The sequence below is a fragment of the Cibotium barometz genome, chromosome 31 (assembly GCF_041138505.1).
Source record: "Cibotium barometz isolate CiBa-2024 chromosome 31, ASM4113850v1, whole genome shotgun sequence".
Taxonomy (NCBI): domain Eukaryota; kingdom Viridiplantae; phylum Streptophyta; class Polypodiopsida; order Cyatheales; family Cibotiaceae; genus Cibotium; species Cibotium barometz.
In genome coordinates, this window is record NC_141076.1 from 8,479,374 (window position 1) to 8,551,462 (window position 72,089).

Below are 72,089 nucleotides of genomic sequence, written 5' to 3' on the forward strand. Positions count from 1 at the left end.
CCATGTCACCAAGTAGCTTTTGAAACCAAGATACCTCACAAGTTGCCATAGTAGCAGCACCCCTACACTCTACCTTTGTACTCGACAAGGCAACTGTTAGCTGCTTCTTACTGCTCCAACTCACAACAGTGCTCCCAAATGAGAACATAAAACCACTTGTAGATCTCCTATTTGCAATACTACTAGCCCAATCAGCATCTGTGTACCCATGCAATACTACTAGCCCAATCAGCATTATCTATACCCATGCAATTGTATCTCTGTACCCATACTACTAGCCCAATCAGCCTCATAGAAAAGTCCATAATCAACTGTGGACTTTATGTACCTGAGGATCCGTCTAGCCGTATCCAAGTGTGGCTTCCTAGGAGCATGCATATAAACTGACTCACAAGTCCAACAGCATATAAATCACAAGTCCAACAACATAGCTCAAGTCTGCTGGCCTTGTACTGGTCATGTAGATCAAACTACCCACTATGCGCCTGTATGTAGTGGGGTCCTTCAAAATCTCACCTATATCTGCGTAAAGCTTTGTATTCTGCTCCAATGGCACTGAAATAGGCTTACAGCCTGTTATACCATACTTGGATAACATGTCCAAGCCATACTGCCTCTGCAATAGCAAAATTCCATGAGGTGATCTCACCACCACCTCTATGCCTAAGAAATATCGCAGCTCACCCAAATCCTTCATCTCAAACTTCTTCTTCAAAAGAATCCTAACATCATGTATGTCTACACAACTATCACCAGTGATAAGCAAATCATCCACATAGATGACTAATAGCATGATCCCTATATCTGTCTTTTTCACATATAGTGAAAACTCTGCATTGGATATTTGAAATCTAATGGTAACAAGATACTCCACTATCTTGTTTGACCATACTCTGGGTGCCCTATCTTCATGCTCTGGGTGCCTGCTTCAAGCCATACAAGGCTTTGCGTAACCTTTACACATAATCTGAATGAGCATCACTCTCATAACCTGGTGGCTGCATCATGTAAAATTCTTCTTGCAAATCATCATGCAAGAAAGAATTCTTTACATCCATTTGATGTAAAGACCAAACCTTCGCTGCAGCCATAGCAATGACAGCTCTCACGGTTTCCATTCTTGCAACAACTGGGCTGAATGTCTCCTCATAGTCTATGCCATAAGTTTGCACATAGCCCTTGGCAACCAATCTTGCCTTGTACCTGCTCACACCACTTAACCATCAGCATTGTACTTGACTTTATACACCCACTTACATCCAATTGCCTTCTTTTCCTTAGGCAAAGGCACTAACTCTCATGTTGCATTTGCATACAATGTTGCCATCTCCTCATCCATGGCATCTTCCCATTTCTTTTTTCCAGTTGCCTTCTCAAAGCAAGTGGGTTCAACCTCCTGTATTGCTTTTACCATGTAAGCATAATGATGGGCTATATATCCTTCATATATCAACCTGTCAACAGGGTATCTAACCCTCATAGACCTGCGCACACCTAGATCACTACCAGGTGTCCTAAAAACAACCCTGGTTCTCCTTACACTAGGAGTAACCATAGAAGGAATGCCAAGCTCCTCATCAAGGCTCTGCTTAGAGCCACTAGAGTCACCATCCACATATGAGTGACCTGCAGATCAGGCACAAAAGGTTGATCTACTTTTTCCTTCCCTTTTCATGATACATGTGTACCTACATCATTCCTCAACTTGCCTGACCATGGGGTAACATTGGATCCATTGCTCTCGAGGACTCCCCAAGTCCACTCAGCACTTGTGATTGCTACTCTACATGTGGTGCAACATCAGAACTTCTTACATCTGCATCTTCTATTGCCTTCACTACTGGTGCATACCAGCTACTCATCTCATCGATGACAACATCTATGCTTACTCGCATCTCACGAGTGGTAGGGTTATAGCATCTATAACCTTTTTGCTCCATAACATAACCAATGAAGATGCATTTCTCTACCTTTGGATCCAACTTCATCAGGAACATGTACATATGCAATACGTTCAAGAGTCATACCATAAATAGTTGTAGTGAGTGTCATGTTCATAATGTACACAGTAGTTGCTACTGCTTCTGTCCAAAATTAATGTGGCATATTCTTTTCAGCCATCAAGGCACGTGCCACTTTTGCAATGTGCCTGCTTTTCCGCAAGACCATTCTATTGCGGAGTGTACCTGCATGTAAACTGCCTCTTGATTCCCTGCTTTCTCATGAAATCGTTGAACTCATTGGAGAAATATCCTCCCCCACCATTTGATCTTAGGCATTTTATTTACATGCCTTTTTCCTTCTCAACCAAGGCTTTAAATCTCTAAAAGTGAGCAAACACCTCACTTTTCTCCTTCATGAAATAAACCCACGCTTTTCTAGTGTGGTCATCAATGAATGTAACATAGTACCTGTAACCTGCAATTATTGTAGTCTTGATCGGTCCCCATACATCTAAATGTATGACATCCAATGGCCTTGCACTCACATGCTATTCATGTGGGAAAGCATGTTTGGCATGCTTACTATTGAGATATCAAGCTCATCTACTGAGGCGGTGGACACTGATGACCCACCTGGGGAATAGGCCCACACTTACACCACTGGCATGGTTGGTGAGATCATGGGTGATATGCGGCCAGTGGGATGACATGCTCTGTGAAAGCCATTTTAGAGACTGGCATAGTTATAGCGCCAGCTCATTTAGTTGGGTTCACACTATAGAGAACCCTAGTATGTATTTGGTTGAGTACCTTTTCATAGTGTGTACTCTTATCTTTATATATAGTGTGTTGAGTGTTGTGTGGAAGAAGATTTTCAGCCTCTCACCTTGTGTGTTCTCTTTTAGGGTTTTGTGAGTGTGTGTGTGCTTGCAAGAGCTCAAGCTCTCTTCTTTCCTATATCTTTTCATGGTATCAGAGCATGGTTCATGCTAAGGGCTGAGCTGAACAAGCAAGAGTGCACAAGCAAGAGAAGCACATGAAGCAGTACGAGGGTAAGAGCTTCATTTACTCTTCCCTATTTGTGTTGGGGCGACTACACCCTTGTCGGGAGCTCTATGGGAGGCACTGGCAAACGATCTCTGATTGAGGAGCTCTACGGGAGGCACCGGCAAAACGATCTCTGATTGAGGAGCTTTCTTCGTCGCGGGAGTAAAGCTATAGGGAAACTATATTGTCCTATCGGACGTAATTTTTTGGGCCAAAAACGTGTTTCGGGTGCATTAGGACCTCCATTTTTTGGAAAGCAGGCGATTTCGAGCATTACGTGGGTAAGTCATCGATTCTCTGCAGAACTCTGTTTTAAGAACTGCAGGAAGACAGATTGGTTGTGCAGACATTGTGTGTGCTGCAAGGAGGTCAACAGTTGCCATTGGGTGTATGTATGCACATTGAGGTTACTGGTTGTGACATTTGAGTGTAATACAGTACCATTGCAGAAAATACAACAGTTTGTGCAGGACAAACCAGAGTGCTCTTTCTGGTAAATTTGTGTGTCTAGTAAGATGTCAAATGATGGCATAAACCAGATTGTTGCTGAGAAGCTTGATAAGAACAACTTCCATGCTTGGAGGTTCAGGTTGACAAATTTCCTGATGGGAAAGGGTAATGGTCGGGGACTACATAGAAGGTGAGCATGAAGAGGCACCGGAGATACTGGAGATCAATCTAACTGCTGCTGCAGATGTGAAAGACTTCAAGGATTGGAACCAAGGAGCCAGAAAGTTATGTATTGGCTCTCTATAGTATACAGGACACCATGATTGCGCACATACACGATGCCAAGTCCCCCAAGGAGGCATGGGACACCTTGGTAAAACTCTATGAAACAAATAACAAGGCACGAAAGATACAGTTGAAGAATGAACTTCATACTGTGGAGAAAAAGAGTATGTCTGTGAATGACTATACATTGAAGATCAAGGGTATTGTGGAATTCCTTGCATCTATTGGCATTTTAGTAGATGATGATGATAAGGTGGAAGTCTGTCTATGCGGTCTCGGGCCATAATACAAGGCGTTCAAGATGTCTATTCAGACTCGGGAAAACATTCCCAATTTCACAGATTTGGTATCTATGTTGATTATAGAAGAGAAGAGCTTGGGTGAAGACCAACAATCTTCACAAAACAAAAACAGTTCAGAGCAATAGGCCTTCTACACAAGTTCAGGAAGAGGACGAGGTAGAGGAGACCATGGATGCGGCCAAGGAGGTGGCCAAACAGGTAGTAAGAATTATGGCCAGTAGCAGCAACAACAACAGTCCCAGAATTATGGCCAGTAGCAGTAACAACAACAGTCCCAGAATTCATACAACAACATGCAGGTGGAAGAGGCCAATTCAGAGGCAAGGGGAGCCAAAGAGGTCGTGGAAATCGGCAAAGGCAGTATCATGATACATGTGGATGCTTTTATTGTGGTAAGCAGTCCATAGCCATTAGTATGGCCATTCACAAGCTCACACCATTGAGCTCCTCACAAGCATGCATCCATTGTTGCATGCCCCAAAGGGTGCTTCTCCTTAAGGCTTTCCACAAGAAACCATAGGTGCACTCCACATGAAAGCTTTGTAGCTTTCACTCAACTTTGTCCATCTTATACGACGAACAAACCAAGTGAGCTCCGCCAGTCCGCGACATGCTCCAACATGAGCTGCAATCTCAGCCCATTACCTCTTACACCAATGCTAACACCGACAAGCATGCACCTTCCATACTTTTGCTCAATTACAAAAGCTATGAGATCTGCAAATCTCATCTAGTAACCCTTCATACATAAGCATTCTTCCATGCTCAAACACTAAAATCTTGAGCTAAAACCATAAAATACCTTACTTGATAACCTTTTTGTTGGTAGCTCCTTTGATGATGATGGCTCCTCTTTCAACCTTCTAGTGGCTTATCTCCATGAAAACACATTGGCAACTCCATTTGCATAGACCATTGATGTATGGCCTTCACTCCTTGATGGCAGCGGCTTCAAATCTCCCTAGAATGCAATCACAATAATAATGAGCGTGCTTAAATTTTATCATGATAAAAGATGTAAAATCATACAATATGCTTAATCAAATGAACTCTCACAAAGGCTACTATACATAGATATCCACCATAATCAAGAGCCCATCCTAGCCCTGATACCATGTTAATAATCCTAATATGAATTTATTATGGTGATTACCATAGATTAAGCATAAACACTAATGTGGCCGGGTTATACCTCATCACCACCACGAAAGCCATTACTAGAGAAAGAGAGTAGCACACTCACTAATACTCTATTGCATATGATGTTATGAGCCATACAAATGTGGCTTCTAATACAGATAGCCATTGACCCAATCTCATCATGCCATGTGGCAATCTCTATCCAACATCTTCTTGTGTGACTCTCATAAATCACATCCCACATAATATCTCATCTCACCCATAAGGTGTGTCCTCACAAAAACATAAACTCACACATCAAAACCCTACAATTTTACATTGCACATTTCAACATTAAATAGCAAGCTAGTTTTATAATTCCCCAGGCTAGTTTGAATAAGCAAAATGGACGTTTGTTATTTATAAAAAGAAAAAATGACAACAGGTTATCATCCTCTTACATGTCCTTGCCACCTCTCTCTCTCTCACTCTCTCACTCTCTCACTCTAAGATACCACTAAGGTTATCACACTAATAATGGATGCTAAATCACATATTTTCTAACACCCTCCCTTGATCAAGCATCCACACCATGTGGGGTGTGCTTGGATCATATCTACCATGAAGGTAAAGATCACCAAAACATCACTAAGATAAAAAAATGCCGCACGGGCTATAAATGTCAGATCACAACTACTAGAAAAATATGTCAGACAACATTAGGAAACCTTTAGACATATTTTGGGCCTTTTGCTAATGACCTTCATTAGCTATGGACCAATAGGAAGAGAGGACTATGCACATTTGGTCTCCTCCAAAAGTAGGGGGCAACTAGGCTTATCTTCCTCATTACTACATTTGTGGGGTTCAAAAAGTAGGGTGTGGCCTTCATAAATTAGGGAGGTAGAGTGTAAAGAGTAGGGAGGGTGCCATAAAGCAAGAGGGTAGCTTCTAACAAGAGGTCTCCACCAATTTCAGCCCCATCAATCTCGTGGGTCAAAAAACCCTAAAAAATAGGATTTTTTTTTTAAAAGGGCATTTTGCCCTCTTAAAACCCAACCCAAACCATATTATATCAAAAAAATTCTTTTTTCACCTCAAATTTCTCTCCCTACACATTATTGTTCTCTCCAACATCATCCTCTTCCCCCCAAACCTCAAACGTCCTTAGCTCATTCTCTCTCTACTATGCAACCCTCTCTCTCTCTCTCTCTCTCTCTCTCTCTCTCTCTCTCTCTCTCTCTCTCTCTCTCTCTCTCTCTCTCTCTCTCTCTCTCTCTCTCTATATATATATATATATATATATATATATATATATATATATATATATATATATATATATACTGTGAGTAGATCTTCAACCTCTCTCTTTACTGTGCAACCTTCTCTCTCTCTCTCTCTCTCTCTCTCTCTCTCTCTCTCTCTCTCTCTCTCTCTCTCTCTACTGTGCTCAGATTTGCAACCTTCTCTCTCTCTCTACTGTGCTCAGATTTGCAGTCTTCTCCATCTCTATCACACGCACGTGCACACATTCGAATCTCCTCACACCCACATCTACCTCCCTCTCCCCAACAACCTCAAATCTGTACTGTGCAACCTTCTCTCTCTCTCTCTCTCTCTCTCCCCCCCCCCTAAAACCTTTCTAGCAGAACACACCATGGAGGGTATTGCATCTTTGTTAAGGAGAATGCCAAGGGAAAAGGTTGGGGCTCTGCTCATGCACAATACGAGGGATGAACATGGTGATTCGGTTGAAAAAAAAATCAAAAGGGAAATTGGGTGTATTTGTGGTCCAGTGCCACTGGACCGCATCGAGTTCGATGTCGAGATGCGGTTGAGCACCATTGGAAGGGGCATCTACTAGGATTCAAGGAAACAAGGCATGATGTATTAGTGGCCCTAATGCAACATGTGTACTCGGCATCGAAAATTTCTTTGAGCCCACATCGTCATAGTCCTTGTTTCCCTTGCAGCAGGCTGTAACGGTTTCACTTTAGTACATTAGTGTACATGGTATGTGAACTGTTCTTTTCAACTTTATTTGACAATTTCCTCATTTCCAGATATTTTTCCTTCTAACATCATTAAGGAGCAGCCCATAAGGAACCTAATAGGAAGATTCTATGCCATACATGTGCACATTGGGGATGGTGTATTCTCTGACAACGCTCCTTCTAACCTTGCTAGTGGGAAGAGTTTCTTCTACACCCACAAAAATGTAGTCCCGACACATGTCAATGGGTTTGGTAAGCTTAAAGAAGTCCCCTCTCCTTCCCTCTCTAGTGTTGAATGGCCAATGCCTGATGTTTGGATTATTAATGCTCTTAAAGAAGTCCCCTCTCCTTCCCTCTCTAGCGTTGAATGGCCAATGCCTGATGTTTGGATTATTAATGCTCTTAAAGCAAAGACGGCCAATGATATACATTCTTCTTTGAAGTACACAAAGGCCTTGAGATTTTAGCTGGGCATGCCCTTTGCATGTGCTTGCCCATATGTTTCAGGCCATTACTTGCACACGAACGCCAACAATGTACATGTGCAAGGTGGTAGATGTTGAAGAGATTGTCAATTTGCTTGGCCAAGGGTGGGACATTATGGAGAGGGAGCACAAGGGAGATAATTTCAAGTGCAATGTAGTGCATTCCAGTGTCTCCTTTTGATTCTTGCGAGCTCGTACCACTTTGTATACTCATTTTTGTTACGAGCAGTGGATGAGGAAGAAGGGTGCATGGATACCCTTACAAGCTCAAGAGGAGGTTGTAGAGCCTATATATCTCTCTATAGGCCTACCTAATGTGAGCTTCCCATAGCTAAGAAGCGACGAACCTCTCTTGTAAAAAGTATTCCCAAACCCCACATGTAAATTTTCATATCAATACAAAGTTGAAAGTTGCTTTTAAGCATATGTGTTTGATTTGTAATGTAATAAAGAGGAGGGCCAGAAGGGTGTGAGAAAGGGCTATCCTCGGGCTGTTCGGAGGGCCCCACATAGGGCATTTTATTGGTCCAGAAGGGTGCAATAATAGCCTATCTAGCCAAATTGCACAGTGAATTTTTGCATCCTTCTGGACACTTATCACAAAGCATCAAAACACACTAATATGTGGACTACAAAGCATGTCATATTTCAAAAATCAACATCTTTTGACTTCTTCGAGTACTACAAAGCATCGTAAATCTTTGGGATACAATTCCAGTCATCAAAAAAACTATATTTGAACGTATTACAAAGCTTCCTCACTACCAATCAAACCTAGTAAGGGAAGTATATCAATCTAACAAAATTAGTAATGACACATGACTTCATGGTCCTCGAAACCAAGGGGGACTCCAAAAACCGCAACAGAATTACACCATAGATTGTCAGTGCTCTGCAATGTTCCTAGCAAACCGCAATGCCCTCATGCGGTCCGTTTGTGGTATGGAGGGGTCATTACATGGCCTCTCGCTCATCAGCATGGAGAACTAAGCCCTACTCATACTACATGCAAAAACAAAATTGTTGATCCAGGCGGCAAGGTTGTGCAAATCTGTGACTTCTAGCTCCTAGGCTAAGAGGGCATCCTCATCAAGCTGGATGGGGACCTCGATAGAGAATAAGTATCGTGTTCGGAAGTAGTGATTGTGCCCATGAGGAGTTGAGTGCTTGTGTGCTCTCAAAAATCTCAAAGTGCTTGTACAAAATGGACAAAAAGAGAGAGGGTGCTCATTTATAGTGGCCAATGTAATCATTACATGAAACCCTAGTTTTTAGAGAAATGTCACGCACCAGAAAAACGGGTTTTTAAACACAAAAGATAACATGGTTCCATATGAGGCAAAAAGGAACCATTTACATTCTCAATTATAACACCTGATTACATTCAATAGATAATATCCCCATAGATCAACTACACATCAACCCTAGGCCTCATTTAAGTCTACAGGGACCCATACTTTACCAATTCTCCTACGTATAACCCTCCATGCCGCATGGCATGCAGGTCCTTTCCCTGCCCTCCACCTTGCTGTTTTTTGACCCTTACTTTTCATTTTGGCAATTTGGGCCAATTTGGACATTTGCGCCCTCTCCCTTTGAAAGGTTTCTTCCAAAGGTATAACGGAAGAACCAACCAAATATTTCTTTGAGATAGTTTGATCGAGTCCTACCACCTCCATGTCTTGTGTTCTTGAAATAAACTCCCCTTGCATGATAATGACTTTTCTCCATTCCTTGGGTGCTCCACAAGTCAAGCGAGCCGTAGGTGTTCATGAAATATGCACCATGAGTGTACAAGATGTGCTGCAGATACCAAACAAAACCACCATTTAGGAAAAGCACATTAGAAGAAGCAATATGTTTTACAAAACCTTCAAAAGCATTATATTACCTTGTAATACACAGTATTCAATTCACCCCATGTGTGGACCATGGCTTCAATGAAGCTTTACAACTCTACTTGAAATTGTTTGTGGTTTTCATCTGTTGTGCTTCTTTGACTCATCAACCGCACTACCTTATTGAAATTTGCCCACACTTGCTCATGCAAAACAACAATATTTTGCATCCAAGCAGTCTAAAGTAGTACAATCACAATGTTTTTTCCACAGCTCCCATCTCTTTGCAAGAACATTTTCACCTTCCTTGACATGTTGCATGTCTGCATTTCTCTGAATCTTGTCCCATTTGTTGAAAGGCTTCTGGAGAAACCTTCTCGCCTTGCCTCCACTCATTGAAACCTTTTGAGAAACCATATGTGAAACTCCAAAGGTCTTTTGGTTAACTCGTATCTCCATGTTGCCCCCATGGCAATCAATGTCATTTAAAATCTTCTCCACTCTAGCAATCACCTCATCTTGTCGAGTTTTACCAGGCCTAGTGAACACATAGTCTATGTGACACTTTAAGAGGCGGTCAAAGATACGTATGGAAGCATGCAACGTACAAAAGTGAACAATTATGGGCACCTAGTGATAATAGCTAGAACCCCATAATTCCTAAGAGGGAAAGGAATTATGGGGTTCCAGCTATTATCCCTTAAGTCCTTATTTGGAGGTGCCAACATAGGTGATGGAAGAACACCACCGTCCCACTCTCCCTCACAATTTCCTATTTCCTCGCATTCCTCTTCACCATTAGCCATCCCCTTGCATTTCTTCTTGGTTTTTTATTTCAATCCATGCATGCACCAAGGGCATGGGTGAGCTATATTTGCACCTTAAGTGCAACCTAGCAATCACTTTATTGTCTTCAGATCCTGCCAAGATGTCAATCAATGTCAAAGCTCCCTAAACCATTAACATCCATCTTATCACCCCTTTGTGACTTTATCACATCACTAACCCAAGGCAACCTCTCAAAGACCCATGTTAGCACCTCGTGTGTCTCCTTGGGAACCTTAAATGCTCCTAACCACCATATATATTTCTTTGATTGAACATTGAACGATGGTCTAGAGTGTGAAATATTGTCATTCCCTTGCTCTTGAAAATCAATTGTGCTCTCTCCCTCATCATCGGTCCATTCTGTAGTAACAGTAGTAGAAGATGGAGACTTAAAGGCTGCCGCCATAGCGTGGTTTATGAGTGTGACACTCATTCTCTCTAGCCTTCTTTCCTTCACAATCTGGCACTCGTCCAACTTCAACATGAAGGAGACCTTGGAACCTATAACACACGAAAATCAAACAAAATGTTAAGTCCTTCCCTATAAATGAGCACAGATCTAATGCATGCAAGGTTACGAAACCTACTTACATCCAGAAGGCAGCCCATAGAACAATATCATTGCCGTAGCATTTGCATTTCAACAAAACTGTTGTTGAACTCATTGAATTCGAATGAAACATTACCATCCGTAGTCTTCTTCTTTCCCCATGCTACAATGCAAAGTGTATCATTGATGTGGTAGTAATCCCCAATCCTGCATTTTACATCTTCATTTCTCACTTCCTTCGCTAAACGAACCCTCTTTGGTGGAGGGAAAAGGGTTACTCCCCCACAAATGATAATTTAATATGCCAAAGGTTTAAGGGACCTTTTATCACAAAGCTTTGAAGGTTAAAAACTACTAATATTTAAATATGGAAGCTTTTAATTTGAATTTTAAACGTTTTTCCTCTTCTCAAGGAGAGAAAGGGAGAGAATTCCTTTGATTTATGCACCGTCGTCGAGTTGTTTCCTTGCGCACCTTCCTCAAAATTTACACCCTAGCGCACCAAATAGAAGAAGTGACTGGATTGATTGTGGTGCTCGCTGCTATTGTAGAGGATTTCTATGAGTCTTGGAGCTCAACACCGAACTTGCTCACACAGAGCTTATTGAGCTTGAGATTACTGCAGACTCAGCCACGTACTTGGCTCATGCAGAGCAGCAGATGCGATCTCAACTTCAAAGACTTTGCTGCTGCTAGCCACTAATATTGTTTGCGTTGTGTTGAGCTATCTCTAGCTTAGAGGTATGACGTATACAGAGGGCCTTGGGGACCTTGTTTCAACTCACTTAGAGTTGGACACAACCTGTAGGCGCAGCCACATGTGTTGTAAGACAATGCGCACGAGAGCTACCTTGAGGTCAATGAAGGATAGAGAACATGATGTGACAGTCTGTTTACCACAAGGATTGATACCACTCTCTCTCTTCCAAGTATCCAGAAGTTCTCTCACTGTTAGCACTACTTTCTTACTTAAAAATGTAGAGATTACTCATAAGGAATTTAATTGTTCTTATACTACCTCCCTCACTCTCAAGATGAGATAGAGAAGTCTCATGTAGAAAATATTTCTCACATAGAGATGTTCACAAGATGGAAATAATCACTCTCAATCTCTCAATGTACCACTCACTAAGCCTTGGGCCATTTTCGGGAAAAAGTGCTTCAAACATTTCTGTGAAGTCAAAAAATTGCGGGTGGAAAGAAAAGCGCAAAGTAAGAATGAGAATGCCATGACATCAATTTGCTGAATGCTCTCACAAAGAGTTTTATGGACTATTTTATAATAGATTTTTAACCCTCTCTACTATGCTCCAAGGTTCCACTCCATGAAGCAATGCAAAAGAGTGCAACCTTCACAAAGAAGCTAGGAGATGGACTGATTTGACACCTTCTACTTCACTTCAAGGTGCCACTTTTAAGAAACAAAAATCAACACTCAAATGCAACAAATGCAACCAATGAGTCTCTCACCAAAATGCCACTGAATGATAAGAAAAACTGCTTGTGAACAAATCACACATACACCCACACACTTCTCACATAGAAAAAGCTCCCAAGAAGGGTAGCTTTGATACCACGTTAAAAGACATGGTGTAAGCTTAGGCTTGACAATGGAGATGATTATCACATAAGCAAATTCACACCAATAGAGCAACACAAGCAACCACTTAGATAAAGATGAGATGTGACCAATGAGCAATGGAATGTACTCAAGAGTCACCACTAAGCATAACATAAACACATGCTAATGAAAAAACCAAAGAACAAAGTATTTCCACAAAGGACCACTCAGTATATTAGCCACTAAGCAAGTACACAAAGCATGGACTTTAGTCTCTCCACTTAGCTCTCTGGAGAATGAGTAGTGTGCCATGTTTATATAGGCTCAAGAGAGGGGGGTGCCTAGAGCCCGTGAATCTCTCCACCTCCCTTAGATTTCTCACCGGCCTCACTTAAAAGGTGATGCCTCAATCAAGGGAAAGTATCTACTAGACCTACACTTTAGTAACTCTAGTAAATGAGCCTTCTAACCTTAGAACAAGACACTTTAAGGTACCACTAAGGATCTCACACTAAGAATGGATGCTAGATCACATATTTTCTAACATCACACACAAACACACACTCACATGCACCTACATAATACACATGCACCTACGTAACACACACAAACACACACTCACATGCACCTACATAATACACAAATAACACACACAAACACACACTCACATGCACCTACATAATACACACAAACATTCACATGCACAAACTTATTCAAGCATATTTTTTTCTTTGACTAATATTTTGTCTCTTTTGGTCTCTATTCATTTGGTGACACTTTGGCTTGCACATTGCAACCAAATGTGTTCCAATTGTTAACTAAACTTTACAAGAGTGAGGGTGAGGTCCACATATACACACTTGAAAAATTTAGTCACTATCAGAGCAAATTTATTTTAGTCACCATCAGAGTACATTTGGTTTCAATGTGTGTACCACACATGTCGTGGCCTTGGAGATCCCCCTCAAAATTGGGCCTTAGCCCCGCACATTGTCATCAAATATGTTACGATGGTGATGAAACTTTACAAGAGTAAGGGTGGGTCCACTTACAAAGTTTGGACTCACCATCAGAGCACACTTGGTTTCAGTGTGCGTGCCATTTGATTGAACATCCATTATTTATAAAAAAACAAAAATGGCAGCAGGTTATCATCCTCTTACATGTCCTTGCCGCATCTCTCTCTCTCTCTCTCTACTAGTGGGCTGACCCGTGCTCTGTACGTATATAATTCTCAGCTTGATATTTTTCAAATTCCTAGAGTAATAGTAGCCTACCCCTCCTCTTGCTTCCTAAACCTCCAAATTCTTGTCACGTGGCATCTTTGTAGAGGAGATAAGAGATGAGATGAGATGAGATGCATCTTTGTAGAGAAGATAAGAGATGAGATCAGTAATATGAACACACTTGTATAACTGCTCTATAATTGCTTATGTAATATATAAACTACCCACCTCCAAAACCCACGCTTATGTTGCTCTTAGAATTGATAAATATACAATACATATAGCAGCATAACATATTTGCAAAGAACAACTTTTTAATGCAAAATATACCCAGTTCTCATAAACAGAATTAATAATAATAGTATATATGCAATATAAAAAACAGTTTACACTTAATATGAAACTAATCGATGAAAAGAAAAGAGTCAAAGCTGGGCACAAAACGAATTATCACAGGTAAATCAAGGCTAGCCCCAGTAATTGCATGGCCAATAATAATAATTTGCTTGTATTATGTCTGAAAAATGTCTATACATGATTTGCCTTTTGTTTGCAAGAGAAAAAGGCGGCGTTTCTTGCATGGCCAAATAATTTGATTGTATTATGTAAGAAACTAACTGTACATGATTTGCCTTCTGTTTGCAAGAAGAAAATCCGGCGTTGCTTGCATGGCCAATAATTTGATTGTATTATGTAAGAAAAATGTCTGTACATGATGTTGGCACTATAGCCAAAAGAAAATCTCAGTGCAATCCAGCATCAAAGCTCTTACTCATGATGGGTCATCCGTCTGAGGGGCACATATAAGACCATTTTCCAGCGCAAATCCTCATTAAGCCAGAGCTGTGAGACCTGCAATTGCTGCTGCTGCTGCTGCATATTGTCTTGTCTTACATGCTGATGATGATGACAAGCATTACCCAGAAGACGGCTCTTGGGCAGTTTCCAATCTAATAGGGTCTTTCATTCCTGGCCCCTTGTGTTCATCTGTCTCTACAACTGACCATTTCTCCCACGGCTCATGATGATGTCGAGAACGTCCTGCTGCCATGCATGTCCACGATCAAGTATTTGCCCCGGCCGTATTGTCCATACATTGATCCTAGCAGCTGGCATGCAGGAGCTCATCATCATCATCTGCTCTGCCAGCCAGCTAAGAAGAGATAGGTGGTGCCATGATGAAGTTCCACTTGTCCCATGCACTAACATCATATGAGCACCAGAAGATCGCTGCTCTCATCAACGTCAATCCAGTACTTCCTCCAGCCAATCCTCTGCACACAACCACTCCTCCATACCAGAGCAATCAGCCAGCAGTTCATCCACACCACCTGCAGCAGCAGTATCCATGAACCAGTCCACATTGTTTCCTGCATCAGCACATGAATTAATATTGTGGGTAACCTGCAACTCACCAGCCTCAGCTTGGAGTAGTTGTTGCTCCGCCATATAGTTGAGGATGAGGTCCTGCTCCGCCTGCTCTTGCTCTTGCTCTTGCTGCTGCTGCTTCCCATAGGCATGTTCATGTGTTTGTACTTGCTGCTGCTGCTGCTGCTGCTGCCGCCGTTGCCGTGGCCTCTGCCCAGGCCCAGCAGCTCCTCCTGATGACGACGTTGACGTGGAGGAGGATCTTGAATCTGGCGCTGGCTGCTGGGCGTCCTCCCGATGATGGCGGTGAGGGCGATGAGGGCGGATGGGAGCCGTGCGGAGGCGGCCGTTGAGGGTGAACCTGTGCTTGCAGGACCTGCAATGGAAGACGGGTTGCAGGAGGAGGGTCTTACCGGGGTTGTTCAAGGAGCGGAAGACGGTGTTTACGGGGTTGGGGCAGAGGCTTCTGGGGCAGGCAGGCGTGGGCTTTGTGTTGCGAAAGTAGGAGCGGAGCGCCCTCACCATGAGTGGATCCATCTCTGAGAAGTGGGCAGGGAGGCGCCCGCTCTCCACGATTTCAAGCACCTGATGAGGGGCAATCTGCTGGGGGTTCGACATGACGTCCAGCTGCATATTGATTCTCTGCGTGCCGGCCTGCTCATGATATCGATGATGATGGAGGCTGAGTCCCATGATGTTTCCAGCTGTAGATGGGCTGGGCAAAGGGGCAGCTACGGTTGCTGGCAGCTGCCCCCGTTCAAGCCTCATGATATTTGTCTGTGCCGGCCACTGCTGCTCTGCGTGCAGGCTGAAACCCGTGTTTGATGATGATGAACCGCTTAAGATGAAGGCGCTGGAGGTAGAGGGGGCAATTACCGGATGATGATGATGAAGATGATGCTGCTGCTGCTGATGCATTAGGATGCGGTCCTGCACAGCCATAGCCATGGATGCTGGGGTTGCAGCTGCAGCGCCGCTTGGATGATGCAAGATAAGGGTGCTCAAATTCACAGCCATAGCCTCCTGGAACGGAACGCACAAGAAGAAGAAGAAGAAGAAGCAGAAATGGTGGTGGCGTACTATGCAAGAAAAGATTGCTATTTGAGAGGGAAAACTTTGAGTGTCGACCCCCTTTTATTCACGAGAAGAGAGCGCGTCCCTTGAGCTAGGCCCCGATGTAAAGTGCAAATGCCCTAATTTTTACCGAGAGTTTTATTAATACTCCTCTCTCTCTCTCTCTCGACTTTTCTAGATTCTCAATTCTGCTCATCACGCACAATATTAATGTGCCCTTTGTTGGATATACATGCTTATTATCAATTTAAGTAATCGATCCTAATTAAGAAGTGTATTACTTAGTAGCAAAGTTAGGCTTAACTACATGGATGCCGACTCCCGAGGGTATGATTGTTGAACTCACATGTTGCCAAGTGGTGGTTGCTAGTTAGCTAGTTCCAATTGAACTAGCTCGGTTACAAAAGAATTGGACCTCCAACTGAATAGGGGCACACAATGAGTAATAAATAAAAATCAATACATTAGTTTGGGGTGGCCTGTGAGACCTTAATACATTATAGGCAAAACAAAAGAAATGAAACGGTTCTCTCTCTCTCATGAAAGCGGTTTTCCAGGCCCCGGGGCTTGCTCGACTGCGCGTTGCTCACCCTCCTTTGCTAAGCCTCTCTCGCCTAGAGAGAGAGGCAGAGAGAGTTACGATCTGGAGTGCTAATCTATATATGCGCTCGCCCAGGACAGAGAGACGATTTACTTGCGCCCGCATCGTCAGAGAGAGAGAGAGAGAGAGAGAGAGAGAGAGAGAGGTAATCTATATATGCACTTGTCCACGACTGATTTACTTCTGCCGGCACCCAGAGAGAGAGAGAGAGAGACGATCTCGAGTGCTGTTTTTATTTGTCTCCGCGATAATCCTCGCCATCTTACGATGATGAGCGCCGCAGAGGGGTGGAGATGACCGTAGCAATTTGACGAAGGATGATGATATTTTTTTTCCATAGAAATTTTTCAAACAATTTTTAAAAAATAACTATGGATCGGGATTTTCCATTTATGCATTCCATTGTCGCCTGTGATTTTCACAGGCGAGTAGAGCGAGTAGTAGGCTAATTACGAGCTTCTTCTTCTTCTTCTTAGATCAGGGAGATGTTGCAGGGAAATTTTTGTGGCATTCTCCGAATCTTTTTCTTTTGTTGGAGGGGCATTAATACCAACCTGCTTTTTGTAGCTAGAACCAAGTAGCATCACACCCAAGGGAGCCTCACTCTCTCTACAAGTGGGTGCTTGAGAGAGAGGGACCCTTCTTGCCCTTAGTTCTCCACGACGAGTTTGCCATATGTGATATCCAAAAGGCACGTGTGGCAATACTGGTCATAATATTGGGGAACTTGGTTTTGAGTCGAGTCGAGCGATTATGCTAAAGATTCGCTATGCTAATTGTTATGATACAAAGGGGTTTACATATTTGCAAGAGGATCATTTACACATAAAATTTTAGCCTTGTCAGATGCATAAAGGTTAAAGGGGTCCCTCAAAACCTAGTCTAGCATAGTAGGAGTTTCATTTAGGATTCAAAAGGAACACCCTTGTAATATTGTGGGACATGCGTAATCTCAAGGGGGATTATGTGTTTTGATTGATGCATACTAGACCATTCATAACATGCATGTTTGAGTGCTAACCTTTGCAAGAAAGGTTGTGTGGTGCAACCAAACCATATTCAAGACAACTCAAATATTTTCATAATAGAGTTAAATGAACCTTTACAAGTGGTACCATAGTTTGTTGGCTTGTGTGGATTGAGAACATTATGTGTATAAGATAATTTTAATTGTTTATATAAGATGGAGGGAATGAGCATGCTATGATTGAATGCAATGCAATAGAGAAATAGAATTCACAAAATGATTAAGCTTCATGTAGCACAACACAAATACTCCAATAGAATCTTGGACTCAACAAGAAGATAATCTCTCAACATACCATACGAGAAGGAAACCAAGAAGACAATCTAAATGATGTTGAGCATGAACAAATATATAAATATGATGGGGTATCTTATGAGGTGCATAATACCCCTAACAAAGGTGATTTCTTTGCTAATCTGGATGATACTAAAGATGAAGAACACTTTAATTTTGAGAACTATTTCCAAGGAAGAGATGGAACACCTAAAATGTTTGAGAGGAAGGAAGATTATAAGACAACTCGGGAAAGGGAAGAGCTAGTAAATGCAACTCTAGGGCATGTTTTCAAGCAATCCTAACTTGTCACTCTTCAAATTTGATGGAACCAAGAAGACAAGATAAAGGAGTAAAAGATTCGATTAAAGAATAAGAAGAATACTTTGATTTGAGAGAATTTGATGAAGTGAGAAAGGTCACTCCTCCAAAAATGAGAAGGCGCTCTTCCCCACCCTCCCACCTCAAACTCAAGTTTTTGATGAAGCAAGAAAGGCCACCTTGCAAAACGACTATGGCATTGAAAAAGGAGCCTTTATGATTGTATTCTTGGCCTTCATCTCCTTCTTGAGCTCTGGCATTGCAAAAGGAGCCTTCTTGGAGCATTAGGTCATCATGTGACATTGTTCACCACATTGAAAATAGAGTCTTAAGACTTTAATTAGCCTTGTCAATAAATTTTGGGTTGTTTTACCATGATTTAGACTTTGATTCCTTGGGGGGTTCACTACATGTAAACCCTCTATATCAGGTGCATTCAACACCTACTACATGTAAACCCTCTATATCAGGTGCATTCAATGCCTACTACATGTAAACCCTCTATATCATGTGCGTTCAACGCCTACTTTAAAAACCCCTTATCTATGAATTTTTCATGAATAAAACACACCCTTTTTCTATTCAATCTGTGAAGACCCCCTTTAAATGGTACCCTTTTGTATGTAAAAAAATGTGTTAAAAAGGGATTTTAAAAATCCCTTCTATTGAACCCACATGCAAACCTTACATATTTATGAGTGACAGCCCCCCCCCCTCAAGCTTGATTCTGAATAGAGACTTGACATCTCTGTAGAAAGCTCCATTCCCACCTTAAGACTTGACATCTCTTTTGGAAAGATGCATTCTCACCTTGATTCTTTTGTCATTGACCAAAACTTTGAGAATTCCTTGATAATTACCTTATTTTAACTATTTTCCTTGTTTCAACCCCATGTCCTATCCTTTTATTTTGATTATAAATTCAAAGTGTTCATTAATTGTTTGTTCAAAGTAGTTCTTTTATTTGCTTACTACATCATGAAAATCTAGTAAGGTACCACCCTCTTTTGCATGAACCTTATATTTAATTGTTCTACAAATTTACTTGTCAAGAGTATGTAGCTCCAAAAATTTATCTTATGCTCTTAAGGTGCTTGTCCCTTTTGAGACAAATTAAGAAACTCTTAGAGGAAAAGGTTATTTTGTCAATTGAGAATTAAGAATTCTCTCCATGTCCATGTTTTGATATCTTATATTGGTGTTCATCTTATCCACATGCAACGTGAGTGATCGATAGTCTATATATAGGAGCTTCTTTTTTGAGGGGGAGGGGCTGCGTTGGGGGATTTTATGATATTTTCTTTCATATTCACCATGAGAATTCAATAATTAGGGGCATTTTGAACAGTTTGCTTCTTCATTTTGCTAAGTCTTCATAATCTCATGATGTTCCACTTTGAACATGAAAATTTTGAGGCAGAGCCCAACCCATGAGGAGACTTGGTTTTAAACACCACATTTGGTTTCCTGTTGGAAAATACACAATTGTTCCATGCAACATGGTATCCAAGACCAATGGGAAGCTTTCACTTGATCCAAGACATGCTACTTAAGGATTGCTTGCTTGAAGGTCTATACACAATCAACAAAAGTTGAGCAAACGTTATATAGAGATAGCTTCAACTCTATGTAAATCTTTTACTGAGTGGTCTTTATATCTCAGAGCTTCTCAACCTTCTCCTTGATCTCATCCACCAACCTTGTTACAATACTCCTCTAAAGTCCAACTCCTCATATTCTCTTAAAATTATAACATTTTTAAATATCTACTCAAGTAACTACTACATATCATTTTAGAAATTTATTCACATTATTCTCCAACTTTCTTTACTTTTACATGGCGTGTGCACCATCTTGAGGGCCTTTGTAAGTTCTCATTACAATCTCTTGTCTATACCACTCCAACATTCATTTTTCTGACTTGTAAGGTGATCTTCTTAGTAAGATGAGGCTAGAAATTCTCTTAAATCATGTTTCTTGAAAAATGTTACAATCATTTTTCCATGTTCCACATGTAAAATATTTTTCGTCATTCTAACAAGCCACAATGATTCAAATTTCATGTAAAAGAAGGAACTATAAGCGTATCAAATTACAATGTGGGATTCTAAGCCAACAAGCTAGTTTTTCAAATTAGTGGAGATTTTGTCAAATAAAGAAAAACCATCTAATTTTTCAAAAATAGCAGGTCACTCATTAGTTTACATAGAAAAACTTGCTTGTTTTTTAGGATCTAGATCATTACAATTAATGAACTCAAGTGATATTTATTGAAATGCTCATAATATTTTGTGAAAAAGGAAATAAATTTAGAATAGATGATGATTTACTTGATCACACAACCTAATTATTTGTATTGTTTTGGTAATTGGAATTTACGACATTAGGACATTTTGGAGGTCATTCGTAGGGCCTTGTAAGAAAATGGTCGATTCTTATTTTCTCTCTCTAGAAAAAATCTTGAAATATTAAAATAAAGAGAATGTAAAAGTCATAAAAGTGTACTCTTTGAGCTAGAGGTAAATTTTCTCCCACGCGACCGTCTTAAAGTTCGTTGGAACCTTCTTTAAAATGATACATTCGAAACTGCAAGAATAAGGTTAGTTCAAGAGGATATTATTGCACGGAAGACAAATTGGAGGGAATTAGAACCTTCATCCCCAATTTCAAAAGACAAATACAAGCCTTCTCTCACCATAGCTAGTCCTATTCTTTCACTCTGCATCATATAGTATACTTACTCATTCCTAGAACACTCCAATAAAGAACAACCATGTACACACTCATTCTATTGAAGAGTCCAATCATGAAAGCATTAAGAGAAAGTACCATCTACACATTAATCTAGATAGTGCATATGCACCCATTCAAAAACGCAGAAGTGGACAACTATTGCTCTCATCAAATGAAGATCATATGAGGTTGTCGGGGAAGCAACACATAGACCTTTGGTGTGATGGCTCCATCTATCCTATTGACCCCTATACTGCTTCACATCCTCCCTTTTCAAATCCCACAACTCTCTTACGTTTTGCAGGTGATGGGCCACAAGCTTACTAGGATATTGCAAGTCAATTTCTTAAATGAAGATCATATGAGGTTGTCGGGGAAGCAACACATAGACCTTTGGTGTGATGGCTCCATCTATCCTATTGACCCCTATACTGCTTCACATCCTCCCTTTTCAAATCCCACAACTCTCTTACGTTTTGCAGGTGATGGGCCACAAGCTTACTAGGATATTGCAAGTCAATTTCTTACTAAGCTCATTTCTTTGGGATTTACATGTTCTCTACGTTAGTAATGAGTAGTGTTGTATTTGTAGGGTTGTAATACATCCTGACAAAGAGAATATTAATCCCAATCTCAATCCAGCAAAGCAACTAAAAACATTCTGACATCAAGAAAGGCAAGAGAAATGATAAAAGAGAAGAAGTTCAAGGTGGTTCAACGAGATATAGTGGATGAATTTGTAACCAACAATACAATTTCAGCTCTGCTGATATTCAATATGCCATGGATTCAAGTGGAGTCAGTCGTAAGGGTTATATTGCCATCCAGAAGTCAGTGTCATCCCTCCTTGAGGCCAAAGGCATTAAAGCAAAGCTACTTCCAACACTTACAAAAGTTTGGAGACATAGGGAGGAATTAAACACAAAACAGCTTCACTATGTTGGTCATTCATACCACATTGTAGGAAAGTTTAAGGGAGAAGGTGGCAGCATATTCTACAATGAACACAACAATATATTCATGGACTTGGAGCTCTTGCAAAAGAGAATGGTGGAGTTCTATGATATTACATTTGAGGAGGTAGGAGGTGTACCTTAATTTGTCATCAAGCTTGATGAGTGCGAGATTATCAAGGAGAAAAAGATGGAAAGGGTCACAATAACACTTATGAGAATAGGGCTCTTTGTAATTGCAGTAGGATGATCCAAATTATTTTAGTGTGCAGTCCGAGACAAACATCTGGTGGCTAGGTTCATTTGAGGTCAAGAAAGAGGACCATGAATCCTTGTTTTGGGTATTTCATCAGACACATATCCCAAATCTCATCAAAGAATAGATGAATGCAAACAGGATGCTCCATGTAGAGAAAAGGGGAGAATTTCAAGTCTAATGGCATCTTGCGGGTGATTTGAAGACTCTGAAGTGCTTATTTAATTACAGCAAAGGGGCCAATGCAAAGTCTCCATGCCTTTACTGCATAGACTCCGCAAGGGTGAGATGGACTCTAAGTGGTGGAGACAACCACCCAACTGACAAATTTTGGATGAGAACTTTAAACCAGTGTTTGAGATTCCTCTTTCCAATGTGATATATGCACGCTTCATGCTTTTTTCATCCCAACAAACCTGGGGTGCCCTTACTTATGAAGCGCTATGTGGATATCCAACACCCATATAATCCCATATAATCCCACAAATATATTATTTATTGATGATACCCCTAAGAAAGCTATGTACAATCCCATGGGAACATGGATATCACCCTTTCCTTTTGAAGGTAATGCAGATGATGTTTATTTGGAAGAACAATTGATTCCATATTTAGATGGATTGTACAAATAAAAAGACTCTGTACAAGATTATGTAATGAGAAATCCTTTTTTGTAATGTAATGTTTTCAACTGTTCTATTCTCACTCAAGTAATGTGGCTTGGAAAATAGTATACATTGTATTGTTTTTTGAAAGTACTGCATTGAACAAAAGGCTCTTGATTAATTATGTTAAAAGAGTACATTCAAATTTGTAATCTCATTAACAAGATATACTTGATTAATTATGTCAGAAGAGTACATTGGAGTGGGTAATGTCAAGTAGGAATGATCTTGACTGTGTTACCCAATTCTTTACATTGTATTAGTCGCTCCCTTCACAATAATTGGTAGGTAAACAATAATTTTTACTACACGAGCTGGAATGCTCCCTTGTAGGGAGCGTTGCACATCCTTGAAGAGCTTGCTCTTTGCTGACTCCATTACTGAGGGGTCTGGGATAGGCCAATCCATGTAGCTCCACTCAGATTGCAAAGGTAGCTCTTCCAAGCGGCCACAATTGTGTTTCTTGTTGAGTAGATGGTAGAAATGATCATAGAAAAAGATTCATGTATCTACAACGCTTTTGTTGCTCCTTCCCTCATACTGTAGCCGACCAATGTGTGTGTGAACCACATTCATAATTGCAATGATGCATTGAACTGGCTCCCACTCCTCATATGATGAGGGGTACACATCTGCAACCATAGACGTGGACAGTTTACACAGTTCATTAGACCATTATGAGAAAATGAAAGATTGACAAGAGATAGATTTACTTACAGTTTTGTGTATGCGAGGGCAATTTTATGTCATCTAGATTCTCAAGCACAAGCTCATTATGCATATATATATATATATATATATATATATATATATGCTGCACTAGGACTTTCTTGATGGTTGTCCTTCCAGTCTCTATCTTGAAGTCTTTTACTCTTCCTTTCCATGACGCCCTAAATGTATTCTTGTTGCTTGTCTTTCTTTTCTTCCTTGACTGCATAAGGACCCATGTGCCCTTGGTGATTAGCACTTCAGTCCACTGATTTTGCACATCGAGAGAGTTGGATACAAGTATAGCAAACACTGATGATCTTGGTCTCCTTGCCCTAGGAATCGAATCATCTATGATGGCATTAGTGGGGCAAAATCAGGATTATATAAAATGAGATTTGCTACCCATCTTTTCAAGAAGGAATGGAGTAAAAAAGCCTGAAGCTTCAGAAAATGGAGTGCAGCAGAAGGTAGAGGAAATGAAAAGAGCGTGAGATATTGTTTAAGGCCAAGAGGAAGTTTGAGAGGGGGGAAATTTTCCCTCCTTTGCAACCCTCCTTTGCAAAAAGGTGTATTTAATGCATGGATTCGAATAGAAGTTTCCCTCCCTATAAAAGTGTAGGTGTGTTTAATGCATTCGGGTGTGAAAAGTGACTATCAAGTGTAAGTAGAGTACATTTTGACGTGAGAAAGAAGAGTTTTTGGATTTAGAAAAAAGAAATAACCTATTTTTCAACGTAACGTTGCCTTCTTCCTGATTGGATGCGCTCCTTTTTCTCTCTCTACTAAAAGGCCCTATGAATGACCTCCAAAATGTCCTAAATGAATGCATATATATTCCAAATGCTTACTCATTTAGCCAAATAAACCCTTAATTTAGAGAGATTAAATTTGTTCTATCATGTGTCTGTGTGAACACAGTTTACTACAACAATAAAACTCATGGAATTTAATGTCTAATTATAATGAAAAGAGGCTTCATTTATTTCTCAACAACTAGTGCATTCAATGCTAGAGTGTGAGCGGCACAAGGATGATAGTACATGAATTTTATTTAGATTTTTCTAATGAGACCCTTAAAATGTGGTGCAAGAGACTAGGATTGGCCACTCAAAGCATGGAGTGATAACATGGGTGTAGGTCACCATCCTAGGGCAATAGCCAAGAAGGGCCATGGAAGCTTGGGTAGCATGAGCACCAAGCAAGAAGACATATTGAACGTCTATAGAGTGAATATGATAAAAAAGGGTACAATGTCCATGAGCCCTATGTCTCATATACATCCGAAGCTCAAACATCCATATGTGACATGAATATGATGTGTCATCATAGCATGATGTTGATGAAGAAGGATCTAGAGAGGTCGAAGCTGCGATGTGCCAAATGTATGTATGAACTCGACAAATGATATATAATTCCTCACCTGAAATGGCAAATCAAGATAACAGCGATGAAGCCAGAATGATAGGATATGAGCAGATATCGCACGATCAGCGTCTAGGGGGATGGAGACATAGTGATGTTGACGATGAAGATGGTGGGTAGCACGGGGATTATAGGCAAGGTAGAAGTAGTAAGGAGAACTCATGTCATCCCGCCAAGGCCCTAAAGTGTGGAAACACCACTAAATGTGCTCAAGAATCCCACACTGTGTGTGGAAAAGCAATATGCTCAAAATGACGAACCATGCATGAACAAAGGCTAAGATGCACGTGTGAATGTCCAAAATACACTAAATGGTCTAAAATGTGCACGTGAATGCCCAAAACACGCTAAAATGGTCCAAAGTATGCACGTGAATGCCCGAACAATCTCAAATAAAACATCAACACGTGTGACACACCTCACACGTGTGAACAATCACCGCACGTGAACACCCTCCACAAAACCCCTAAAATGTATAAACATACCCACATCACCATGCATGTGAAATGACCCAATGATAGGTGGTTGCACAACCATGTAAATGGGTGAAGGAATAAATGTGAAGAGGTATGGACAATTGGGGTATGGGGGGCCAAAGATATGGGTTGGACAAAGTGAAAATGGTGTGGAAGGTGGGGAAATGTGAAAAGAAAAATAGAAAACCCTGAGGGCATCTACAACGTTTATTTTTCTTCCTTCTTACTCTTCCTTGTCAATCATACGCTTTCTCTCTTTCTCCACAGTGCACTCTCACCATTTTATTATCCTTCCTAATGATGATACCTAGAGCTCTTCTAAGCTCAGTGATGGTAAAGGGTTGTGTTGCTGTTTGTTTGTTGAGCTGCCCGTTGACTGTTGAGCTGCGTCTCCTCCTGCAGGTTGGCCAAGAGAGCCGCTGATCGGCCAGCGCCTGCTGCTGGAGTTGGAATGCTTACAGCCTAATGTTGTGTATGTTTGCTGAGCCGCCCGCTGGCTGTGCTGAGCTGCGCCTCCCCCCCTGCAAGTCGGCCAAGAGAGCCTCTCTACAGATGTTGTCACCAGCAGCAGCATTGATACACAGCAGCAGCGCCTTCTGTTGGTTGTTGAGTCTGACGTTGCTTCCAACTCTACGGCAATAGCAGTGTGATATGCACGTTGCGTTGATACTACACAGCAACGTTGATACGCCTGTAGAGAGTCAGCTGTAGTCTGCGCTGAAGATCTTAAAGAAAATTATTGGTCTTGCATATTTGTACATTCAACTTCAAGGGGCTAGCCTTATGGTGCCCAAATCAAGATGATACTTGAAGTCTACAAAGGTGACATACGTAATCAAAGCTACATTTTCATTTTGAGACCTTGTTACAAAGATGACATGTTCTACAAAGATGACATATCTAATGAAAGCTATATTTTGAGACCTTGTTACCCCTACAAAATCCTCTGAGTTCTCAACTTAATAAGAACCCAAGGGTGTAGCCTTTTCATACTACCGGGTGTTTACATGCCGTTGGAAGGTGCATCGGGCAGAGGCTCAAGCCCCAAATGCGTGCCTCTCACACAAGCTCTCAAGGATGAGGATGAAGAGAGAGGGAGGGTTAGAGAAAATCTACACTACCTAAAACCACCCTAATGAATGGAATGAACAAGAAATGAGTAACACAACTATACAAATCCCTTGAGATAACCTTATCTCCGTCATACAACAATCCCAATTGACAAGATTAAGGGCTCTTACATATAGAATGCTCTCACCATCCCACATGCAATGAACCTAAGAGAAGACCACAGCACTCTCCCCATCCTCCTCCAGGAAAGATGCCAACAATCAAGCACACAAACCTCCATCTTCTAACACAACCTCACACCTTCTCATCACTAGCTACATGGCAAGAAGAAGGACCAAGGGATCTTCCACCCTTGCCAACACACACACACTCTCTCTCACACAAGAACTAACAAAGAGGGCAAGGGGAACAAGAGAAGGCTTTAACCGATAAGGTGTGGCTAAACCCAATCATAGTGTACCAAGAGACTTCTCCTCAATCAATGTATTGTGCTAAATGGGGAGAAGTCCTTCTGATAATAAGAAGAGCAGGCCAAAGGATGGGAAATAGTCAATGTCAATGAGGCTATCTTTTGCATCATAGTGTCCACAGACACTATCCCAAGATGATGAGAAGTGGTTGTCTCGATGATAAGGATAAATGTAGCTCAACCACTGATGTAAGATAATCTGGATACTTGAAGGGTGTGCTAGTCAAAGCACATGCTACCTCATTGGAGGAGACAAGATGTGTGTCATGGTGTAACACCTCCACGTGAAGCTTTGGATAGAAAAAATCAATGTGATCCTAGAGCAGTAATAAGAGGTAAAAGGGAAGGCCATGATGAGCCATATATAATAAAGAGCCTCTATACACCACATCATGATGTGTAGATCATGTGTCCCCAAAGATCACGCAAGCAAGATCCTCCCATGCCGCTCTCAAGAATGGAACTGAATCCCAAGGATTCAGTTCCAAGGATTTGAATAAACTAGTGATGCAGGTGTGGTCATGGGGGATGGGTAGCTGACAAAGTAGTGACACTAATGAATCCATGCTAGATCACAAAAAAGAATGAAGCGTAAAAGGAAGACGCATGATCAATGTGTTTGTGCCACCTTTGTGCCAATGTGCACACAAATAGGGGTGTACATAACACAAGAGTGTGTGCTCCACTTATATCTCTGTGGTGTTCTAGATACAAAGATGAGTGATCAAATCTGCATGAAAAAATATGAGAATGCTATGTGCACACAAAAAAATTAGCCCCCAAAGGTGCAAAGTGAAGCACAAAAACATGTTACCCCTCATAAAAAATTCACACCGCCTAATGTTGAGTGACAAGGGGGTGATAGATCCTTTACAAATTTAAAATTAAAAAAATGGGTTAAAGCATTAGAAAGATGTTATTTATTTTGTATAAGTTAGTAAAAATAAAGAAGTTAGTAAAAGTTAGAAGGGGTGTGTGTGTATGCACGCATGTAGTGTGTTAAATTAAGGTGGAGTTAGTGTCCAAGTTGAAAATTAGTGTACAATACATATTAGTGAAAGGTTAGTGATGAAATGTGTGTGCATAGGTGTGTGAGTGCAAGAGCTAATCTGCAAGAGGTGTATGAGTGTGTGGTAGAGGGGGGATTAGGTGGGAAAATCTAAAAATGAAGGGGGGAAGGAAACATGTGGAGTGGAGGGATAAGGGGGGAAGAGGAAAAAAGATGTTCCAGGGGAATTGGATGAGGAGGGGATAAGCCGATAAGGGGGTAGGTGTAGGGTTTCTTTAATTATTTTTATTTTATTTTATTTTATCTGTTATGAGGCTGTTTTGTTGCTAGAGCGGGCTCCCCTCCCCACGATTGTACTGAAGCTCTTCAAGGTTGGGCTCCTTCATCGCTTGCTCTGCTGTTGTAGCATTTTTGCTTTATTGCTAGAGTCGTTGCCCTTCCCCCACAATTACATTTAGGCTTCGCATGTGGCTGTGGCATGTGGCTAGAAGCTTATCGCTTCGCAGCACCCCTATTCTTGGTAACCTACCACCACCAATGCATTGTAACTTTGTGCACGTTTGCTACCGCCTAGCTGTTATGGAAATGAGAATTGTGAAATTATTTGATATTTTATGTGATATTTATGGTACGCTCATTTGCCACATGGTCGTGAACTGGCTACACGCGAGAGCGTGGAGCAGTGGTCGCATCCTGTTGGTGGGCGGATAAGTGAGATTTAATGTGTCTTGTGTTTTTGGTGAGCAGACCAGTGCATGAAGTAGCGTGGGTGCGATGGATTTTGGCCGGTGTGCGACCATCATATTTTTATGTGCGATGATGGTCGCCCACCCATAGTTTCATTTAATTAAATTGCAACAATTTTAATATAAATAGCCAAGCTTGAGGACCAAGTTACTTTTTGATATTAATGGCCCAAAGTGGAATGTATCAAGCTAAATTTGTGAGCACTTACTTTTTGCTAATACATAAATACATGCATGAGGAAGCCTGCTCACTCATGCATGGGGGGAGATTGAACCCACTCTTTTTGTGGTGCATAATTGTTATATTTATCTCCTTCTTGTTTATTTGCAAAGCTTGAAGCTATGGTTATGGAGATTTATTAACAGCATTGGTATAAGAGCTTTGGATTAATTCAAGCGCTTTGGATTAATTCAAGCTTCTTGAAGCCGGTCAACGACTAATGGACAAAGAGGTGAAAGAGACAAAGGCACATGTGATTTTGGTAATTTTTTAATTTAATTTGAAGAAGAATAAGTTTATGTGTATGTTTATGTATGGTTGAAACAAGGCTTGTTTTTAACCATTGGACAACAAATTTCCATCAATCTTTTGTGTCCAAAGGATAAAGGAAGGTGGAGAACCATTAGTGGGTTTGTAAAAACCACAAAAACCACCTTCCTCAACTCTAATCCTCTTCATAATGGGCCTCTAAGGATAGAATGAGCAAGGGAAGGATTAGAAATCCATCATGGACAGATGAGGGCTGCCATATTTATTTTCTTCTCCCAAATTTATCTTTTTCGCCTTTTTTTCTTCCTCAAGTATTCGCTAAGCGCTAATTGCTTTTCTTTTACCAAAGCTGTGGGCAAGCGTTAACACATATATATTTCTTCTTCTTCTTTTTAAATTTCATTTTTATCCACCTTCTGCCGTAGGGGCATGGCAATGGCGGAATTCTGCGTTTATTCCCCAGAGTTTATCTTGTTTATTATAAGCTTTGAAGATTTAATTTTGAAAAAAAAAGGCTTTTTTTTTTAATATTCCCTACTTGCGCTGCGCACATCTGTGCTCGTTAAAGAGCTTTGTTATAAGCCTTATTAAAGCTTTTAAACAAAAGCTTTAATTTTTGAATTACAAAATTCCCCTTTTACAAGCTTTAAAATATATATATATATATATAGTTTGATACATAATTCTTTCTCCCCCTTGGATCCGCCTGTAGCTTTAACAAAAACTTCCTATAACACACACACACACACACATATATATATATATATCAAAAACCTTATGTTCTAAAGCTTTATAATATAAGCTCTATAACACATATTATAAAGCTTTGACTTTAGCATTTTAGTTTTTGATTTTATTAAAAAGAAGGGGCTATACCACTCAAGCATAAGCTTCAAGCAAATTCAACATAAAGGATCACAAGGAATAGCAAATTTGAGCAAACTCAAGATCTTCAAAGCATTATCCAAGGCTTACATCGAAACTCTATCAAGAATGTCTCATACTTTTGTTAAGACTTACTTTTTGCACAGTAAATCAAGACTTCCTAATGACACTACTTACTCTTCAACATACAAGCTTCCGACTGCTTACAAATTACAGGTGAAAGCTAAGTAATAATTACACTTTCTAAATTTTATAAATTAACAATTGAAGTTTGATAATATATTATTGAAACTAACATGCAGATTAGTATATGCAAAAGATCTGATGATTTACTAGTTAAGTATTCACCTTATGTAATTTGATTACTTGCAAAAAATAAAAATTATTAGTTGTTGATTAGTTTTCATCTAACTGATATTTTGCATTTCAACCCAAGTACGTTTTCCCATTTTCCATAACAAATCAATGAAAATGCATTCCACTTGTGCATTCCCACTCACAGAAGATACATAACTCATTCCACATTAGTTTATTGAGAACCTTTAAAGGCCCCACTCCTGTTAACCCTATTATTGATAATCCACCTCTCCTCAAGGATGACTTTGAAGTTCTAGTACCTGAAAGTATTATAGACCATGACCAAACAACCACCCGTATACTGGAACTGTGTATCATCGTTACTTGGTGAAGTATAAGAATAATTGTATTGAGGAATCACAGTGGATTCCTGAAACATTACTTACCCCGCACTACCGATACTTGATTATGGCATACCACTCACATCCACATGGATTCTTTTATGGACACCGATTCGCGAGACAGAGGCAGTGTCATAGTTCCTCCACATGTTTTGGTTGCTGATTCGCCGACTTAGGTAGCACATTCATTTAGTGCTGATTCACCGACTAAGGCAACACATTCATTTAGTGCCGATTCGCCGACTAAGGCAGCACATTGATTTAGTATCGATTTACCAACTGAGGTAGCACGTTAGAATGAGTTTGGCCACCTTTTCTTTTCTTTATTTCACACAACTGAGGACAGTTGCTTTTTAACTCTATGGTATGTTATGGAAATGAGAATTGTAGATTTAATTGTGGAATTATTTGATATTTATGGTACGCTCATTTGCCACACATGGAGCAATGGTCGCATCGTGTTGGGCGGATAAGTGAGATTTAACGTGTCTTGTGTTTTTGGTGAGTAGATCAGTGCATGGAGTAGCATGGATGCGATGGATTTTGGCCGGTGCACGGCCGTCGTATTTTGATGTACGATGATGGTCATCCACCCATAGTTTTATTTACTTAAATTGCAACAATTTTAATGTAAATAGCCAAGCTTGGGGACCAAGTTACTTTTTGATATTACTGGCCCAAAGTGGAATGTATCTAGCTAAATTTGTGAGCACTTACTTTTCGCATACGTGCATGAGGAAGCGCGCTCACTCATGCATGGGGGGAGATTGAACCCACTCTTTTTGTCGTGCATAATTGTTATATTTATCTCCTTCTTGTTTATTTGCAAAGCTTGAAGCTACGGTTATGGAGGTTTATTAATTGGTTTATGGAGGTTTAAATGCTGTTATATAAATTGGTTTATGGAGGTTTAAATGCAATGCTGTTATATAAACCTCCATAACCGTAGCTTCAAGCTAGTCTCCCCCCATGCATGAGTGAGCATGCTTCCTCATGCATGTATTTATGTATTAGCAAAAAGCAAGTGCTCACAATTTAGCTTGATACATTCCACTTTGGGCCATTAATATCAAAAATTAACTTGGTCCCCAAGCTTTGCTATTTACATTAAAATTATTGCAATTTAATTAAATGAAACTATAGGTGGGCGACCATCATCGCACATCCAAATACGACGGCCATACATCGGCTAAAATCCATTGCACCCACACTACTCCGTGTAGTAATCTATTCACCAAAAACAGAAGACACATTAAATATCACTTATCCGCCCAACACGATGTGACCACTGCTCCACGCTCTCCCGTGTAGCCAGTCACACGACCATGTGGCAAATGAGCGTACCATAAATATCACATAAAATATCAAGTAATTCCACAATTCTCATTTCCATAACACTAGCTGCCTAGCCAAGCAGCTCCTTTGCGCACATTTGCCGTCAACCACCTCTTTGCCTAGTTGACCAATGCATTGCATCTCTGCGCATGTTTTCTATCAGCCATTTCTTTGCCTGGCTACCGAGCTGAGCAGCTCCTTGCTTAGTTCCTTTTGTTGCCTACTAGCGGTGACTCAATAGCTCAATATGAATACCCCCTTTTTTAAAGGCAGTTACATCATTAATCATTTAGAGCTTATTTTTAACAAGCAAGTTCTAAGCAATGTTCTCTATATGAGTAAAATATGCATATTTGTTTCTCTCAACTTTCACTTTTTTATGTGCTTTTAACATCTCCCCAAGTAATCATCTTCTTAGCTTCTCTTTAATGTACAAATACTTGCTGTCTTTAGAAAAAATAGCATTTTTGCTACTCCATCTTCTGATGCACTTTAACTCTAAACTTGCTATTTTTTAGAAACCAGTATTTTTGGGATATCTTTTTTCACAAACCAACCTTGCAATATTATTTTAACAAGGTGAAAAATCAACTAAGATACCAAATTTGTAGATGCACCAATTTGTTGTAAAAGTCTTGGCACCCAAGTAATCTCATCTTTGCTCCTTGCCAAGCCTTGTCCCATCTTGAAGTGTGTTACCTCCTTGTGAATGATCACGGCAACGAAACTAATGTGTAGCCTTTTTGTGCTCCTGGGTGTTCGCACGCCGTTGGAAAGCACATAGGAGGCTCGGGCTCCAAATACTTGCCTCTCACACAAGCTCTTGGGGAAGAGGATGAACAAAGAGGGAGGGTTAGAGAAAATATACACTACCTAACACCCTATTGAATGGAATGAACAAGAAATGAGCAACACAACTATACAAATCCCTTGAGAAAACCTTCTCTCCATCACATCAATTGACAAGATTAAGGGCTCTTACATATATGCTCTCACTATCCCACATGCAATGAACCCAAGAGAAGACCATAGCACTCTCCCCATCCTCCTCCAAGCAAGATGCAAACCCTCAAGCACACAAATCTCCCTCTTGCAACACAACCTCACACCTTCTCACTAGATACACGGCAAGAAGAAGGGCCAAGGGATCTTCCACCCTTGCAACACACACTCTCTCTCACACAAGAACTAACAAGAGGGCAAGGGGAATAAGAGGAGGCTTTGCACAAGAGAAAGCTCACACTCTCACTCAAGGACAAGACATAAGAGTGGATTCCACTCTAGGGTACAGAGGGAATGAGCTCTCCCTCACCCATGCCTTCATTATATAGAAAATATAATTCCACATGTCAAGCATGGGTGAGATTTCATAGATTATAACCAATGAGGTGTCACTAAACCCAATCACCCTTATGCCTAAGGTATAAATCAAATAATATGTGGATCAATGAATAATACAATGTGAACAAATCATGTGCACATGCACCTAGAGTGGACAATGAAGCTCAATGTCAGCCTAGGTGTTAACCCCAAGGATTGACACCAAGCCATGATAAGAACTAGTAAATGAATTTGTGTCTAGTTTGTATGCATGACTTCACCTAGAGGAAGATTATGTCATAATATTGGGGAACTTGTTTCGAGTCAATTCGAGGGATCATACTAAAGAGTCTCTAGGCTAATCGTAATAGTAGATCAGTGCACGGAGTAGCGTGGATGCGATGGATTTTGGCCAGTGCATGGCTGTCGTATTTTGATGTACGATGATGGTCGCCTGCCCATAGTTTCATTTAATTAAATTGCAACAATTTTAATGTAAATAGCCAAGCTTGGAGACCAAGTTACTTTTTGATATTACTAGCCCAAAGTGGAATGTATCAAGCTAAGTTTGTGAGCACTTGCTTTTTGCATACATGCATGAGGAAGCGCGCTCACTCATGCACGGGGGGGAGACTGAACCCACTCTTTTTGTCGTGCATAATTGTTATATTTATCTCCTTTAGCTTCAAGCTTTGCAAGCTAAAGGAGATAATAATATCTCCTTTAGCTTGCAAAGCTTGAAGCTAAAGGAGATAAATATAACAATTATGCACGACAAAAAGAGTGGGTTCAGTCTCCCCCATGCATGAGTGAGCATGCTTCCTCATGCATGTATTTATGTATTAGCAAAAAGCAAGTGCTCACAAATTCAGCTTGATACATTCCACTTTGGGCCATGAATATCAAAAATTAACTTGGTCCCCAAGCTTGGCTATTTACATTAAAATTATTGCAATTTAATTAAATGAAACTATGGGTGGGCGACCATCATCGCACATCCAAATACGACGGCCGCACATCGGCCAAAATCCATCGCACCCGTGGACACTACTCCGTGTAAGTAATCTATCACCAAAAACAGAAGACACATTAAATCTCACTTATCCACCCAACACGATGCGACCACTGCTCCACGCTCTCCCATGTAGCCAGTCACGACCATGTGGCAAATGAGCGTACCATAAATATCACATAAAATATCAAGTAATTCCACAATTCTCATTTCCATAACACTAGCTACCTAGCCAAGCAGCTCCTTTGCGCACATTTGTCGTCAACCCCCTCTTTGTCTAGTTGACCAATGCATTGCATCTCTGCCCATGTTTTCTATCAGCCATTTCTTTGCCTGGCTACCGAGCTGAGCAGCTCCTTGCTTAGTTCCTTTTTTGTTGCCTAGTAGTTGTGACTCAATAGCTCAATATGAAAAGTAATACCCCCTTTTTTTAAAGACAGTTACATCATTAATCATTTAGAGCTTATTTTTAACAAGCAAGTGCTAAGCAATGTTCTCTATATGAGCAAAATATGCATATTTGTTTCTCTCAACTTTCACTTTTTAATGTGCTTTTAACATCTCCCCAAGTAATCATCTTCTTAGCTTCTCTTTGATGTACAAATACTTGTGTTTTTAGAAAAAATAGCATTTTTGCTACTCCATCTTCTGATGCACTTTAACTCTAAACTTGCTATTTTTTAGAAACCAATATTTTTGGGATATCTTTTTTCACAAACCAACCTTGCAATATTATTTTAACAAGGTGAAAAATCAACTAAGATACCAAATTTGTAGATGCACCAATTTGTTGTAAAAGTCTTGGCACACCCAAGAAATTTCATCTTTGCTCCTTGCCAAGCCTTGTCCCGTCTTGAAGTGTGTTACCTCCTTGTGAATGGTCACGGCAACGGAACTAATGTGTAGCCTTTTTGTGCTCCTAGGTGTTCGCACACCGTTGGAAAGCACATAGGAGGCTCGGGCTCCAAATACTTGCCTCACACAAGCTCTTGGGGAAGAGGATGAACAAAGAGGGAGGGTTAGAGAAAATATACACTACCTAACACCCTACTGAATGGAATGAACAAGAAATGAGCAACACAACTATACAAATCCCTTGAGATAACCTTCTCTCCATCACATCAATTGACAAGATTAAGGGCTCTTACATATATGCTCTCACTATCCCACATGCAATGAACCCAAGAGAAGACCATAGCACTCTCCCCATCCTCCTCCAAGCAAGATGCAAACCCTCAAGCACACAAACCTCCCTCTTGCAACACAACCTCACACCTTCTCACTAGATACACGGCAAGAAGAAGGGCCAAGGGATCTTCCACCCTTGCAACACACACTCTCTCTCACACAAGAACTAACAAGAGGGCAAGGGGAATAAGAGGAGGCTTTGCACAAGAAAAAGCTCACACTCTCACTCAAGGACAAGACACAAGAGTGGATTCCACTCTAGGGTAGAGGGAATGAGCTCTCCCTCACCCATGCCTTCATTATATAGAAAATATAATTCCACATGTCAAGCATGGGTGAGATTTCATAGATTACAACCAATGAGGTGTCACTAAACCCAATGCCTAAGGTATAAATCATATAATATGTGGATCAATGAATAATACAATGTGAACAAATCATGTGCACATGCACCTAGAGTGGACAATGAAGCTCAATGTCAGCCTAGGTGTTAACCCCAAGGATTGACACCAAGCCATGATAAGAACTAGTAAATGAATTTGTGTCTAGTTTGTATGCATGACTTCACCTAGAGGAAGATTATGTCATAATATTGGGGAACTTGTTTCGAGTCAATTCGAGGGATCATACTAAAGAGTCTCTAGGCTAATCGTTTGGAGAATGATACAAAGGGGTTTGCATATTTGCAAGAGGACGCATAAAATTTTAGCCTTGTCACACATAAAGATTAAAGGATTCCCTCATATTGTAGTCTAGCAGCAGAGTTGGAGTTTCATTAGGAGTCAAAAGGAACATCCTTGTGATATTGTGGGATATGCATAAACTCAAGGGAGATTATGTGTTTTGATCGATGCATACTAGACCATTCAAAACATGCATGTTTGAGTGCTAACCTTCACAAGCAAGATTACATGCAATCAAACCATATTCAAGACAACTCAAAGAAGGGAACTTATTTGTAGATGTCAGAGCGAGGGAGATATAATCAAACACTCAAGAGTGCACGGAATCAAGGAGTACAAGGCAGTGAATAAACATAAAAGTTTTCCATTGGAAAGATAAGGACCCTCAGATATTATAGTTTGAAAATTAATAAATAATTCATTAGTCGATTTTCTTATTGGAGAAAAAAGGGGTGGTCGGTTACTCTTATAAAAAATATGTAGCTATGTGGTTGAATGCCTTGACGATATGATCATTCTATATTCATGTGTGAAATTAATTCGAATTAAGACTCCGCTAAGAGTAAGAGTGAGACAGACCTTGGTGTGGTGGTTAGGTCAATGCCATGTCTTTTGTGGAAGCATGTGTATCTCTGCGAAAGAAATCTCCTTATATTTGAGAGTGAATTTAGTGAGGCTGATATAAATTACTATTGAAGTGGTAGGTAGGACTCTACAGAGCCTAATGGAGATTGGGGGTAGTCGGTTTGAGGTTCTCATACAAGAGAACATGTGACAAACGCTTCAATAATTTATAAGGATTTTGGGATCTATGTTGTATATGTGTGCCATGTCAATGATGATTATTGGGATGTGTTGCAAACTGAAAATTTGAGGGTCCAAAGTGGGATAAGTCCAGTGGATGTGGGTGTGGAGTTCAATTTTACTTGATCTGCTTTTAATTATGCCTTCAACTTTTCAAAATATTGTGAATATTCAATTGAGTTTTGTTCTATTTTCATAATAGAGTGAAATGAACCCTTACAAGTGGTATAAGAACATTATGTCTATGAGATAATTGTAACTGTCTATTGAAGATGGAGGGAATGAACATGCTATGATGCAATACGATACAAAAATAGAATACAATGATTAAGATTCTTGTAGCACATCCAATAGAATCTTGGACCCATCAAGAAGACAATCTCTCAACATACCATATGAGAAGGAAACCAAGTAAACAATCCAAATGTTGTTGAGCATGAAAGAATATATAAAGTGGGGCATCATATGAGATACATGTTTACCCCTAATGATGGTGATTTCTTTGTCAAGAGGATACTAACCATGAGGAACACTTTAATTTTGAAAACCATTTCCAAGGAAGAAGAGATGGAACACTTAACATGCATGAGAAGAAGGAAGATTTTAACACAACTTGGGACAATGAAGACCTAGTAAATGCAACTCTAGGACATGTTTTCCAGCAAGCCAGACTTGGGACAAGGAAGACCTAGTAAATGCAACTCTAGGACATGTTTTCAAGCAAGCCAAACTTGTCACTATCCACATTCGATGGAATCAAGAAGACAAGAGATGCAACAAAAGATTCGACTAACAAGAAGATTACTTTAATTTGAGATAATTTGATGAAGTGAAAAACGCCAAGCTAGCCATTCTTAAGTTAAAGGATGTTGCCCAACTTTGGTGGAAGAGAGTGGTTATACCAACCATTAACTTGGAGGGATAACGAACAAAATAGCCAAAATAAGTGCTCAAGGTAATCATCAAGGAAATCTCTATGGAATCAACAAAGCTTTGGTCAACGATAAAAGAAGCAAGGTGGGAAAGGAGCTTTCTAAAAGAAATGTCAAGTCTATATTCAGAATCACGGTGAGAAGGGAGCTTTCTAAAGAGATGTGAAGCCTCTATTCAGAATCAAAGTGCAAAATGAAAAGATGTGGTAAAACAACTGAGATTTTATTGAAAAGGCTCAAAGTCTAACTATTTCGAAGTGGAAAACAAGGTCACATGACAATCTAGTGCACCAAAAAGGCTCCTTTTTCAATGTTGAAGCTCAAGAAGGAGATGAAGGCCAAGAATATAACAATAAATATTGACCCACCAAGAAGGCTCCTTTTTTAATGCTACAACTCAAGTAGATGAATACATTAATAAATGATCCACAAACCTTAAGAGGAGTATGCAAAAGAATAAGTGTGAAAGCTATGCTATATGTATGTCTATGCTACTATCCTATGTAGTCATCCTATGAGCCCTAATTACTAGGGTATCCTTAGAGCTTTACTAATACTCGCTTTGCACCATCTCTCTTAATTTTTCTAGACTAGCTAGGACTTTGTTATTCTCAATTCTGCTCATTACACACAACCACCCTTTCTTGGATATACAAGCTCAAGTAATTGCTCCTAATTAAAATAAGTGGTTAAGTAGCAATAGGCTTAACTCCAAGGGTAACTCCATAGACACCAAGGGTAACTCCATAGACGCCAAGGGCATGATTGTGGAACTCACATGTTGCCAAGTGGTGGTTGCTAGCCAATTTCGATTGAACTAGCTCGGTTACAAAAGGAGAACCTCCAACTGAATTACAAGCTTCTTTTGGGCATGATTGTGGAACTCACATGTTGCCAAGTGGTGGTTGCTAGCCAATTTCGATTGAACTAGCTCGGTTACAAAAGGACCACCTCCAACAGAATTACAAGCTTCTTTTGAGGGAGATGCTGTATGAAATTTTTGTGACATCCTCCAAAGCATTTTCTTTGTGAGTGGGGGAAGCAATCCCTTTGGGGCTACCAACCACCCTTGTAACTAGAGGCAAGGAGCACCACACCCAAGGGCGCAACCATCGGTGCAAAACACAAAGGCCTGGGGCTACCAACCACACTTGTAACTAGAGGCAAGGAGGACTACACCCAAGGGAGCAACCATCGGTGCAAAACGCAAAGGCCTGTCCCTAGTCAACAACCAAGGAGAAGAGTGCATGGAAACAAAGGGTCGCACACGCAAGCCCACGTGTGACAGGAACGGGCCCAAGCCTCACTCTCTCAAGTACATCGTCGAAAGAGAGAGAGGGAGAGACTACTCCCTTCTTGGCCTCAGGTCTCCAATATGAGCTTGCCATATGTGATCCAAAGGCACATGGCAATACCTTGTTTTCTCCACGAAGGAAGTTAATCTCGAGTATTTGGTATATTCAACCACAGCAGACTATCCTTAGGCTGCCCCCAGATCGAGATAATACCTTCTCTACAAAGATGATACCTTCTACAAAGATGACATACTTATTGTTACAATCACAGGTAATGAATGCTACGTTTTGAGTGTATCCCTATAAAATCCTCTGAATTCTCAACTTAACTGGAACCCAAGCCATGATAAGAACTAGTAAATGAATTTGTGTCTAGTTTGGTGCACCTAGGGGGAGTCCAAACTGTACTGAAGGGGTGGGAGATGGTCCATGCAGAGCACATATCCTGAGAACCAAGTACAAACTCAGGCATACCATCCTACACGGTGGCCCTTGATTGTCAGCTGTCTCGAAGACCCTTGATTGCTAGCTGTCTTGGGGCAGGCCTCCGGTACCTATAGGGATCAATGGAGGTATGCACCCTTTTGGAAGAGTGCATCCAGCATCCACTACCATTGGGGCTGCAGGAAACTTAGCCTAGATAATCTGGTGCGGGACCGATGGTTTGTTGTCAGAGATGTCAATTTTAGACCTTACAACCATAGGTCACAAAAAACCATGTAGGTATAAGATTTTAGGACCTTCATAACCATAAGAGATAAAAGACCTGCCTCTCCCCTCACCTTGAAATGCAAGATCATCACAATATTTTCTACTTGCAACCCCGAAGTCCTATGGTTGCATGTTACAGCATCATATTGCCACCTGCCTTCACTTGAATGGACTATTCCACCCATCCCCTCCTTGATAAAAAGAGAGCACACTCTATGCTACAGGTTATCAAGCCTGCTCCCTTGAATAAAGCACAATGCAAGGGGATCCAATCACATCTTATCCTTTCACAGCTCGACAGAAGATTGTAAGCCCCAAAACCGCACCTAAGCTTCGGGTATCCAATCTACCTCTTCCATTGAGTCACTTATGAAGGCCTAGGCTGACTACTGCCATCAGTATTCTAAACACAAATAAGCATTTTTATAAAGAAGAGAACCCAAGTTTTGGATAAAATGGGAAGATGGTCTATGACCAAGCCTAAAACCAGATAGAGTCCAATAAATCACCAAACATAACATGCAGCAAACAAGCTTTAAAAATCACAGCACATCAGTTATATATTAACTGGATTACCATCACTAATTTGTGTGCTAGCCTAGGAGAATATCCTCTGACCCACATCTTTGATTGAGCTTATTCCATACATATAAAAACAATGATTCAACAGCCATATGGCAGCAAGACCCCAAGCTTTCAAAAGCAAATGGAAACAAGGGGCACATCTACATCATTGCTATCATCATCTTCACATGCAACAACTATATCAAAGTGGCGGCGGGCCGGTCGGATCTCCAGCTTGGCTATCTCCTTTGCAAGGTCCAAAACTTTCCTATCCAACCTCTCTCTATGCTTAGGAAAGATATTATTATAAAGCAAGCTCTGCCCACATGATATGCTGTATGCCGTTAAGCTCTTTGCTTGGAACCACTCCAACAACTCACGGAGTGTCAGATTCTCAGCTATCACCCAGCGATCCCATACGGACCAACTTTTTTCTTCATGCTTGAATACCTTTGGGGGTACAGGCTCTGCCATGGAGAAAAGTGGTAATGCTAGGTTGGCAAAGGTGTTTCGGTACTTCTCCACCTTGTGCCCCAGGAGGACCTTGTAAAGTTCTAAGCACACAAGGCCAGTTGCCAAGGCAGTAGTTGTGGCAATTGCAGGAATGATGCGTCCAGCAATGAACTTAGCTTTCAGCTTGTCCACCTCTGGGATACCATAGTTTCTAGCCCGCATGTTGGCAAGTCCAGCAATCAAATCCATGTGGAAGTTTGAGTCATCATCCTGCAATCAAAAATTCAGTAACAAATGAAAGGGGTGTTTACTATATTTAGAAAAGTAAGACAAAGTTTGAATGTGAGCATGCCTTCTCAAATTGTATAGGGTTCATCCGGAATCCTGCAGGTAAACTGCTGACTCCATCATCCAGCATCTTTATTAACTGGTCTATAACCATGGAGTCATCTGAGGCTGGTGTGTTCAGGCTCGTAGCTTTCTCATCTGTGACAATCTTCACGCCTTGTTTAGGTTGAAACTGAGGTAGTTCGATATTATCTACAGCCTCTGCTAGCTTCTTGGCATTCAAAGCCCAATCAGGAATAGCAATGCCGTACATTTCAGCCCTCAAAATAGCAGCTGCAGCTAAAAATGAAAGAAAAGAAGGATCCTGGGAGGTGAACTCAAGAGGATTAGGGAACCTCTTGGGAGCTGACCAGAACAAAGCACCAGTACTTGTTGTAGCATCCTCTGGAAATGTGTAGGTCAACTGCTTCACTCTGTTTGCAAAGTAGTCTTCAAACCTGAATTCAGGTGTCAGAAATATTAACTCAAATTACAGCTGGCAAACTCAGTACCCCTCTTCCCTTAACCCCCAAAAGCCTAAAAAGTAAAAACAGCCATGTAGATAATCAAGTCCCAATGGTTAAGAAAAGTATATTGCAAAGCTAACACTCCTCATGTAATGAATCTACTCGAAAAGCTAAAAAACCAAGTAAATACCTTTTACGGGCCCATAATATGCAATCCTCGAAAGTACTGCACTTCTCTGTTACTAAGCATTCAACAACTCTTTCCAGCAACTCTCGAGCCTGTGCATCTCCTGCTGACCTCATCGATGCCTTGTACTCCTCTGGCTTAGACAAAAACGTGTTTGCCTCGGCAGGAGTCTTTTCCAATAGACCCTCGAATTCTGATCGTGCCCAGGTAAGGCAGTGATTGATATTGTGGGGAAAAGAATGTACTGTGCACATAGGAGCCTGCTTCTCAGGAGGATCTCTGGAAGCCCCATAATTTTCAGTTAAGTGAGGTATAACCATCTGGGTGTTACACTTGGCACCCAAAGTGCCGGACTCCAACAGAGGCTTCTGAAAATACACACACCGAGAATCCACATAGAGCCTCGCATTGACATTGTCCAATGCATTAATGACCACATCAATACTTTCCCAAAATCCATCATCAAAGACACCTTCCGTATCTGGGCTAACCCTATTCTGCAGGGCCTCAACCCTGAGGCTCGGATTGATGGCTAAGGCAGCTGAGGCGGCCACTGTGGATTTGGCTTGCCCAATATTCCAGTCACGAAACAAGAACTGCCTGCTTAAGTTGCTCTTTTCAATAACATCATCATCGGTAACAATCAGCTTGCCCTTGCTACCACATGCGACCCCCATTAAAGCCAAGTTCTTCAAAAATTCACAACCAAGTGCACCAGCACCAACAACAAACACCTTCGCATCTTGCAGCTTCTCCTGCATCTGATGCCCAAAGATAGAAACTTGTGCATCATATCTGTTGTTTGAGCTGACCACATCCTGCTCCTGAAGTGGCTCAACTGGAAGAGACTCCAATGAGTCAAAGTAGAAGAACTGCAAGAGTGTAACCAATCAGAAACGACATTGCAGGAAGCAGTTCCAAGCAAAGCAGAAGCAGCAATGTAAATTCAGCAAGCTGCGCAAAGCCAACATCGCATTTTTCATCACTGGCAACAACCAAGTTCAAGACTTGCCTGAAATGAAGCAAAGCTATACAACAGACTCACCTGGAACAAAGGATGGAACTTGCCAGAACATGCCTTCATAACTTCTTGCCCCACAATGCCTCCAAACATCGCTGCCATTGGATTAAGAACAGCTCGAGCACCACTTGCAAAATGCTTGAGAACCTCTTCATCAACCATTTCTAACTTCAAATCTCCAGCCCCTTCATTGACCCGTTTTGCCAATTTGATGAGATTAAGAGCATCATTATCACTGCCAGGAGTAGGAAGACGTCCAAATTCAGCACGGAACTGGTCAAGAGCCTGGAAAGCCAGATGTAGTAATGGGGGGCGGTTGAACTTGGCAAAATCACTCAGAAGGAATTCACCCGGGCTTTGCAGAGCTTCACGTAATGATTTGAACTTCAGCAATTTAGGTTGCTTCACTTGAGTGACGATTCCCCCCTTCTCATATGCTCCAAATGAGGAGGTATCTTCTTCAAGGAAAAAGGAGTATGGTCTACAATTTTTCACCCGCCTTGGCTTCCCATCATTCAACTCGTTCATCCCATGGATTTCAGTGAAAACAACCATGTCACCATCTTGGAATTCCAGCCTTTCATCATCCACGCATGACACCAACGCTGGATTATCATTGCTGATGGATGCAATGATACCTGTATGAGGTTCTTCTCCATCAACATCAAAGACTGTGAACTCTGGACCAAAATCACAGAACACACTCCCAAAGAGCCCATGTAGATCTGCCTTGATAAAAGCAATTGGTGGTGTTTGTTGGCGACAGAATTCATCATAGGCAATGGCTTTTTCAAGAGTGATATCTGTAAAGACAACAGCCTGCAATTGTAACATACAAATTTCCACCGTAAGAAACTTGAACTGACATCATCTTTTTGACTGACCCCAACTTAACCTAAAACCAGGAAAAGCATGAGCAGGCACGCGCAGGTAACCCAAAACCAAGAAAAGCGTGTACACGCCCGCACAAATGCATGCATATACACACAAACGATATGAATATAGTTTACATATAGAAAAATAATAGCACTTTAAGAAAATAAAATTAGCATATAATGTATGTATGTTTACCTGAAAGCTAGACAGCAAGTCCTCTGTGATTTCAGATGTGTGAACTGTAACCGAGACAGCTGCATTCAGCTCTTGTAGCTTGTCAGCACAGGCAAGTGCTTTATTCTTCCCTATGTCAGACTCTGAAAGATAAAAGTTTGCCCCAAGATCCCATGAATCGACAGCCCTCGTGTCATGCAGCACCACAGATTTGACACCAGCCAGTATCACATTCTTTGCTGCAAACCCACATAATCATTAACAGGCTTCTCTGATCAGTGTTAACAAGCTCAATCACTACCACATAATCATTAACAGGCTTCCCTGATCAGTGTTAACAAGCTCAATCACTACTTCAGTCAAACACTACTATTAAGAATAGTCAAGGCCAAATGACAATATTTCATTGTGAAATCTTTCAAGTAGTTTTTTTGAACCATAGGGACTGTAATAACAGAACTCAAGCCATAATATTATCTACCTTGGAAAAAACAATAAGGAAACTCAATGATATAGTGAGTGCAAACAATCAATAATATTATCTACCTTAATAAGCCATAATATTATCTACCTTGGAAAAATCAATAAGGAAACTCAATGATATAGTGAGTGCAAACAATCTAGATTTGATGCATCACAGCCTATAGTTAAACTAAAATCTCATAAAGAAATTATTAATTATGGAATACTCCCAGTCTACAGTTTCAAAATAATAAAAAGTTATCGCCCAGGTGCATGATACTTTAACTAGATACTCCTTGCTGTGACGTGTCATGAAACCATGAAGGAAACTTAAATTGGGCAGCATTGTAAACCCCAATTTGTTCCAAGGGAGAGGCCCGGTGACTGGACTTCACATGTGCTCTGCATATATGATGGCTTGTGATCTGAATGCTGGCATAACTGGATTCTGGGAACTGGGTGGAAGTTGTCCCATAAATCTGTAACGTTTATCATTTCCTTTTAATCTTATGTGAATTGAATCTAATCTGCCCATTGAGATATGGACAAAAGTGGTGTTTGATCAGTTGTTCTCATGAATCTAACGTGGTGGATTACTCCGGCATGAATCAGCACCAAGGTCAACCGCTACTGGTTTGTTCTTAATTTTACCATGTCCAGTTCCAGTTGAATTGATCCTTAAGTTTCAACCTCTGCCTATTTCTGCACCTCCTCAACACCATGAGCGACTCCTTCCAGTACGAAATTTATCCCTCATCCAGTTTTCTCATTTTACAGTTGCCTCTTGCAGTAAACAGCCTCGTCTAGCAAGACAACATCCATACATAGATGACGTTCCACTGCCTAGAGTGTTGCTGTCCCTGTGCACAGCCTTGTCTAGCTTGGTTTGTCTTCAAAAGATTAAGCATAGCCCGATGTCCTTGAAGGACTCATATTTCATGAGCCTTGTTCCTAATGAGTACTCCTATTCAAGGACCACAAGGTTCATTCGTAGTGGTGCTCTGTCGAAAGGGGCTTAAGTGTACATTTCATCAAAAAGGGTAGGGTCTTCTCCAGTACTATGAAGAGGTTTCCTACCCCTACTCGTATATATCAAACTGATTCTGGCATTTCACTTGAATTGCACGCTAACAGAAGAACCCACCCTTCTGGGATGTTCTTACTTTTACGTTGTATCGATACAAACAAAAAGGTGTTCGAGCTTTTTTCCTCCTCAAAAAGTTAACCTGATGAATATAAAGATAGCATCCGCTCTGAGCCTTCCAAAGGCCCATCACATTAACTTTTTAAAAAATATTACAATTGGGGATGATTATGAAGCCCTTACCTATTTCAACTCCAAGGCCTTGAAGGCCTGAGATCAGCACGTTCGCACCAAAGAGACGACGCATGGTTTCTCTGCCGTAAACAGCCAGCTGACGGCTGTGCAAATCCTCATCAATGTCCATTTCAGATGGGCTGCCGTCAGATGCCATGGCCACTTGATGTTCCTCCTCACCTTCTGCCCTAATGTCCTCAGGCTGCAGTTTCTTCAAGGTGCTCCCCAACTCTCCCCCAGCAACTCGCTTTCTGGGAAGCATATAGTGGAAAGAGCTGAACAGAGCCAACATCACAACAATCTCATGGTCACACCATGCTGGCCATAATATGTTATGGTGCGATCGAGCATGATGAAAACATTTAATCATGGCCATACCATGCTTGTTAAATGATGTGATCAAACATGATGATAGCATTTAGTGATGGCCATGCCATGCCTACTCTACCATGCGGAGACTTAGGCAGCAACCAATCATGGGCAATTGGCACAAAGCTACTTATTGAAATATACAACGGTTCTTTGTTGAGTTGAGCAAGAAAAAAAAAATGATGCGGAACAAACCCTGAAATCGCAGAGATGATGAAAACGAGCAACAACCACGTTCTGGGAGTACGATTGAAAGGGGCCAGGTTAAACTAAATGTAAAAAATAGGGTAAAGGGCATAAGCATACGAACAGGCGGGTGATCAGATCGGCCTTTGATCAGGAATCTGGACAGCCAAAGGGCTAGGGTTATGGTTAGGGTTAAAATTAGGGTTAGAACTACACTGTTAAAAAGAATACCGATAAAAAGACTCACCAGGTGGGCTTTAATGAAGAGCTGGCAGCGGCGGACCTTCGCTCGCGGGTAGAAGAGGACGAAACAAATAATAATAATAATAATAAATAGCATAACATATATTAGTTGATGATGATGATGATCTTATATAAAGTCATGGCAAAGGAATGGAATGAACATGCATGTGTAACCAAGGGGGAAAGGACCTCCAAGGATGGAGTAGGGAAAGGACCTCCAAGGATGGAGTAGGTAAAGGACCTCAGTATGATGAGTTGCTCCATTGGCAAGCCACATCCCAACAAAAAAATTATTCTCGAGGTCCTTCCTCGCTCATTGTCAAGGCCGAAGAGGCAATACTGATGAGATGACCAAGTTGGCAAGGCAACATGAATTTATTCCTAACTAAGGTCCTTTCTTGGCCACCATCAAAATCTGAAGAGGTGGGGAGGCAGTAGAGATGATGACATAGTCAGCATTTTATTAGCTATTGACATGCACAAAGGATATCACACACTTGCAATGGCGGCATGCAAGTCCAAAAAGTGGGTATTTTGAGAAAGACGATGCTAAGATCTCTCCTCTGCACAAACACACAATTGTTATAGGGTAGTTCTTCCTAACCCATTCCTAAGCATGCCTTCTTGAGCGGGTACAATAACGAGTTAAGTTGGAATCACAAAGAAGGAAGATGTAACATCTTACATCAAGGGTAAATTTTGGAAATGAGTGTCTCGTGCTACTTTTATAGAAGCAATCTAATTAGTTCAAGATTCGTTAACCTTAGTTCTAAGCTGAGTGGTTCTTGCACTTAGATGTGAGGAAATGAGGTAGAAGCTAATTAGGATATGCAATTATGTGGGTGGCTCCTATTGCACAAGTACCTGCTTTAGAATGGACAAGTACCCGCTTTAGAATGCAAAATTCAAAAGACCTTCCCTTGAATTGTGTGAACACCCTAGCACATAGGTGCAATGAGCAAGGAAACGGTTGATGTGGAAACTATGGCTCCCTCGTGTCTTTTCTTAATACATGGCACTTGAATAAAGATCCATATATACATATATATATATATATATATATATATATATATATATACAAAGTGCAAGCAATTTTCTTACAGCTCACAAATATCATATGATATCACTTCATTCAATCTTTTCTTGTAAAAAAACCATGCCTTCATGGAAGGCTACAAAACTTTAAAGCTAGTGGTTCATGGGCCCATTATTTTAATCATTCATCCTACAAGAAGATCCTTGTAAGAAAAGAAGAGGAAAGTACAAAGTGAAGGATATTTCAAGTAGAGTATACAAAGGATTAAAAAGATAGACACTCAAAAAAGCAGCAACTTGATACCCACAAATGTCTTTGATTTTTTGGAGTTATTGAAGTGTCTTGTGTGCCCTAAGCATAATCAATAGAAAAAGGATGAAGAGGTTGCCAAGAACATGGAACATGTAGAGAGTGTGGTTTTAGCCATATTTTTATTAATTAGAAAACTAAAAGAAAGACCATGTTTGGAAGGTCTACTTGTATTTCAACTTCATCATCTTAGTTAAGCAGGTGTGTATGGTTATAAGTAGTTATTTGTGATTACTCATATAGAATAATGATCCCCTTACTTTGAAAAGCCTCATGTCACAAACTAAATTGATGCAATAAATTTTATTACATTATTATGTGGTGCTCGCAACTCTCTGATATATACTAGTAACCCAAAACAAAAAACACAAAAAAACAAAGATAAGATAACAAAGTTCTATTTACAAAAGTTTTTCCCTACATTTCTTTTGCATGAACTAAAGGAGGGGTCACCTGTAAGCATGTGGAAATCTAATAAAGTAGGCATGCTTAAATAAAATGTTCCCCTCCCTTCAAAAATCCTTGTATCACAAACTAAAACAATATTGCAGTTTTTTTCTTACACTATTAAGTAGTGATAGCAAAGCTATGTTATATACTTGTAAAAAAGAAAGGGTAAGCACAAGAAACCAAAGGGCTCTCTTTAAGGATTTCCCTAGGGTGGAATAAAGGAAGGACCATCCATGTGTGCACATGAGAGAGAGAGAGAGAGAGAGAGAGAGAGAGAGAGAGAGAGAGAGAACCTTGGATTTTTAAGAAAACCTATAGAAAGATGAATAACTCAAAATAGAGAGAGTCTATAAATATATATTAAGAAAGTAACTTTTAATTTTTTTCCTTGCCTTTCTTAGCATGACTTAATAACATAGAAAAGCATTTTTAAAAGAAGAGGGATCATATATGTATAAAAGAAGAGGGATCATATATGTATAAAAGAAGAGGGATGCTTAAATTATGCCATGTTCTTGCACATAGAAAAACATTTTTAAAAGAAGAGGGATCGTGTATGTATAACAATTAGGCCTTTTGTAACTGTCTATAACTAAAGTGTTAAATCCATACTCAGTATTTATGCTTGGTTATACCATGTTGAATAACTTGCCTACACTTTTTCTCACTAAGATGACCATGGTATAAAGGTATCTTCTTTATAAGAAAGCCTTCTTTATGAAGTTTCTTATCTTCACCTTTGTCTTTGCACTAGGTTTTCTAGGAAGAGGAAAGTGTTGTCAATCAACAAAGTGATATTTTGTGCAAAGTGACACCATCTTTATAGCAAGCCATCAAAAGAAACAGATACAAGCACCATGTAAAACTTTAACCTTCAATTTTTTCTAATAAACAAAAGATAAGAATGTAATAGTTGTTATGTCTATGGCCTTTTTGCACACACAAATGCATAAATCCAACTATGCCATGATCATGGATAACAGCTATCGTAGTGATTCTGAGAAACAATGTCACTCCTATGATAGCCTTGGTGCATACAATAGTCATGGTGCTTTTTTAATCTCAAGTTGTGGTCCTCATTTACCTCTCAATTTTAAGAAGATAAATGAAGCTCTTTGCTAATCTTGAGATGTCTAAAGCACAAAGCAAGTTCCAATTATCTGTGGACTTAACAAATATGGTTCTAAAACCATGTTTTTAAAATTCTATACAACCAAAGTTGAACATGAGTATTCATCAGTCTTTTTATACCTTAAGTCTATGTATTGTAATATTTTGCACAATGTAGGACCATAAGATATCCAACTCATCAATGGGACTTGTCGTATGTACAAGAAGAATAAAAGTAAGTCACTTTGGCAACAAGATAAGCCTTACTAAAATAACAAGATATCCAATTGGTCAATGGGGCTTGTCGTGTACAAGAAGAACAAAACTAAGTCACTTTGGCAACAAGATATACCGTACTAAAACAACATATGTTGAATGAATAACAAAAAACAAACAATTGTATGTGCACAAAACATATTAGTTATCTTTATTATAAAAAAACAAACAATTGTATGTGCACAAAACATATTAGTTATCTTTATTATAAAATTTAATTATGTCTCTTAACATAAATTCTTCATACATTCATCTCAATAATCATGCCTTAATGTTAGGAATAATCAATCGTCATGGTCTCGTAGTTTTAGACTATTAATCCCTTAACTATCGTTGTGTATATTTTATCAATATGATCCAACGATGCCTCACCAAGATTTTATCCATAGTGTGATGTTACATTTCCATCTTCACACATGGGTACATGATAAAGACCCCTAGAGCCTTTTGCATTTGTATTTGGTGCAACTTAGTTCATTGAGTGGTCATGAGTATGCATGCATTTGTATTTGGTGCAACTTAGTTCATTAAGTGGTCATGGATACTTGTCTATCTATATTATTAGTCTGCATGGATTTATTTTTTTTATATAAAAATCCATGGAATCATGGATTTGGTAGCATCTTGCAAATTAGGTGTCTCTTTTGATGATCTTGTACTCTTTATAATATTAAGCAATAGAGAATGTCATTTTTTTCCTTCATGTCGAGTTGTAATCCTCTGTAGTGTTTGGGCTTTCTTTTGTTCTTGACCAACTTGTGTGCTATCTATTGAGAGTTACCCTTATCTCAATTAAGAACTTGAATGAATGTAAAGTCTAGATGCTTTCTTAAGTGATTTGAAGCTAAATTATAGAGACTAAAAAAGCTAGCAACACGTTGTCTTATGTGTGTGGAATCCTCATTTGGTAGAGAATTTAAACTTCTTCTTTCTTGTTATGTTAAGGTTTTGAGTTATTTTGGGTTCGTTGAGTTGTGGGATAATCTCATGGTGTTTGCCTAGGTTTTACACACATCCAAAGCACTAGAAAACACATACACACATTCAAAGCACTAGAAAACACATACACACATGCACAGATAGCACATGTAATAGTAGTGGGTGGAATCTCCGGTCTACCTCACTATTACCGAGCTAGATATACAATATATCATGGGAGTGTTGGCTCGAGTTGTGTCTAATAATCCAAAGGATTCCCAATGGAGTGTAGCAAAGAGGGTACTTAGATACCTCAATGGAACTCGAGACTTTGTTCTCACAGATGTGGGAATTTGATGAATTGAAATGGATTTCTAGATTTTGATTATGCTGTAGGTTTTCCCAACAAGGACGAGTACTCATGGAAATTAAATTTTATTAGCTAGAGGGGCCTTTCGCCTTTCTATAAGAAATAGACTACTAAATTTCTTAATCATCTATAAAAGCTGGTAATATAGTTTGGCTCAAAAGGCTACTTTCTACTCTTGATTTTCTTTATGTTACTTAGCCCATGCACATGTCTTTTGTGACAATACATCTATATGCATTAGCAATTAACCCATTTCATCATGAAAGAATCAAGCATATTGACATAACCAAGCATTTTGTAAGGGAAAGAGATCATATAATTGTGCATCATGTGGATGTGGACAACTTAGCATCACATATCTTTACACAAAGCCTTTGGGATCACATTTGTTTGTAAAGCACAATGAATCTCTTAGCCTTCATTCAAGGAAGGATGAACAAGCATAATAAGTGAAACCCCTTCCCTCACTTTGTAGCATCATGTTATTAGGATTATCTTGAGATAGTGTTGAACTCAGGGGAGGTGTTGAGGACTCGTGTTAACCCAATCACATAGAATCGTTAGCACATCCATAGAAGGTGGATGATTTATGATTATTAAGCTAATCTCATCATGGGTGCATAAATATCTTTCATGGGGTTTGTGATCACTAGACATGAAGGTGGCTAGATAAGGCCTAAGGTGGCTAGATAAGGCCTAAGGTGACCCATTGGATCCAATTAAAAAGCACTAAATGCAATAATTACCCAATTAATTCACATGAGAATCATTAACCATGCACCATCGATTTCTGACACCACTAGAACCCACACTTAGAGATAAGTCTTAGGATTCACTTAGTTCCCTTAGAATCCAAAGCCTTAGAACTTGGCCGATTCTTAGAACCCATAGTGAAAGCTAAGCCTTAGAACCTGCCCAATTCTAAGATCCTTAGAACTAGAACATGTTATGAGCTAACAACCCAAAATACACCTAAGATCTAAGAAGTTCAAAACCAGCATGAGATAAAGCCCTTGAAACAGTGTTTTCACAAGAAGTTAATATATGTCTAGGTTCGAGATGTTTGAAATTGTCCCACCATCAAACAAAAAATTATGTTTAGGCTCTTGACCTAGTCTTAATCAACTTTAAACTCGTGTGTTCTAAGCGCTTAGAAATTAGTGAGACAGGATTAAAAATGGCTCACATAAAAAGCGAACACCATTGTCAACAATTAGAAACTATTGACTTCATAGACATTTTTGATCAACTAGAAACCATTGACCATTAGAAATTGTGTACGACTAGTGTTTGAACCCCATTGTACAATAGAATGTACCTATCTCAACTCATTAATGCTATGAAATTATTTCACACTGTGTGGATAAGATGTATGATAAGAATCTAATAGATTTTAACTTAGAACACGCTAGTATGGCCAGATCAAGTTTCAAAGTACCATGAGGAACTCACTTTTTCTAGAAGTGGTTAGTGTGATCCTAGGTTACAACCCCAAAAAAACCAATCTTTCTAGAGAAATCCCTTAATGCACATCAAGTCGGAGAAAACTATTGGAAACAATGATCTGCCATATTGTAGTGCATCCAAACACACTTCATCTAACCCACCAATTCTATCAAACAACACTCAATGGAGTGCTTACCAACTGAGGAGGCAAGCTTCCATATTAAGACCACCTTAAGCGAGGAGTCCTGGGAAGAGATGAGCTAAATGAGCACAAATATTTGGGCAGAGGGCTTGGGTCCCATTTTGAGTGATGTCAACAAGAAGAGATTAGCCAAATGAGCACAAAATTGGGAAGAGGGCCTGGTGAATACCTTGTTACATGAGTCTTAGGAAGAGATGAGAGCTAAATGAGCCCAAATTTGGGTGGAGGGCCCAAAATACCCTATTATGGGTGTGACAACGCAATCCAAGCAACCTTAACTTCACCTATTATCTTAGTTGACAATGCATTGAAGTTCAGAAAAAAAGGTGTTCACACATCTTGTCTTTTGAAGAAGCTCCAACTTTAGAACATGAGTAGGACCATCAAGTGACTCAAATTGGATGCAACGGTCTTCCAAAACCCTAGTGCTACTCATGGTAGAGATCCTAAATTGGGATTACTTTCAATTGCTTTAGGCCTAGTGCTACTCATGTTAGAGATGATAAATTGGTATTAGTTCTGATTGGGACCATGAAGCACTTGACTCAAACTGGATGCAACCTTCTCGTAGAACCCTAGTGTTACTCATGTTAGTCCTTAATTGGGATTACTCCTAACCATCAAGTGACAAACTGGATGTAACCATCATCTAGAACCCTAGTGCTACTCTTAATCGGTTTAGGTTATAAGGCCCAACAGCCAAGGGGGAGAGTCACATGTGCATATACTAGGAACCTAATGGCCTTATTAGTTTAGGCTACAAGGCCCAATGGCCAAGGGGGAGAGTCACATGTGCATATGCTAGGAATCCAAGTACCACCTCATGAGTGAGAGGAGCATAAGCACCACCATAACCAATCTACCACCTCAACACAATACCCTCTTTGTGTACATTCTCCACACCCCAAAACCTAGTTTTAGTTCCACTCCATTGGGAGGAGAAACAATTTACGTGGAGCAAACCGACTCCAAGGATTACACCAAGGAAAATCCCTATGAAGGGCATCTCCCATTAGATCCTTGCAACCTAACCTAATAAGGCACGAGAACCCTAACATTGGTGCAAGTTTCCATGCATAACCATAGCCCTTTATCCCACCGCTCTAAGAATATGTGGAAGGTCTATTAAGGATGGCGAGGGAAGTAGGAAGAAGGAGGCTTACCAACAAATCATTTCCCATGCATAGAGCCTTAGATCATGATCAGCCACATATCAAAACTCCAAATTTGATAGGAATGGATCATCATCTTTTGACTAAGCCAACCACTAGAATGCTGAGTATCATCACCTGTAAGCAACATAACCCTGATTTTGTGTTAGCATCATGTTATCAAACCACTCTCCGTAACATGTCATGTGGTTTGATGTACCTGAATCCATATACCATGTGTCATCACTCTCTTTGCAAGATGTCATAGTACCCATCACGTGCTTCATGGAAAATAAATGATCTATATGTCCATTGCTAAATGATACATAATTTCCATGCTATACTCTACCATGAATATCATTGTGCTTTTTGTAGAAATCTCTAGCCATATGTCCAAGTTCGCCACAATAATAACACTCAATGCCATGTATATTTTGTTGTTTTGGTTGCCAACAACCTCTACCACGAGATCCAAACCTCCCTCTAGCATGAGGCGAAAAACCTCTACCACCATGTGCACCAAATGATGGCTGTGAATCCTGTTGTTGTTGTGGTGGCCGATTATGCCAACCATGTCCACATGTACGTCCTCTCGAACTAGATCTCCCCCCTGCCTCTAGCACCTCTATAAGTGTAGAGTGCTTGGTCCCTTGTATGTCCATTGGTACTAGATAAAGTACCAAAACCAAGTTTCATCTCCTCCACAATAAGCAAAGAGATCAACTCATCAAAATCTAGGGAGTCTCCACCTCTAACACCAATAGAGGTTTCAAATGCTTTGTAATCCTTGCCCAAACCATTCAATGTAATGGGCAATTCAAATCATCATCTTCCATGGGGGCACCAATAGATGCAAGTGCATCAGCATATCCTTTAATCTCCTTCATATAATCATTTATGCTCCTATTGTTTTGAGTCACACAATGTATCTTTTGCTTCAATTGCATCTTCTTTGGTTGTGTAGTTGTATCATACAGCTTCACTAATGTATCCCATGCATCCTTGGGATTATGTGTGTCGTCCTGAATATGACATAACATGGTATTGTCACACAAATTGAGAAATAATGTAGCACTTTGAAAGCCCTCTCTATCCAATTCTTGTGCGCTGTAAGTTGGGTGGGTGTTGCATTCATCACTGGGGGAACCCTTGGTGGCTCGGTCTCCTCACTTGTTGCCAGATTCCAAAGCCCTTTGCCTTTAAGAAAGTTTGTCGTGCGGTACTTCTAAATCCGAAAGTTGTGTCAATCAAGCTTTTTCCCAACAATCTTGTTTGGACTATCACTCATTTTTCTATGCACAATGTTCACTGAGTATTGCAAACAATCAACTCAAACACACATACATACATGTACTTCGTCATTCACCAATGCTGTGCGCACATTTCATAATTTTTATGAGTCAGAATCCAGGACTCAAAACCACTGTTTGCATAAGCTGAAAATAATTTGGCGCAACTCACAAAATCTGAGAAACACATCCAAAACAATCCTCAACTTTCCAAAACACTCCAATGAACTCACACTTTGCATACAAGTTTACCCAAGTAGCATTTAAGCTTGACTATATATGAATAGTCCACTATGTCCTGTTATGACAGGTTTTGCCGAGCCTTCCAATTCTTCAAATTAGTGAGAAATGATAAAACCAAGTGTAAAATATATACATTTACATCCATACATGCTCCATGTTGCATATGGACATCATTGAAGCTAATTACATGCCAAATACTTGCCAAAATCGCTCTATGTTTTGATGTAAACTTGTAAACAATGATTTTTAACAGTCCCTAATCTGACTCTAATTGCTTAAAATGTGATTAAAATTCAAGGCCTAGGTATTCATTAGCTTTGTATCAATGTCCTCTAACTCTGTATGCGAGGAATCAGCCAAATGTTGAGTGTGGAGAGAGTAATTAGTGATTTAGTGATGCTCTATTCATTAATTACAAGTTAATGATCTTGCTAATCTAATCTAAATCAGCTCCATCTTGCTCAATGTGCTCAGCCAAGTGTTGCAAATGCTTCTCCACATCAATATGCACATATTTGCTAAGCTTCATATGCATTCTAACCATTCATATGGCTTTGGAGGGCATCAAACATAAGAAAAACATCACAAAACTGCTCCAACAACTTGTAAAATTAGCACCGCCTACTGTTTGAGGGATTTGGGGAGTTCATTCTCATCAATGAGGGGATCTAGGGCTTAGCCAAGACCCTATTCTTTCTCCCAATACATCAATGTCTCCAATTTTTGGAAGAATAACCTCCAATGGCATCAATTTTGGGCATACGTTCTCTATTTTTGTGAAGCTTCCAAAACATTATTTTCCCCTCTTGTACAATGCATAGATTTGCTCCAAAATCAATCTAGGGTTTGCATACAAGTTTCTATTGCATTCACCAATTCCACATACATGTTTCCATTGCCGAGTGCATACATTTGCCTCTTTGCATTCAAGCTCTCAAGCTTTCCACTTAAGCTTGCAAAACAAAATTTCCACTTACTTTGGGTAACTCAAATCTCGCTTTGCTTGTGTCAAATCACCTGCAATCCGCTCAAGGGTGTTTATCTCTTCTTACTCGGTAGGCCAAGCTCTTAGATTTGATGCCAGTGTGTGCTCCATAGCTTCTTCTTTGCTCCAAGCTCCATTATCTTTCTTCTTCATAGATTCGTTTCCCTCTTTTCACTCACTCACAAAACCCTAGTAGAGAGCACCAGGCTCTGTGAAAAGAGAGAAGAGATAGACACGAGAGTAGAGAGGCAAACCCTAATTATCTCTCATTATCTCAAACCATCAACACATACATGATAGAGAAGCTCCATAGCTTTCCTTCATTGCACACCACAAAACACATCACATTTTTCTTAGTGATAAGTTCACGCTGGAATAACCTATGTCTAATGTCCATAGACTTGGCCAGCTGGACACGGCCATTATTGTCAACACATTGTTAGACTGGTGCACATGCTACCTCTATCCACACCGGATCCCAATGAGCTTCCATTCTCAAAAACCTCTCTCTCGGGAAGTTGGGAGGAAGATAGGGAGACCACAAAGCTAGAGTAATTTGGTATGTAGGAGTCAAAAGCAAATACAATTGAAAGGCCCAACACTCTATCCTATATGGGCCGTGCAACATGATTGTGAAGAAGTCTACAACAAGGAATCTCTAGCAAGTGCTTGTATTTATCAACCTACAATGGTAAGATATACATATGAAGTGCAAATATTATGCATGCAATGAGGGATAACCCACAATTAGAAAAAATAGCATGAAATGAGAGAATACCAGCAATAGCAAACAAGCATGCTAAAGTGTTTTTCAACAAATCCCACTTCATGGTTGTATTGTGGGAAACTATATAGGCCTCGGATATCCAGGTCCTCGTTTTCTACCATTGCTTTTGAGGACTAGCTATCCTTTCATGGACCATGAGCCACATTTAGAGTTATCTTCTTTAGTATGGTGGGCGGCCGTTTGTTTTCTATGGTGCTTGGAGTGGCTTGCTTGCTTGCTTCTTTGTTGCTTATTGTAGCTTGCTTGCATGCTTCTTTTTTGACCTTTCCTTGTGTGTTTTGTGGGTCTGTTGCCTACAATGACACATCATTCAACGTAGAGGCTCCTGACTCAAGTGGGACAATGTCTCGTGTGTCTATATCTTGTGTCTCTTGCTCTATGTTCATATTTGCAAGCTAAGAGATCTTACCTTGCGACCTAAACAATCTACGTCAGCATGGCACATCATTCCCATCACCTTTGCATCTTCCCATATGTTGACACGGCATGTCTTTTACGTGTGAAACTATGCCATACATGCACATATACATTTATTTTGGGTCCTACAGAAGTAATGAAACCTGTCTCAACTGGTAGCCATTCTACAATCACAATCTCAAGGTAAAGAACCATATGCAATAAGAAACTATATAAGCTTATATACAAGAAAATGTTTTAAATACTAGGACTCTTTGTTGTTGCCCTCTTTTCCTTCCTCTCACGTGCCTTGTTTTCCCAAGAGAGGAATGTACTTTGAGATGTCGTCCTCTCTCCTCGTGTTCCTTGTTTTCCCAAGAGAGGAAACCGTACTCTGAGATGTCTTCCTCTCTCCTTGTGTTCCTTGTTTTCCCAAGAGAGGAAACAGTACTCTGAGATGTCTTCCTCTCTCCTCATGTTCCTTGTCCACGGCTTACTAGATACTACCTCACTCCTTTTTGATCATAGTCACGTAGTGTACACTTTTGGAATGGGATTGTGATCCATGCTTGTGAACTTCATTGGCTCATACTCCTCCAAAACCTTTTATACCGCATATGGGAATCAGATGAAATATCATAACTCTTGTTCTAAATTAGAAGAGATGTCTTTAAATTTATACACAATTGTGTGAATGGCCAAGCTATTACTTTCTTCACACTATGTCCAAGAGAGTGATTGCATCGAGATCCGTAGTGTGATATAACGGTGTCTTGAGTACAAAAGCCTCAGTGTGACAAACAATCCTCTACAATCTTTAGGCATTTTTTAGTTCCAAAAGTTCACCTACCTAGGCCAATTGTTACGCTACCTCCTCTTCAGAGATGGAGCAAAATTACGGGTACGATGATTGAGAAAGCCGACTCATATAGCCTGATTGTGTGGAGGGGATGGTGATTTTCTATTCCGAAAGCTTTTGGAGTGACCGAGCACACTGTGCGGACTGTAGTCTTACATGCTTGTTTTTTCTAATTGTGGGGTATGGGCTTGATTATTTCATGTTTTGAAAGCAAGGATTCGTTTAATTGGAGTGATTAGTTCAAGTTTCGAAAGCAAGACTCATATAGCCTGATTGGCTACATTAAGATAAGCTACGGCTTGCTTTAAATCATTTTTATAAATATAGTTAATCCAAGTAATATAATAAAAGCATAGTGATAGTAGGGTCAGCATACCACCTCCCTCTGAACCGGATGTGAAGGTCTCCCCTCATGTAGCTCTACATTAATTTTGAGGTAGTCGCCACCATCACCGCTTTGAGGTAGTTCCCATCAAACATGCTTGGACTAAGGGAGAGAGAGGGAGATAAGAGGAGGAGAAGAGAAGGAGAGAGAGAAGAAGAGAGGGGAGACAAAAGCAGAGAAGGAGAGAAGATGAGGAGGAGAGGGAGAGAGGGAGAGAAGAGGAGAAGGGAGGTGAGTGAGAAGAAGAGAAGGAGGTGAAGAAGAGAGAGGGCGAGATGAGGAGGGGAAGGAAGGAGAGAAAGAGAGAAGAAGAAGAGGAGGAGAATCAGAGGGAGAGATAAGGAGGGGAAGGAAGGAGAGGAGGAGAGAAGAAGAGGAGGAGGAGAATCAAAGGGAGAGGAGGTAGAGAAGAAGAGGAGGAGGAGAATCAAAGGGGGAGGACACGAGAGGGAGAGAAGAGGTAGAGAAGAAGAGAAGGAGGAGAATTAGAGGAGAGGACATGAGAGGGAGAGAAGAGGCAGAGAATTGAGAAAAAGAGGAGGAGAAGAAGGGAGATGGAGATAAGATAAGGATAAGAGAGTACAAAGAGAGAGAAAGAAAGATAATATAAGGGGGAGGGGCTCAAGGCGACAGTGCCTTGGCCCTTACAAAAAATTAAAGGCCAAGGCAGTGGCACCTCGGGCCCCCACTCCCCCAACCTTCTCCCTCTCTCCTCTACTATATGTCTCTACTATATACATCATGTCTCTAATACTATATATATTTTTGGGCTATATATATATATATGCCTCCTTAGATATGGAGCAAAATTGCATGTTAGAAGACCGCGAATGAGATAACATCATCAATGAGGCCATTGCACTTGTGAAGGAGAAATGGAGCACGTATGGGGTCTCTTTAATGGCTGATGGGTGGAGTGATATATGCAGCCATTCATTGGAAGGCATTCTTGTAGCATGTAGAGGGAATCCTCTCTAAATAAAGTCTATAGAAGTTGGGGTGAGACAAAAAACTACTCATGTGCTATGTGAGATATGGAGTGAGGTTGTTGAGTATGTGGATCCACAAAATGTGGTTCAATTTGTTTTAGATGGTGAGAGTACCGACAAGGCAATTTTAGAGTGATCAAGCATAGTGTGTAGATCGTGCCCTTACAAGCTTGTTTTTTCTAATTGTGGGCTATGTACATGATTATTTCAAGTTTCAAAAGTAAAAATCCATACAGCTTGATTGACTAAATTTAGATAATCTACGACCCTCTTTAAATCATTTTCACAAATATAGATGATCCAAGTAATATAATAAAAACAACAGTGATTGCAGCACTTTCAAGGTAGTCACCATCACCGCTTCGAGGTAGTTCCCATCAAATATACTTAGACTAAGGGAGAGATAAGAGGAGGAGAAGGGAAGATAGAAAGAAGAATAGAAGGATGGGAAGAAGAGAGGGAGAGAAAAGTAGAGAAGGGAGGAGATAAGGAGAAAAGAAGAGGAGGAGAGAGAGGGAGTGAAGAGGAGTAGGGAGGAGAGTGAGAAGAAGAGAAGGAGGGGAAGGGAAGGGAGAAGAGAAGGAGAGAAGAATAGGATGAGGAGAATCAGAGGGAGAGGACATGAGAGGAAGAGAAGAGGTAAAGAAGAAGAGGAGGAGGAGAAAAGGATGAGAGGACACGAGAGGGAGAGAAGAGGCAGGGATTTGAGAAAAAGAGGAGGAGGAGAAGAAGGGAGATGGAGGTAAGATAAGGATAAAAGAAGGGAGATGGAGGTAAGATAAGGATAAAAGAGAGGACAAAGATAGAGAAAGAAACTTAATATAAAGGGGGATGATGTTGAGATATCGAGCTCAACTAGTGCTACGACGAATATTGATGACCTGCTTGGGTGATAGCTTCCACACTTATGCCACTGGCATGGTTGGTGAGATTATGGTTGATATGCCACCATTGGATGACAAGCTATGTTATAGCCACTTTAGTTATAGCATAGTTATATCGCTACCTCATATAGTCAGATTCACACTATTGACCAACCATTGTATATTATTGTAGGAGAGTCCTTTCCTTTATGTATGTACTCTTATCTTTTAGTTATATGGTTGTAGAGAAGAGAAGAAGATAGTAGAAAATTAAGCTATCCATCTCTCTCTTGTGTCTTGCTCTCTCTTATATGTGTGTGTTTTCTTGTAAGGAACTCAAGCTCTCCCTCTTCCCCGCATTCTCTTTATGGTATCAGAGCTCCGGTTCCTGTGAGAGCTAAGGAGGCAAGAACAAGCAAGCAAGGAAGCAGTACATGGGTAAGAGAATCATCATCTCTTCCCCTTCTTGTTTAGGTACAACAACTCGTTGGTAGCTCTGGGAGCTACACATCTCCGATTGAGGAGCTATCTTCGCAGGCTTGGAGGTACCTGTGTGGTACATAATATTTTATACTCCAGTTTTATAGCTAAATTCATAGTTTGGGTACATTTCAGTCTGGTCACTATAAGACATTTTTAAAGTTTCGGGAAGTTATGGTAGAGAACTTTCTCTGGTTGAAACTTGGTTATTGTAGTACAGTACTGCATTTTGGGGGAGTGTAGACAGTGTTTGCACATGTATTGTTAATATTGGGTGTGTGTACATGTACTCTGGTTAGATTTGGTGACATATATGTTGTGCTAAAGTATTGCTATAGGCAGTTATAGAAGATACTACTGTGTTACATGTTGTATACATAAATGATCTATTTGTAGGTTTCTGGTTGTAGGCAAAAATGTCTGACAGATTCAATCAGATTGTCAGTGAGAAGCTAGACAAGAACAACTTCCATGCTTGGAAGTTCAGAATAACCAATTTCTTAATAAGTAAAGGATTTTGGCACTATGTTGAAGGAGACAATGAGGAGCCTCCAGAGTTGTCCAAAGAGAATGCCACTCCAGTGAATATAAAGGCATTTATAGACTAGAACTAGGGTGCAAGGAAAGTCATGTATTGGCTTTCAATCAATGTCATAGACATGATGATAGGAGACATATAGGATGCCAACACTTCAGCAATTGCATGGCAGAATTTGGTGCAGATATTCCAAACCAACACAAAGGCAAGGAAATTGCAGCTAAAACAAGAGCTGCATACTGTGGAAAAGAAAAGCATATTTATCAATAAATATGTCTTAAAGATCAAGGGCATTGTTGAATCCCTTAGGTCTATCAATGTATTAGTGTAAGATGATGATTTAGTGAGCGTCTATTTGAATGGGCTTGGCAAAGAGTAGTCATGGTCAAGGCCAAGGTGATGGCTGACATTGAAACCAGAATTATGGACAACGACAGTCCAATGATTCGCAGCAGGCAACAACAATCATACACAGGTGGAAGAGGCCAGTCATTTGGGTGAGATCGAACAGCGTTTCACAGTTATTGGGTCGAGTCCCATTCCCCATGTACGCGTGTAAAAGCATATCCGAGCGGTAGACACCGCTTCACCCCAGGTCTACATCGAGCCTTGAAGCAGGAGCGGGGAATAGTCGAGTTTTAAGGATTAAGCAGGAGTGGATGGTCAGGAGCACCAATATATGCAAGAGACTTGTAAGGTAGAGGGAAGGGTATATAGAAAGCGGGTACGGGTAAAGCGTAAAACTACTCAAATAAAATCTTTCTCTATCTCTTTTTTCTTTTACCAGATGAGAGAGACTCAGCTTTGGTAGGGGTGACTGAGTGGTACATCTTGAAAATCCCAGTCTTGAGTATATTCCTATCCACTTCAATCATGACTATTTGGAACGAAGTAACCCTTGCAGCAGTTTCCCGATTCTAGTAAAAAATAAAATAATAATTGGATTAATGCCAACAATCAGTCAATCAGGAGGAGCCAAAGGGGCCAAGGTAATTGGCAAATAAATCAGAGTGCAAATAGCATAGAGTGCTGTTATTGTGGCAGACGAGGGCACATGGTAATGAACTGCTTTAAAAAGGAGAACAATATTAAAAGTGAAAAGTTGTAGCAAGGAAACTATGTATCATTAAGTAAACATGGTGGTGATAATAGAAGTGAGTAGATGTTTGTGGTGCAGCACATGCTCAGTTCCACAACAAGAGATGTGTCAGGATCTAAAGTTATATGGTATGCGAATTCTGGCACCTCTAGCCACATGACCAGTCATGGTAAGAGGTTTAGAGACATGTAGAAAATGGATAAACCAGGTTTTTTGCTTTAAAGGTGGTTATGTATGCCCATAGTGCACTATTCCGATATTTGTCCCAGTCCTTTGGCTTGTTCCCAACCATTTTTGCGATGATTTTTCATAGGGTTCCATTCACTTTTTCCACTAGGCCATTACATTGGGGATAATAGGGTGTTGAATACCTTTGTTGAACATGAAGCTGCTAATAGTTTCTAAAACAAGTCCCTTTTGAAACTTGGCCCATGATCTGAAATGATTTCCAGTAATGTTCCAAACCAAACACACATGTTATCATAGATAATGTTAGAAACTACCTGAGCAGTGATTCTTTTACTCCCAACAACTTCAGACCATCTTGACATGTAGTCTACAACCACCAAAATGTATAACTTACCACTATATGTCCTTGGGTAGAGGTCCCAGGGAATCCACTCCCCATTTAGTAAATAGTCCTTGATTCAAAATAGGTACCCTCAGTTCTGATGTCAGTTTCCTGTTTCTAGCTTTTTGGCATCCAAACATCCTTTGCACTCCTGTTTCACATATCTATGTAGACTTGGCCATACATATCTAGCTCTCGCAAGATCTTTTTGACTATAAGATCAAATCCAAAATGTCCACTTGAATTGTATGCATATAATGTGAAACCTCTTTAGATAATAGAACCCTTTTGAGAATCCAATCCTTCCCTTTGTATTATGTGAAATCTCTTCAGATAATGGAACCCTTCTGAGAATCCGATCCTTCCCATTTTGATAACTACTCTCCAATCATCTGAAATGATATAGCTTTCTTTGCAAGCTTAATTTTCAGCCCCTTTGGCATTCGGATTGGACTTTCCCCATTTAGCAAGAAGTAAACAACATCCTGTAAAGAGTCAACCCCTTGTAACATCTCTAAAGTCACTTTTTGGTAGATCGAATCATCCTTGAATTCCAAGGGCATAAGCTCCTTTATTGAAATCCCTAGATATATGCCTAAGATTCACATTTTTGAATTGTTGAATGAACTTCTTCAGTTCCTTGTTCCGACCTTATAAGGAATCAGATTTGATCCCCCAAGTACCAAGTAATTGCTTAACTTTATTAGAGCATCTCCCTTGATATTAAGTTTCTTAATTCCAAGTTATTTACATTTCTATAATCCTACCTTGAGAGTAGCATATTTTAGAATATGGACAAGAAGCACTTCTTCCAATTGAAGTGGAGATTCCAAGTTTAAGGTTGTTGGAGTTTGCTATATAAATCCAAGGGTCTTTTTCCATTGTACAAGTATGGACTGCAAGGTAGGTTATACATATGAAGTTCTTCTTGAAGTTCCCACCCCATAGGTTTACCAAAGATCAAAGCAAAAAGGAGTTCTGAACCATTCAAAAAACCAGAACAAATACATTTCAGGGATAAGGGGTTTCATACTAAGATCTTAAACTAAATTTAGATCTGATTTAATTTGATAGGGAGTTTCTCATGGTAGTGGAGAATGCACATATCAAATTTCAACTCATTTGGAACTCATTCACCATGTTTTCATGCAAATCAAAAAATTCAGAATTTAGAAAATTCAGATTTTTGAAACATGACAGTTTTTAGATTTACATCCAAAAATGAATCCGATTTGTCAAATGGAGATTAGACATCATGGGAGAAACCCTTGCAAAGTTTCATAGATTTGTATTCCATCTTGGTCATCAAAAGCCCAAATCAAGGTTTTGAGGACATGGTAGTTGTTGACAGTTTTAGAATTTAGCTCACTTAGAGGCTTGAACTAAAATGTAGGGTATGGATCTTCATCAGCATTATCAACCTAAGCTACACATAAGATTTGGTCCAATGAAAATTAGGGGAAGATGACTAGCCATGCATTTAAAAAAAAATAGGTGTTTTGCTAACTTGCAAGTGAGCTTAAAATGTTGGGTTGAGTCGGCATATGTTTTACACATAGGATATGAGTTGTCCAAGACAAAATCCATAGTAGATGCCAAGTTGGATGCTATGTAGGCATGCAACTAGAATCATGGGATGGTTTTAGCAAGAAGGAAAAATAGTAGGAGGCACCTGTTTCTTGCCCTTTTAGGAGTCTTTTAAGGTGAAATAGCTCAAGATTAGTTCTAGAAAATAAGAAACACGCATTTTGTCCATTTTGGCAACATGAGGGTCATACATGACATGTCAAACACCTATATGTAAATAGCAAGTTTCTGTAAGGTCCCTGCTCTAGCTAGGCCAAGGGGATCCTTTTGATAGGCGGCTAAGTCTCCTTGTCTCTGATTGTGGTGACACTTTGATCTCTCAAAAATTCAAGGATATGAGCAAACGGAGGGACCTAACTCTATCTCGCAGGGGAAACATAGTCATTCTAATAGGAATCTATTCCTGCAATGGAGCGGCACTTAATGTGCGTGATCGAGGATGGAATAAGTCTGCACTTGGTTCATGGAATAAGTCCGCACTTGGTTCATGGAAACCAATGCTTTTTTCCTATTTTTCTTACAAGGCACAACCATTGGTTTGTTCCCCTAAAACGGAACTTGTTCGGGCCCTATTCTTACTACGGATCATAATAAATATGTTGAATAGTTACCTGACTTATCAGGTCCTTTCATCCAAGGATGGCGCCATTGAGACATCCATCCACCCACTTTCCACCCACTCACCCATTCATTTTTGTTATCTAATTAGGTCCTACCACACTGTGAAACATATAAAAACACGTTCTTTAATTAAAGAAGTTCCACACTATTCCTTAAAATAGCCTTTGAAAACAATCAATATTTACATCAAACAGTTCTTTTTATAGAGCAAAATGTTCACAAAACAGACCCCGAAACTGGGTCAGCATAGCCAGATCCAGGCTTCCATATCCATGTCCATAGACTTATCCAAACAAATACCAAACCGTCGATGATCTAGAATTCAGTCTTCCAGCCTAAACCAACTATGTTAAAACCCTAAGATCTCTCTAGATAATTGTTATGCATAAACATGCATAAATCAGGCATAAACTCATCCACCCGACCACCCCCGAGCCCCAAGGGATGCACACATGAATAATAATGAAATACATCATATCTCTACCTTGATGTCCTATACCATCAAGAGGTATAACTCCAATCTAATAGCATGTAGCTATAGTGTGAAATGGTAGGTGAGTAGATATGATCCTCTACACAAGAGAGCATAACATAGCCTTGGCCTCACAAGCCCCAAGCCTCCAGCCTCCCTTGAGTGTGCCCCATGCCCCTACTATATAGGAGGGCCCTCAAGTGACTCTTGACTCTCCATTTCCTATGTGTGACCCTTGGATGCCTGACCCTAACCTTAACCCTTAAGGTTAGCCCTAACCCATGCTCCACTAGAGCTTGTTCCCATGCTCCCATGCTCACAAGCCTAATGTGGGTTAGCCTTCTAGTATATGCACACATAATGTGCATATAACATACTTCCCCTCTCTCAAAACATTGCACTCTTGCAATGAAAAGAAGGAGAAATGTGTTGAACAATCTCAACCGACTCCAAGTCGAATCCTCTATTTTCCTATCTTTCCACCTAATTTTAACCTCAGGGATTAGTTAACTACAAAGTTTCCTTTCCCTGAGTTCAAGTACCTTATCAGGTTCATGTGGAACATAGGATAATTCTTCGACTTCAACGAGTTCTTGAGGAGTAACTATGTTACCCTCACCTCCCCAGTTTTCCTTTCAATCTATTGATATGAAACACTAGATGAACTCTAACAATTGGAGGTAGTTTTAGTTCATACGCAACCGTGCCAATCCAATGTATAACTCGAAATGGGCCACAATATCTAGGAGATAAATTCGAGCAGTTTCCTTTTGACAAAGTCTGAAAATCTTTAGGAACTTTTAAATAAACCAATGCTCTTGGTTCAAAAGATCGAGATGAGCGTCCCCTATCAACATAAAATCGTACTCTATCCTAAGCATTCCTTATAGAATCTTGAGCTTCGGTCAGCATTTCCTATATATCATGCAAGAAATCCCTCGATGCATCAAGCTCAATGTCCTTAAGACTGACATCAATAGGTGCCCTGAGTTGATACCCATACATAAGTATGCACGGACTAAAACCAATAGCCGTATGTTTCAAACTGTTATAGGCAAATTCCATCATTGGAAGATAATTTTCCCAATTTGATGCTTTTCCAGAGACATGCACGAAGCATATCCTCTACAATCTGATTCATACGCTCTGTTTTCCCATCAGACTGTTGATGATCATAAGAATTCATACTCAAAGTAATTTCCTCGTTGTAAACCATTCAGAATAAAGTAGAAAAACATGACATTATAACAGCAGGAACTAGGGATTCATTGGCGCCCTGACTTACCCACATCCGCACATGGAATTATCGACGTCTCGAGTTATCCATATCAACATAGAGAGTCATCAGCATCTCAACAATGAGTAACATATGTCCATCCGTAAACCATCAGGTTGACTGTATAAATCACTAAAGTATGGAACTAGAGAAAGAAATGCCAACAAAGGAAAAATCCAAATTTCCTTAATCTGAAAACAACAAGATAAACTCATTGAACTCTAAAGAAAGAGATTTCAACAAGTGAAAATGGTGACGAGATTACACTCATCAAATGCCCACACAACAACTTTAAATGAATTCAGAAAATGACATTGTCTTTGAATGTTGAGGTCAACATGCTAAGTGATGTAAGCAAAGCAACAATCTTGAGCCCAAATTATCCCATAAGATAATATATGTGAGGGATCACTAGCATCCCATACCACCATTATACCACCCATACATACCTTAATTTGAAAACTCCCTACTATGCCGTCTAGGAAATATGAATAAAATCCTGTATAAAAGGAGTAAGATGGCCATCTTTATACTAAAATGGTTCTGCCGTCTAGGAAATATGAGTAAAATCCTGTATAATATGGACTTTCACATACTAAAATGTGTCTCTATATATCTCACACTACATCAAGGAATAACTCTGTCCCATACCATCAAGAGGTATAACTCCAATCTAATAGCATGTAGCTATAGTGTGAAATGGTAGGTGAGTAGATATGATCCTCTACACAAGAGAGCATAACATAGCCTTGGCCTCACAAGCCCCAAGCCTCCAGCCTCCCTTGAGTGTGCCCCATGCCCCTACTATATAGGAGGGCCCTCAAGTGACTCTCCATTTCCTATGTGTGACCCTTGGATACCTGACCCTAACCTTAACCCTTAAGGTTAGCCCTAACCCATGCTCCACTAGAGCTTGTTCCCATGCTCCCATGCTCACAAGCCTAATGTGGGTTAGCCTCCTAGTATATGCACACATAATGTGCATATAACATACTTCCCCTCTCTCAAAACATTGCACTCTTGCAATGAAAAGAAGGAGAACTGTATTGAACAATCTCAACCGACTCCAAGTCGAATCCTCTATTTCCCTATCTTTCCACCTAATTTTAACCTCAGGGATTAGTCAACTACAAAGTTTCCTTTCCCTGAGTTCAAGTACCTTATCAGGTTCATGTGGAACATAGGATAATTCTTCGACTTCAACGAGTTCTTGAGGAGTAACTATGTTACCCTCACCTCCCCAGTTTTCCTTTCAATCTATTGATATGAAATGCTACATCCTTCTCTCCTTTAAAAAAATCGAGATGTCCTCATCTCGACATAAACTCTGGGTAATCCACAAGTGCGAGCAACCAGTCCATGGCCTCTGCCACATCCATCACCACCACTTCGTCCACCTTGGTGGTTGGGGGCTCCACGGCCATGGTTTACTTGGCCACCTTGTGGAATAGCACTAGAATTAAAAGAGCGTCTTGCAAGTTTGGGACATTCAGCTCTAAAGTGGCCAGCTTCATTACAATAAAAACACCTTTAGTTCCTATAGGGCTCCATGGTAGGAATAACATAAGTACGGAGGACAAAGTTGTCGCGCCACACTCGAGTGTTATTGTGAGGCCCTTTGGCTCTAAATTCATTTGGAATAATTCCCTTGGGTTAGACTCAGGATGGAATCTCTTCTTGACTTGAACACTCTTTACTTCTTTTACCAATGGCTTGGCTAAGGTAAGGACATCTTGCAAAGTGGTCAGTCTCATTGATTCAAGAAGGCGAGAGTTTGGAGGGGCTCATTCAATCCTTGGCAAAAATGGGCCACCTGTTGGGTGGTTGTCATAGGTGAAGCATACTTGCGAAGTGTGACAAATTTTGAGTAGTATTCCTCTAGAGTTAAGCTGAGTTTCTTGAGGCTGAAGAACTCATTCATCATAATGGATTCATGAGATGGGGGAAGGTAGCGGTCCTTCACAGCTTGCTTAATGTCACTCTAGGTCTGGAGAGCCTTCAGTGACTCCCTTGTCTTGACAACATTGTTTCTACCAAAGTTTAGCATCTCCAGTGAGACAAAACTTGGCAATCATGGATTGATTTCCAGCTCCTGTGCCAGGCTGAAAAAATCGTCGTCCATAGCCTTAATCTAAACTTTTACATCCCTTTCAATCTTTGAGCCTGCTTCATTGAACAAGGGAGGCTGTATTTGTTTGAGCACAAGCTTCTTCTCCTGTGTATCTATGTATAATGCATTGGGAGCAAGAAGATCATGACCTTGGTATCAATGTGAGATTAAGTTTAGAATTATAACACTTAGGGTACCTAGTCTTATCACAAGAACACTAAGTGAGAGAATTCCAATCCTTTATTCCAAGCTTTAATATTTATACGTAAACCAGCTGATTACAAAGATTGAGTTATACAACTCAATTCTTATTTATTTACACGGTATGCTTCTAGTAAAACTGTGAGGCATTAGTATTGAAAACGTAAGGGGGGTCTGCCAAGGTTTCTGCCAAGGTTTCTAAAACTCAATAAGTCACTGGCAAGCGGGGCAAACCATGAGCTGAGCTTCAGCTGACAACTACTCTATCAAGTTGCAAAACCTCGGCCACTTTATTGTAGATCCATCAATTCTATAGCATACGAGTTCCGTTGATGGTTACATGGGTATCATTTTGAGGAGTACCGCGAAGAACCAAAACAAGTGAACTACTCGTAACATCTCAGTATAACAGATTCACATTAGGTAGATGGAAAGATTTCTAACCAAATCCGCTCAAATGATGAAATAGGATGATCCACAGCTAGTATTCATCCCCTCTCAATGCATGTGTAGTGAGGAAGGGTTAGCTCATCTATGATGTGCATCATGGCATCGCGGAACTCAAATTTTGGGAGCGACAAGCAGCCATGAACATATACTGGAACACCAGGAATCGGGAATAGGGATCCATCCCATAGCTAGATTAGTTTGACAAGAAAGCCCAATCAAAGAATACAATAACATATAATTTCCTAAACCTATACCATGCTCTGATACCATGTGTAAGGTCCCCGCCCTAGTTGGGCCAAGGGGATCCTTTTGATAGGTGGCGAAATCTCCTTAACTCCGATTTACGACACCTCAATCTCTAAAAAATACGAGGATATGAGCAAACGGGCGGACCTAACTCTATCTCGCATGGGAAATGTAGTCATTCTAATAGGAATCTATTCCTCCGATCAAGCGGCAGCGGCACTCAATGTACGTGATCAAGGATGGAATAAGTCCGCCGCACTTGGTTCATGGAAACCAACACCTTTTTCCTCTTTTTCTTACAAAACACAGCCATTGGCTCTTTCCCCTAAAATGGAACTTGTTACGCATCGTAATAAATCTGTTAGAAAGTTACCCAACTCATCGGGTCCACCCATCCAAGGATAGTGCCATCGGGGCATCCATCCTCCACCCACTCACCCATTCATTTTTGTTACCTACTACACTGTGAAACATATAAGAATAGGTTCTTTAATTAAAGAAGTTCCACAATGCTCTTCAAAATAGCCTTTGAAAAAAATCAATATTTACATCAAATAGTTCTTACAGCAAAATGTTCACAAAACAGACCCCGAAATCGGGTCAGTCACAGCAGCGAGATCCAAGCTTCCATATCCATGTCCATAGACATATCCAAAGCAATACCAAACCACTGATGATCTAGAATTTGGTCTTCCAGCCTAAACCAACTGGGCATACCTCAAGGACCATACTCCCTCATCGTCAACCAGTTGGCGAGGGCCAAGCCAACCTGACACCCCCTCAGGTCCTGCCGTTTGTACCAAACCCTACCACTCCTCAGAGAGGACGTCTACTCATGAGGTGGGCTAATTCATCACACTAGCCTAGGCCCGTAGAAGTAGCCAACATTTGTAATCACGTGTCCACCCTCGCGGGGTGGAAATTCGATTCCCAGCGGCATACAAGGGGGTTACCCTGGGTCGACTCTCGGGCTTGGTACTGCCTCTGCCTCTGCTGAATGCGCAAGCAAAAGTGCAGTTAGTTAAGTAGGGGAGAAGATGTACCTGTAGATTAGCAATGAAACCAGCAAACATATCCATTGAAATCAGGAAAACATTCTTTTCTTTTCAATAATTCATTGAGCGATAAGAAAACAACATCGAACACAATGATGATCTTCTTAGCTACAATCCTTATCAACAAGAAAAAAGGACCATAAAGTATTATGGAGTAAGATTACTCACTCACAATTTCGCTTACTAGTCTTACTTAAGGGCATATACGAGGACGAAAGTGGCAATTCTCCATATTGGAGCCTTAATCATTTGGCTACTTAACTTAAAAGAGAGGCGCAATGCTTCTAGAATGCTAGTCGTAGTAGTCAATAGGTTTAACCAATAGGGAGGTAATCTTACTAAGCCTAAGAATCTTAACTTTATGACCTAAGAAGTTACTTATATTTAAGAGAATTAAAATACGGCCAACCTGGTTGTTGCTATCCATCTCTCTCTTGTGTCTTGCTCTCTCTTGTGTATGTGTGTTTGCTTGCTAGGGTTTGAAGCTCTCCCTCTCCCCCACATTCTCTTTATGGT

The 72,089-nt window shown here is 40.3% G+C and overlaps 1 protein-coding gene across 3 annotated transcripts; it reads right to left on the minus strand.

Annotated features, from left to right (window-relative positions):
* Positions 1-40,690: 40,690 nt before the first annotated feature.
* LOC147620469 (ubiquitin-activating enzyme E1 1-like) lies at positions 40,691-46,876 on the minus strand. Of its 3 annotated transcripts, XM_086824694.1 has the most exons (8): positions 46,808-46,860; positions 46,570-46,718; positions 46,015-46,280; positions 44,247-44,464; positions 43,200-43,994; positions 42,158-43,026; positions 41,526-41,958; positions 40,691-41,443 (listed from the first exon to the last, which is right to left on the minus strand). In XM_086824694.1, the coding sequence occupies exons 3-8, from the start codon at positions 46,265-46,267 to the stop codon at positions 40,853-40,855; spliced, it is 3,159 nt and encodes a 1,052-aa protein (XP_086680820.1). In that variant the 5' UTR covers positions 46,268-46,280; positions 46,570-46,718; positions 46,808-46,860; the 3' UTR covers positions 40,691-40,852. The 3 variants fall into 3 exon arrangements, with proteins under 3 accessions (XP_086680820.1, XP_086680821.1, XP_086680819.1); XM_086824695.1 differs by lacking the exon at positions 46,570-46,718 and having other exon boundaries at positions 46,808-46,876; XM_086824693.1 differs by lacking the exon at positions 46,808-46,860 and having other exon boundaries at positions 46,570-46,795.
* Between the last annotated feature and the right edge of the window lie 25,213 nt (positions 46,877-72,089).

Coding starts and splice junctions, on each gene's coding strand:
- LOC147620469 (XM_086824695.1), bottom strand. CDS start 46,267: ATGCTTCCCAGAAAGCGAGTTGCTGGGGGAGAGTTGGGGAGCACCTTG. Junction 44,465..46,014: donor AGGCCTTGGAGTTGAAATAG/GTAAGGGCTTCA, acceptor GTGGGTTTGCAG/CAAAGAATGTGATACTGGCT. Junction 41,959..42,157: donor ATATTATGGGCCCGTAAAAG/GTATTTACTTGG, acceptor ACCTGAATTCAG/GTTTGAAGACTACTTTGCAA.